The sequence below is a fragment of the Melospiza melodia genome, chromosome 1 (genome assembly GCF_035770615.1).
Source record: "Melospiza melodia melodia isolate bMelMel2 chromosome 1, bMelMel2.pri, whole genome shotgun sequence".
NCBI lineage: Eukaryota > Metazoa > Chordata > Aves > Passeriformes > Passerellidae > Melospiza > Melospiza melodia.
Window position 1 is genome coordinate 124,019,592 of NC_086194.1, and position 72,089 is coordinate 124,091,680.

At 40.4% G+C, this 72,089-nt stretch overlaps 2 protein-coding genes across 2 annotated transcripts; both read left to right on the plus strand.

Moving 5' to 3' along the window:
- Positions 1–7,612: 7,612 nt before the first annotated feature.
- Positions 7,613–13,121, plus strand: ZBTB14 (zinc finger and BTB domain containing 14). The gene is made up of 2 exons (XM_063166731.1): positions 7,613–7,792; positions 8,193–13,121. The coding sequence occupies exons 1-2, from the start codon at positions 7,790–7,792 to the stop codon at positions 9,534–9,536; spliced, it is 1,347 nt and encodes a 448-aa protein (XP_063022801.1). The 5' UTR covers positions 7,613–7,789; the 3' UTR covers positions 9,537–13,121.
- An 8,615-nt stretch (positions 13,122–21,736) lies between these two features.
- On the plus strand, positions 21,737–40,061 carry AKAIN1 (A-kinase anchor inhibitor 1). Its single transcript, XM_063166744.1, has 2 exons — positions 21,737–21,920; positions 37,020–40,061. Exons 1-2 carry the CDS (start codon positions 21,905–21,907, stop codon positions 37,208–37,210), a joined length of 207 nt encoding a protein of 68 aa, XP_063022814.1. The 5' UTR covers positions 21,737–21,904; the 3' UTR covers positions 37,211–40,061.
- Positions 40,062–72,089: the final 32,028 nt, after the last annotated feature.

A 72,089-nucleotide genomic window follows, 5' to 3' on the forward strand; every position in this document is an offset into this window, starting at 1 on the left:
AACATGAAACATGGCTGAAACCACCAAGTTCTATATGTACTCTGTAAATCAAAAATGCACCTGACCTGTGAATGGGAAATTTGTTCTTTTGTGATAGATCAGGCACGAGGAAGCTGTTACACATTTGTGGACCAGCTGTTTCTTAGCAGTATGTTATACTGCTGGCAAGTCTGCAGTACAGGCAAGAATCAAGCACAGATACAGCTCTCACCAAGTGAACATTAACTAATTCACCAAAAAGCTTTCTATTTTTCTTACATACTACACCCTTAAAGGTCAAGAAATACGTGGGTTAAAAACAAATGTGTAATTTTAAGCTTTTATCCATTTGATACCATCTTTACCTAATATATATATAAATATATCCCCCTCCTTTCTTCTTTTCTGGGACCTCTAACATCTGTTCAGTGCTCTCTTTCCATTGGGTGCTGTGAATAAAGTAGACACTGCTGTTCCCTAAAGTCTCTACCTGTAGCATTTCTTAGCTTCAGCACCAGAAAGCAGGATCACAACTGAATCAGGAAGGAAGGAATCAGGTAAGAAGACAAGGGCACAAAAATAAGGAAACACAGAGAGAACACCATGGGGAAGGAAGAAAAAGTGAAATTTCATTATATGCTTCTGGCACTTGGCATTGGAAAGTGGCATTGATCCTTCTTCACTCACTGTCCACATAGTTCTAATCAAATAAGGGTGTCAGCAAAGTCAAGGAATTGGGCCAAGAGTAAGGTAAGTGTCAATGAAGGAGAAAAAAAAAGGGAAAAATAGGAGGATGAGTGAGATATAGGGGAGAAATAGATAAAAATACTGAAGAAATAGAGTCCAAACCCCAAAACATGAAAAAAAATACCCCCCTAAAAGGGGTAGGGGGAATAAGGATGGGACATGGAGACAGAGAGGATACTAACAGGGACAGTAATAGGGTATGTGCAATTATGCAAATTACAGCTAGACCTGACTAGACTGTGGGATGACTCGTGCATGCACAGAGTGTGAACTGCCATGCTCACACAGCCGCATCTTTTTATTTTCCACAATTCTTGACAATCATCTGTCTCCAGGCATTACTATACATGACTCACCATAGCAGTAGTAGTAGCATTAATTAAGGTAAGAAAAGCATATCATTAAAATTCTCATCTACTTAGAATACAACAGTACTAAGTAAGATTTTACAGATCAGGTCCACTTGACAGGACTGGTGTCCCTTCAGGCATTGGTGCAAACTGCAAGCTCCAAGTGCTGTTCAGTCATTTGGAGGGTGGCGTGGCCTCTCACCCCCCATTTGTACAGCTTAGCCAGGGGCTGTGCCACCAACCTCCATCATCTATGCTCTGCTCCTCCCCAGTTGCCTCTACTATTTCCTCATTCATGGGGATACTTGAAAATACAGGCACGAGTAAGTGATGCGAAAACATGACTAACTCACACGCAAATTTCTGCCGGGAAATTTGCCAGGTTGCTATGGGAAACACACACTGCAAGGAGCATCTGCTCCCCGACTTCCCTCCTCTGTCCTAACACATTCACTTACACTCTCAGGAGGCTTTGCTGTCCTTGCTGACACACAGAAATATACTAACAGGGTCTATGATTCCCTTTCACAAATACTGGATGATTTGTATCTTCACCTTCTTTTGTGCACTCAGCCTGACAAGAAATCTGACCGATGGAAAATCTGTGTCCTTGTATGATGCTCAATTCTGCAAGACCGAGATATAATCTCAACACGTGAAAATGACCATAATACCATGATGTTTCTATTGTCATTTGGAACTCACACAGACATAAACCCAACCATTTCAAACACACAGAAATCCACACTTAATACATATTTTACACCAGTCATCACTTAGAAAGTGTTAGACGGAAGCTTCAGTCTTCCCTGCATGCCATCTCTAAAGCCTCATGCATGGTTACATGAAGTGGCACTTGTCATTCTTCCCTCCTGTTACACAATTTTCTAAACAAAACAAGCACATCCTACAAAGGACTCTTTTCCCTTACAGATATCCCTGCAGTCCAAACAGTCTGGAAACAGCCTGTTGGTCCATATCCACATATCCACAGCATCTACAGTCTAGTTCATCAGATAGGAAAACAGCAGAATTATTTCAAAGCTTAAATGTTAATCTGTGATAGCTGGGTAAAGGATAATTTAATAGGAAGAGTGTTTCAGTCGATACGTGATTCAAACACTTTTTCTGCAGAATGGTATTTTCCAGTAAATTGAAAAAAATACTTGATTTTGGCAACTGACATAACTACACATATTAGCCCACAGACAAGCTAGTGGAGATGTGTTGGGTTTCATTCTTATGCTTCACCTTCAATAATACATATTTTCAATCCCAGGTCTTGTCATCCAGAATTTTTGTGGCATTTACCTTTTGTCTCATTTCCAAAACTTAGTGCAACATTCATATGTAATGAAAAATATTACATACTCTACTGGGTTTGTGTGACAACCTTTTGGTAGTGGGGAGGAAAACAGAGGTAACTTCTGTGAAAAGCACTAGAAGCTTCCCCTGTGTCTGACAGAACCAATGCCAGAAGAATCCAAGACAGATTTGCTGCTGGCCAAGGCTGAGCCCATCATTGAGGGAGGTAGTGCCGCTGGGATAACACAGTTAAGAAGTGAGGGCAAAGCCTGTGCAACAGAGAGACAGGAGGGAGAATATATGAAGGAAGCAGCTGTGCAAACACCAAGGTAGGTGAAGAAGAAGGGGAAGGAGGTGCTCAGCACTGGAGCAGAGATTTCCCCTGTTGGGCAGCCCGTGGTGAGGAGTTGGTTGCCCTGCAGCCCATGGAGGTTCATGGTGCAGCAAATATTCACCTGCAGCCCATGGAGAACCCCCAGCTGGAGCTGGAAGAATCCTAAATGAAGCTGTGACCCTGTGGGAAACCCTCACTGGAGCAGCCTTTTGGCACTTGTAGACCCATGGAGAGAGGAGCCCACACTGGAGCACGTCTGCTGACAGGACTTGTGACCCTGTAAGGGACCCACAGTGGAGCCATCTGTACCTAAATGACTGCATCCCATGGAAGGGATCCCACGCTGGAGCAGTTTGTGAAGAACTGCAGCTCATGGGGAGCATGCTGAAGTTTATTGAGGCCTGTCACCTGTGGAAGGGATCCCATGCTGGAACGGGGAAAGAGTTTGAGGAGTTCTCTCCCTGAGAAGGAATAAGCAGCAGAGACAATGTGTGAACTGACCCCATCCCCCATTCCCCTCAGCAGCTGACAGGGAGAAAGAAGAGAGGAGAGAAACTGGGAATGAAGTTAAGCCTGGGGTGAAAGGAGAGGTGGAGGAAGGAGGTTTTAAGTTTCAGCTTTTATTTCTCTACTTGTATTTGACTGGTAATAAATTAAAATGATTTCCTCAAGTGGAGACTGTTTTGCCCGTAGCAGTAATTGGTGAGTGACCTCCCCCCTGCCCTTATATCTCAATACATGTGCCTTCCAACAGACCTTCTCTCCCCTGCTCGGCTGACCCTGGCTTTGGTGGGCACCAGACATCCAGCCAGAGTCAACCCACCACACATAGTTAGATAGTAACAAAGATTTTTTATTTTTTTTTATTATTCTCCACAATCCATAGTTACTGAATCTGGATATTGAACATAAGCTTCCCCTATTTTAGTATCTCAGTGGGAGCTACTAATGATACAATTTGAAACACACAGAAACACACATTCAGCAGCAGCCCCAGATACAGAAAAGCAGAGAGAAAAAATGGATAGCTGTAACTTTTGTAACCTTTTTTTCCAGAACAAGTTTAATTCTGATTACTCAGAGCAGAACCTGGTCCTAAAAGCTAGGCATATCCACACTGTCAGCCACAGACAGAGCAGGAAGAGAGTGCCAATGAAATGAAGTGGTGTCATTTGCTGGTCAGTGAGGTAAACCAGCAGCTACGTGTTTCTCAGGAGTAATAAGGCTATTGCAGGAGTGTTTGGGACACTGTCAAAGAACGAAATAGCACATTGTGAAATTGTAAAAGGGAAGCTCCTTCCAAAGTGGAGTGGTCTTTCACAGGATTCAGAAATACTTCAAAGCCTTCATGCAATCATCGAATGGTTTGGGTTGGAAGGGAACTTAAAAGATCATCCAGTTCCTACACCCTTGCCATGTGCAGGGACACTTTCCACTGGACCAGGTTGCTCAGAACCCCATTCAACCTGGCCTTGAACACTTCAAGGAATGGGGCATCCACAGCTTTTCTGGGCAACCTGTTCCAGTGCCTCATCACCCTCACAAGGAAGAATGTCTTCCCTATATTCAACCCAAATATCCCCTCTGTTTGAACACATTACTCCTTGTCTTATTTAAAACAGTTAATTCTGCCTTTTGATGTAAATTACCAATGTTACTACAAAAATAAACCAGGCAAAATAGGGACTTAATTTCATTATATTTAATAGGGTGTGGGAAAAAGTTATTTAAAAAACCCAGCAAAACAAAGCGATCCAGCTGGACCAAAACCCAGTACATATGTCAGTGCATTACACAGAAAGGCTCTCAGAAAACAGCCCAGGAAGGCGAAGGAGTTATCAACCCAATGAAAAATGTCAATTTGTTGCTCCCAGGAGATGACTCCACTATTCCGGTGACTTCTTTAATTCGCTGTGCTTTCCAACACAAGTATTTACCGATTTTTTCCCAAGCGGACATGCTGCATTTCACACTAGCAGAAGCACTGTAAGGTTTTATTAATGTACAACTGATTCCAGTGAAAGCTGTGCCATCAGAGCAGCATCTCATGAGATGCTTTTTGGAAAGAAACCCGGAGGAGGGAGATAAGCAGTGCAACAAAAGCCTTTATTCCTTCCTAGCGATCGCATTATGCCTTTTAAAATCCAGCCCCCCGAGTATTGGCACCAGGGAGCGCGGGCGGGTGTGGGTGGGCAGAGCCGTTCCGCTCCCGGTGGCGGGCAAGGGACACACCAGGGGCAGCGTCGCTCCCGCACCGAGCGCCGCCGCCGCCCCTCCGCGGACACGCGCGGGCGCGCCCCCGAGCGCCGCCCAACGGCCGCGCGGGTCCCGCCGAGCCCGCGCCGCGCTCGCCGCCGTGCGCCGCCTGGCGGGGGGAGGCCGTGCCCGCGCCCCGGGCTCGCACACGCGGCGGGCGCAGGCGCGGCGGGAACGGCCGCGGCCCGCGCGCCCCCGCGGCCCGAGCCGCGCGTCCCCCGGAGCGGGGGGAGGGCGATGGGAACTGGCGCGCCGCAGGCCCCGCTGCTCCCCCCTCCCCGCCGCCCCAGCCTCCTCCTCCTCCTCCTCCGCGCTCCCCGGGCACAGGCGCGCCCTCCTCTCGCACCGCGCATGCACGCACCCCCCGCGCCCCCCCCTCCCCGAGCGCGCGCGCGCGCGCACTGGAGTGCTCGTGCAGGAGGCGGCGGTGACGGCCGGAGAGACGCGCGCAGGGCCCCCCCCCCCCCAAGACCCCCTCCCCAAATTCCCCCCCCATTCCCTCCCTCCCTCCTTCCCGTCCCTTCCCCCGTCCCCCTCCCGCGCGGCGGCAGTGGCAGCGGCGGCCCCCCCGCGCCCCCCGGGAAGCGCGGCTCCGCGCGCGCGGGCGGGCGGCAGGTAAGCGCGAGCCCTCTCCCCCCTCCTCCCCCGCGCCTCCCGCGCCGCGGCCCGGCCGCCGTTGCGCTGCGCGCGCGCGCGCTCTCCCTCGCACGCCCCCTCCCTCCTCCTCCTCCCCCCCTCCCTGTGCCGTCCCTCCCCCGCTCGCCGCCGCCGTTACAGCCCCGGCAGCGCGCGCTGGGTGAGATGGCGCTGCCGCGGGCGCGCCCGCCGCCAGCAGCCCCGGCGCCGCCGCGCGCCTGCCTCCCGCGGGCGAGGGGAGGGCCAGCGGGAGGGGGAGGAGGAGGAGGAAGAGGACGCGGCCAGCGGCGGATGCGCACGCTGGGGCGCGCGGGTCCCGCGCGGCGGCGGCGGCCGCCGCAACAAAGGGGGCGCGCGGCCGCGTCCAGGCGGCGGGAGCCGCGCGAGAACCGTTGGAGCGGGGGAGGGAGAGAGGGAGGGAGGCACGGACGGACGGACGGACGGAAGGAAGGACGGAAGGAGGGAGCGGGGCGCCGTCCCCGCGCAGCCCCGTGAGGCGGCGCGGCGGGAGCGCCGGGCTCGCTCCGGAGAGCCGCCGACTGGCGCTCGCGGGCGCCCCCGACGCCGGGCCGGGAGCGCGGGCGGCGCGGCAGGGGCCGGGCCGGTCCCCGCCGGGAACCCGCCTGCGCCGCGCCCGCGGGTGCGTGGAGCGGGCGTGCGCCTCCGCGGTCACGGGCACGGCGGCCGCGAGAGCCGGCGCGGGGAGGCACCGAGCGCGTCCCGAGCAGCCGCAGCCCCGCAGACACCTCCCTGCGGCCCTTGCGGAGGTAGCGGCCGTGGGAAAAGCGTGTGGAGGAATAAATGTGAATTGCCCAGTGGAATAAGTAACCAGAGCTAGAAATGCTCTGGGCGAGTGCCTGACCCGCTCCATTCGCGAAGGACTAACTTTGTTCTTTGCCAGTTGCACACCCCTGTATACTCCGCAGCCCTGTTTTCAGCCAATTACTTCTATAATTCATTCTCAGTGTCGACAGAATTGCATCAAAACCACATACTGCTTAACAGCACGGTGCAATTGTTGCTAGATTATTGCCAGTGACATTTTGATGCTTGCTTAAGAAGAAAGCTTTTCCCATCTTGCAAAGAACTCGAAAAAGATCCCATTTAAATAGTTGTTTGCCCTACCATCTTCAATGCTGGACCGATACATTTTCCTGGGCCAGCAGAACCAGACGGCCCATAAATATATACAATATCGCTTTCTGGTTTCATTTCCTTTTGTATATTTCAAATATTTACAGACTTACTATCTAGCTATCTTAAAATTTGATTATTTGGGACTAAGAAAAGAATTTTGCCCGTACTTTTTCCCCTTTCTTTAATTTTAATTTTTCTGTGTAGCCGGGGACACTTTAGCGGAGGTGCCAGACCTGCAGGGCCAGGTGTTCTCATATCGTGGGAAACACACAGCACCAAGAGTTGCAAACCTGTCATCATACCTGTCATCTGCTTCTGTTTCATATATGGTTACAGATAAATTAGAATTTAGGGAAGAAATTCCCAGGAGATCTGTGCCAGGTGGCACTGGATTTGTTCCAAAGTATTAAATTCTCCTCTCCATTGCATTTCCTACTTTGGCGCAACTAGATGTCAGTTGGGATTAAATAATTTGAAATTATGTGTCTTGCATTATCCTTTTGTTTTCTGGTATCTCCATAGTTTGGAAATCTGATACACTCATCCCTTTTCCTCGTCCTGGATGTGCATCCATCCCTGTCCCTGGTTTTCTGTCCTTTGGGGTGTTTGGTCTGCTTGCCAGACCCTCTGCTAGGCTGGCTCAGCTCTCTGGTTCAGCAGAAGACTGATCACCTTCTTGATGGGTTGGTTACTGCGTTAATTGTGGTGATTCCCAGCGAGGTTTTCCAGACCTTTAGATTTAGTGCGAAGTTAAGTAGCAGGAAAGTGGAACCAGGGAAGTGCAGTAGCCATAGGAAAATAAACACATGGAGCTGTCCTCTACAGTTGTCTGTAGTGTCATTGAGAAAATAACTGGGTATTTTAACAATATATTTAATCTAATTTTAAATAATTGAAAATGCTGTCTTTTAACACTCAAAATAATTTTTGGAATCAATATTATCACATATTGAAATGTTATTATCTTCTCATCTTTCAGGCTGAAGGTGGCCCATTCTGAGATTAATTTAATAATCATTTGCTTAGAAAACTTCCCGCGTTGTTCATGGTAAGGCTTATATTTGATATTTCAAATTTAGTTTATCGTGCTGACTTATTTAGAGTATTTCCTACACATTTTTAGTGTTAACATTTCCTTTAGGTATAATAATGGCTTATGAGTTAGATAATACATTTAATGAGAATTGGAGTTTTAAAGAGTAAGTTTTCAATTTTGTAATGAAGATTTGAACAGCTGTAAATTGTGTAACATAAGAAAGAACTTTATACATTCACAATTTTAAAATCAGTTACGGAGTAATACTTTTACAGTCTAACAGGCTTTTTGTGGTCATTTTATGCAAAAAAAAAGTTGGGTTTTTTTAAATTATGGAAATTACTTAATCTCTTGGGGTTTTGTGACTTAGACTGCTTTATAAAAGTTACAAAATTTTCCTGTTAATTTACAGGAGTTTTTCATCAGTATGTCTGAAACCATTAAATATAATGACGACGATCACAAAACTGTGTTCCTGAAAACATTGAATGAACAACGTTTGGAAGGAGAGTTTTGTGACATCGCTATTGTGGTTGAAGATGTTAAGTTCAGAGCCCATAGGTGCGTGCTTGCTGCCTGCAGTACCTACTTCAAAAAGCTTTTCAAAAAACTTGAAGTTGATAGTTCATCAGTAATAGAAATAGATTTTCTTCGTTCTGATATTTTTGAGGAAGTTCTCAATTACATGTATACTGCAAAGATTTCTGTTAAAAAAGAGGATGTAAACTTGATGATGTCTTCAGGCCAGATCCTTGGTATTCGGTTTCTTGATAAACTCTGCTCTCAAAAACGTGATGTATCTAGTCCTGAAGAAAACACACAGTCCAAGAGCAAGTACTGTCTAAAAATGAACCGTTCTATTGGGGAACCTAATGATACCCAAGATGATGAGGTGGAAGAGATTGGAGATCATGATGACAGTCCATCAGATGTGACAGTAGAAGGCACTCCCCCAAGTCAGGAAGATGGTAAATCACCAACCACTACTCTGAGAGTGCAAGAGGCAATTCTAAAAGAGTTGGGAAGTGAAGAGGTTAGAAAAGTAAACTGCTATGGCCAAGAAGTAGAACCTATGGAAACAACGGAATCTAAAGACTTAGGATCTCAGACCCCTCAGGCACTCACATTTAATGATGGCATAAGTGAAGTGAAAGATGAGCAGACACCAGGATGGACCACAGCAGCCGGGGATATGAAGTTTGAGTACTTGCTTTACGGTCACAGGGAACACATTGTATGTCAGGCTTGTGGCAAGACCTTTTCCGATGAAGCGCGTTTGAGAAAACATGAAAAACTACACACTGCAGACAGACCATTTGTTTGTGAAATGTGTACAAAGGGCTTCACCACGCAGGCTCATTTGAAAGAACACTTGAAAATACACACGGGTTACAAGCCTTACAGTTGTGAAGTGTGTGGGAAGTCTTTTATTCGTGCACCAGATCTAAAAAAGCATGAAAGAGTTCACAGTAATGAGAGGCCATTTGCATGCCATATGTGTGATAAAGCTTTCAAGCACAAGTCCCACCTCAAAGACCACGAAAGAAGGCACCGAGGAGAGAAACCTTTTGTCTGCAGTTCCTGCACTAAAGCATTTGCTAAGGCATCTGACCTAAAAAGGCACGAGAACAATATGCACAGTGAAAGAAAGCAAGTTACAGCAGCCAATTCCATCCAGAGTGAAACAGAACAGTTGCAGGCGGCAGCCATGGCTGCTGAAGCAGAGCAACAATTAGAAACTATAGCCTGTAGTTAAAAACTAAAGTAGGAACTTTATCAGAAATAATATAAGAAATTAAATGGAGCAAAATCTGTTGTTGATATACATTTAGACTGAGAATCTTTTCAAGAAAGCATATTTTTAGAGGATTTGAATGTTACATAGGAATACATAGCTTCGCTTGGTTAGGTATGTTAAAACATTTCAGAGATGGGTGTTCTCAGAATGTGAAACAGTTTTGTTGTCACTAGCAGTATAATGCACTAATAACTGCTTTAATTTGAGAATGTGATCAAGTTCTCTGTAGCAGGGATCATCACTGGCCGATACTTTCCTTTATCCAGTATTCCATACTGGATACGATGTAAACATTGCAATCAGTGAGAATCAGTGACTTATGCTTGAAAACGCTGAGATCTCAAAAATCACAAACATGGAAAAAAATTATTTGGTTTTCATAATTCTTAGGCGTTGTACCTACAATTTTTATGAGAAGCATACACTGAATCCCTAAGCTTTTTAATTCTGCCTTTTTTCACCTAATGTAGGATGGTACAAGAGAGTGTAAAGGAGGATGGTAATCAAAATGAAATTGCTTCTTATTCCATTCCCTCAGATATCCTCCTATTTTTATAAAGGTGGCAAGTTTTAATGAATTACTTGCATTATTGAAAAAACTGCATTATTCACAGGGATTCTGGCTGGCAAAGTAGAAATGTCATGGCATTCACCAGTCCCTTTTGTGGGCAAAAATGTCTGCCTCATTTGTTTTTATATTCACTTTTATACAGGGCCCCAGAGGTGGGACTGGGCCACAAAGGAAAAAGGGTGGAGCATGGAGGAGACATGCTCCTTACTCAAACCCAGTAAAAATCAGTAAAAGCTAATACAGCCTGAGATGGTTTTTTTATTATGCAACTTCAGGTCACCTAACCTAGCACAGTGAAGGCAGAGGAGTATCTGCAGGAGCAGGTGACCAGGTGTCACTGCCAGACTCCTGAAGCTGCAGCCAAGGGTGTCACATACCTGCCCGCAGGCTCAGCTGGGGTTTGTGTCGTGGCGGATCATACAGCTCATAGGTCCTGTTCAAGTTTAAAAGCTTCCACCTTTTGACACACCACCCCTCATCAAGAGGGGGACTTCAGTGAGTGAGTTCTGTCAGAATTGATCCTGGGTGAGTGTTCACTATTCGTCAGTTGCTTAGTCTATTTTTTTTTTAACCAGCTGGGGTACATGCTGATAACAATAGTTAACTCACAGAGTCAAGAAAATAAGTGGTCTTTGGATTGCAGTCTGCTACTTGTGGTCATCAAGAGAAGGCACAGTAACAGCAGCAATGCAATCCAAAGGTATATCAACCCTTTATTTTAAATTTGTAAATAATACAGCTGTTGTGAAAACTTCATTTGAAGTTGGAATGGGCAAAAAACACACTCGGGCACATGGTTGGAAACATTGGTCACTTGCGATAACTATAGCATATCAAAGTGTTAGACCAGTTTCTGATAAGTTACTGTGTGGTAGATCACATCTTGCTTTTCTAAATAGAAATTTAAAATAGTGTTTTTGGAACTGTTATATGGAACTTCAGTTACTGAGGGGTTTTTATTTGGTCTAGGTTTTTTTTTTTTACAGCTTTGTTTTATTCATGTATTCATCAGGTTAAGCAGTTATCTTTAAATGCCAGTAATTGTTCAAACGCTGGTCTGTAAATAAAACATGACCTTAATATTTTAGAAAATGTAAACTTTGGACCTTTACCAATATATTTTTTTAAAATGTTGCTTCATTTTACATTCAGTAATATTAGTTTGTAAACAAACTATACATTTTGTACCTGTGCAACATCAGAGGATGTGTATTCATTGCATTTTATTGGTTCTCTTGAGGAACATGATAAATGACCATTGTTAAAATGTTTTACTGTATATGATCATAGATATAAAGATAGTAGGTCCAAAATAGGATCTACTTTTTTTTTCTAAATATATTCGTCTTGCTATGTTTTCTTATCTGAAATTGTGTGCACTTCTTCCTAGGTAAGTTGGGGTTAAAAAGACTGTACAAAACAGATCTGTTATGATAAGAGTTCAAAAGTGTAAAATGTGAAGAAAGTAAATTTTCTCAAGGTCTGCTATGAAGAATGCAAGAAACCATGAGCATAAATTACAGCAGTAAACAATTACATTTGAAAAAAAAAAAAGAAAATATTTTAAATATGAATCACTAAAAGAGAATGCCTGGGGAGGTACTGCAATCTCCACTAGTGGTAACATTCACAAATGGGTTAGAGAAACATCTATTAGGAGTGGTTTAAATACGATTAGTTTTGCTTTGAAGCTGAGAGATAAATTCCGTAACCACTCAAGAAGATCCTCATTGGGATTTTTTTTTGGAAAGTAAGAAATAAAAATGGAGGTCACTGGGACAGCAGACACTGGAGTGGAAAGACTGAACTCAAGTATTATAGTTAAAGAAAACTGCTGCTGACTTTTGAGCACAAGTGGTCAGGCTGCAAATTTGAGATTGTTATAGAAAAGCAGGCTTGCATGAGAAGACTCACAGTGGAAAGTGTGAGAGCATGGTGTGTTACATCAGAGTAGATTCTGCTTTTGTTACAGCTTATAGCTGCAAAAGTTACAGGTGTGGAGGGATGGAGATATCCTTAGCTCTATTTATATTCTTGTTAGTGTGTTCTAAACTAATATGTATATTCTGAAGGAATGTTAGCCTATATATTGTGGGGGTGTGTCTGTGAAGTTCAGGTAAATTTGTCTGCATCTTACAAGGCTACTGCTCCCATCTCTCTCCTGTCCGTGCCAGAGGACACCATGCACAAAAGCAGGTGTGCATCAGCTCCAAGCCAATGAGGTTTTCCAGCACAATGAGCTGTAAGGTACGAGCTGTGTCCATTGAGGAATGGGCACATTTTTATTTTTGCTTAGACAAGGACAGCAACTTCTTTTACAGTTTGAGACAGTGGATGAGATTCTCTCCAATTAATGGAAATTTTACTGTTGGTTCTATTGGGGCCAGACTAGACTAACATTCCTTAGAAGGTTTTTTGTTTGGATTTTTTTTAAGGGAAAAAGGAACAAAATGAACACATTTTGAACCGCAATATCTGCCTAATTTCTCATCCTAATCATATTAGCCATGGGCATGCTGCTGATTATTTGGCACAACTCAGTTTGGAAACTAGAAGTCTCCACTCCTTAGCCCTTCTTTTACATACTACTCTTATCAATATTTTTAAAAATATTGGAAAATTAGGCAAATCACAGTTGAGTGAGTACTTGTGGGGGTTTTTTTCTGCTTTAATCTTTCAGAAAGATTTAGACCTGGTGATTAGAATTTTAAAGCTTGTTTTGTGAAAAGAAATTCCTAACGCTCACTTCAGTAGCAAAAGTTTGAGGTCAGCTTCTATTTGTTCTAGTAAGCTACAGAATGCTAAATACTTCTCAAAATCTTGCAATTTAGGTAGCCAAACTGGAGTTCTTTTGAAGATCAGGCTTCAGTTTTCTAACATAGAGATTTCTTTCATGATTCCATTAAATAGGGATACTTTAAATGAATAGAATTGTGTGAAATACAGAATAAAATACCAGATTATGCCAGAAAGTCTACTCTAAAGTTAGAGTATACTTCTAGTGGCAGATTATCTTTTGTTAAGTATTCTATTAATACATACAGCTATGGTGTTGTAGAGAAGACAAAGCATTTATGAAAGAGACTACATCATCTACTGTGTGCAACAGATGACTTTTCTGAATGTAAGCATTTACAGATAGGTACAGGACAGGATAATTCTGCCTGAACAATGAAGACAGATCTAAGGAATTTTCATCTTTTTCTGTTAGTCCTTAGATCACAGTAGTGTGCCCAGTCAGCCAGAAATGTGAACATTTCATTAAAAATTCCATTACAGCAGTTGGTCTGTCATTTGTCTTCATGTAGATCTAAAACAATTATAGTAACATTCTTATTCATTTCAGAACAGATGGAAGATTTCCATGAATAGATTTGTTAAATATGTGTCATAAGAATTGAGACACCTATTCTCAGGAAGCATTTTTAAATGTAATGCAAGAAATCTGAAATAACTGAATAGCTAAAAATAGTGATTTATACAGTACTGACTATATGTTTTCCAGTGTTTTTCTCTCCACTGTCCTTCTATATTATTTTTATTTGCATGCCCTGATCATTTAGATATTTATAGAACTCTCAAAATTGGTGAACTTCAGTGGTTCCAATATGAACAGCAATGTAACTCTTTAAAATATAAATAATATTTTTGAATCTGGTTAATATATAGTTTTTAATTTACTGGTATTTTTACTATTTAGTAGCTAAGCATCTACTTTTTATGGGTAAACCTGTGGACTGTATAAATAAAGATGTACTACATCTGATCTGTTTGGTATAGGGGTGTCAAAAACCATGGCCAAAGCAGAACTTCTGGATACCTGTATCTCAGACTCTTTCTATGATTTTTTTAAAAGTTTATAGTTTGAGAGCATGAGTTTGTAAAACGAGTGATACTAACAAGAAATGAGAATTCTTACTGAATCAAAATTCCAAATGTATTTTCTTTTTGATAATACTGAGCCACTTTAAAGAAGTATAAAGGACAGTACTACATGCTACATATTAGGCAATAGATCTAAAGTTGTATTTTCATTCAGAAGTAAAATAAATTCATAGATATGATGCATTCAATATAGATAATCTTCATGAAATCATTAAAGCATGAGAGCACTTTTTCTCTTTTCCCACCAAAGGATGAAAGTTTTTATGTTTAGAGAAATGGGTTTTCTGATGTAAACCGATTCTGTTAAAAACAATAACCAAAACCACTCAAACCCTGCAGTGCTGCCACTTGCAGTTTACTGACCTCCTCCCAGTGGTCTGTCTATACATTTAAGTAATCTGTATATGCAAGCAACATACAGTATTTTTGTCTTTTAAAATATTCTAAAGACCAAGCTTCCCTGCATCTAAGTTTTCATTCTTCACTAATAGAAATCCTTTTTTTTTCCAGAGCAGAGGGTACCACAAGCAGTGCTTACAGAACAAAACCCTGTGGTGGCATTTCAAAGTGCTCAGACAGGAGAATGGAGTATAGTGGAGCTCCACTAGCGCCACTGGTGGAGCTTCCACCAGGGTCAGTGGAAAAACAGCCTCAGTTTGGAGCAGCTTAAGCTATTGTGGAGCTGCCTCCTGAGACAGCAGCTTTGTATTTTGACTGTCATAGTGAACTGCAAACTGTTGCTAAATGGGGTAATCTCATTTTCTCTTTTTCTTTCTTCCTGTTACCTTTTGCACATTTCCTTCTCGTTTGTCTCAGATTTAGCAGCTTTTGTGGCTTTAGAGTAAGTCAGTGGAGTGATTTTACATAAGAAAGCAAATCAGTGCTTATGTGAGTTAGTTTTAAATTGAACCAATTCATTAGGTTTGATCCAAAGTAAGTGGCAGGAGCACATTGCTGGAGTTAGAAGGAATGGAGCAGGGCTTGCCTTGCCCAGTTTTGGCACCACATTACATACAAAGCAGTGAAGCACAGCACATGTTACACACGGTGTTTGTGAGGAGCTGCCAGGCAACAGAAGGGATCAGGCACCATTTCCTTGCAGCATCCATTGCTGGAAGACTAGTGGGATTTTGAAGAGGGTGATCTGTATGTGTCACTTCTGCTTTTTCTGGAGGGTGGAATTTGGGGATTGAAGTTGTGGGGACTATTTTTCTCCTTTGTTGTTTAAATTAATCTACTCCTGTTTGCCTCTTCTTCAACAGTTCTGCACAGTCTTGAATGGTGGCAAATTGCTCAGCTTAAGGAGAAAGGGTTCTTAATAAAAGACAAAGGTATTTAGTTCACTGAAGGACAAAACTAGAATCCCAAAAGTATGGGAAAAAAAAGCATTTTCAACATAATTTAATCTTTGAATCTTTGCAAGTATTACAAGTAGACAACATTCACTTCATAGTAATTTACATCTATTGTAGATCTGGTTTAGATACCATGCTGGGAAAATAAAATAATCACTTTTTTTAGTTAATGCAGATAACATATACCCAAAGTATAGGAATAGATTCTGTATTTCACTGGGTAATGTCAGCTAGACTGCTTTTATCATAATTTAATTTTCTGCTTTTTCAGTTTAGGGTTCTGCGGAAAACCTAAAGTTTGAGTGATTTTGGCTTATTTCTACCTATAAATATGAAACAGTTTAAAGGCCTGGATATAAAAATCATAGGTTTTCTTACATTTCCACTTGGTACTTGACAATAATGAATTTTAAATGTAATTCTTCAACTGTGTAGCTGAGGCTCCAGGAGGCATTCTTTGTTAAGAGTGGCCTTCTTTCTGTGTAAAGTTCTTCCCTGGAAATGAGTTCTGTTCCCTGATTTTTCTCATGGTTCTCTATGCTAATTTAACAAGAATTTTTTTCCCATTTGAAGTAATAGCATTTAAATATTTCCTTTTTACAAGGTGCCTTATTATAGCTATTACTGATTTTGATGTTTTACTGATTCATCCACATTCTCCAGTAACTCTTATAATAAGCATGGTCCCTATATGCTTCCTCTTAAAATATAAACAGAACTTATACCAGGATTTGGAGACATAAACTTTGTAATGCTAGTGTGAAGTTTCAGTCTTTAACTTTACAGGAATGTACAGGAAATCTTATACTCCTGAAAAGCAGTAAGATCTCTTTGACTGCTTGTATTGGAAAGAGTTGATTTTTCAAAACATTTGCATATGTGTATTCTCTTTGTGTTTCTGAATTTTTTTAATCTGAGATCAAATAAGGAAAAATAATTCAACAGTCCATTTGGAAAGTAGGAAGGAGCCGCTCTACCCTTTTGTATTTCAGAGGAGTTAAAGGTCTGAACATAACTGGGCTTGGTTACTAGACTAACACTTATCTACAACTCTATATAGTAACAATTAAAACTTACAGTTTTAAAGAGCCTGACAGATTTGCTTATGCTGAATTGCTTTGCAATTCAGTCTGCACAAAAAAACCAACCCTGAAATACATGAGAAATGCTTACTTTAAAATGTCATTGCTGCCATCATAATCAGACTTTGTTAGACACAAATGTTTTAATTGAAGTGAACAATTACCCATTTTAAGAGTCTTAGTCAATGTTTTCAATCTGAAGTGTAGGTTTCATTTTCCACTTCAATAATTAACTTCTATCCAGTTGTGTGACTTTCTTGCAGATCTTCCATTATTTCAAGGACATATTAAATTGAGTCAGATAGGAGCTCTGATTTGATGGATGTGATAAATTCTACCAGCGTAGGATTGTCCTGTTATAGATGCTTTCCAGATGGACATGGATTATGCTCCGAGAATCTTCCTGTCATAATTTAAAATTTTAGAACTCTACTGTTTTATATTCTTTCTTTTTTATCAAAGTTGATGTTTTCAAACTTAATTTAAAATTCACATATTTGTCTTATTTCTTCACATTGCTTAATTTTTAGCCAAGCATGATAAAATCCCCATTCTTTTGCCTTTATAGGACCAGTTAGGAAGCTGCATTGTGTACTTACCATTTGTATTTCATATTACTGTGATTCAGTATAATTTCCCTATTCTCATTTCTTGAACAATCTAAGCTATTTAGTAGCCCATTCAAATTATGGCTTTGGTATTTACATTTGACTGACAGTTTTTTTTTTTCTTTGAGCATTAAATTAAGCATGTGGTTTAATATTTAGGTTTACTTTTATCAAAATATATAACTGATTGATTGAGAATTCTAATAGTATTGTTTTTTTCTAAGTCTGGAAATCTTCATTCATTCTAAAGCTGACTTTTCTTCTTAGCTCATTTGCTCACTGGTCTGCCATGGGTCATAAATGCTTCTCCCCATTTAAGTTCCTTGAAAACTTGAGAAAAAGACCTAATTTTATGACTTGTGTGTCAAGTTACACACACCAATAAGCTGCGGCATGATCAGAGTCTTAAAACAGTTTTCATAGAAAAAAGAAAGACACATACAAAAACATTCATTTTTATTGTAGTGAATTGCTGATAGGAACAGAAAAGGTTTGAAGATGACAATTTCACTCGAAGGAGACTTCCAGCTCAACCTCTGCATTTTCCATATGGTGCAGAATGGTATGGCCTTGTCCATGGAGACGTGTCACAGAAGAGTGGTTGTGTGTGAGGTCCTTTTAAACCTCTGCCTATGGTTTCACAATGTCTCTGCTAGATCCAAGGTCATTAGCCAAGGACTTGACTGAACTGAATTCCTTGATGTATAAAAGAATTCCTGCGTGATGGAAAGACTCTAAATTTTGGGCTGTGACTCATTCATCTGTCTTGGTGAAGGGACTGACAACCAGCAAAGATGTGGCAGGTGGCAACAGCGATTACTTTGGCTTCACTGCACAGTTGTGTGTGTAGTAATATTTTAGGTGAGTCATTGAATCTTTTATTTTCACTGTTTTGGGAAATGTTGCATGTTCTTGCTTCTGGCCTACATGGTGTCACCACTTTGGCTGCTCTGCACCGCTATTCTTCTGAAGCATTCATGGAAAGGTAACTGACTTTTCATTTCATTATTTTTTCAGGAGAATGGCACTTCTGTCTATTTTTATCTTTTCTTTTCTACCTTCCCTGTTTATTTTCTACTTCTGTCTGTTAGAGGTATATTAATCAGAGAGGTATTAAATGTTAGACTTCTAAATCTAGGATCCTGACTATTGAGATCCCTGCTGTACAGTTTGCAATTTGACATTTCAAATAGTCATCTAGTGTTTAGATATTTCTTGATGACAACCAGTCACAATTTCCTCTAGACAGCTTCCTTGCAGTTTCAGATGTAATATCTTGCATCTTGGCTAGTAGAGATTTTTATGTTAAGCTTAACTGTAAGATTACAGTGACTGTAATTGCTTTTTGATGACCATTATGATCTTAGACAATATAGCAAAAGACATCAAATAATTCAAGCAGTTTCCTACTTTTCCCTCCCAAAAATTTAGATTTGATTATTAATGTACGAGTGTGGGAAGAAATAAAGAAAAAAGGCTGAGCGATAATTAGTTCTCAAAGTTGGGTAAAAAAAATTTTTACAAAATATACTTTTGAATGTATTTGATGTAAGACATATGAAATCTTATCTCTTTGTATTAATTTTATTATAGAATATGTTCATTTATGTTTAGGTGATTCATTCTGCATGATTCTTTTAGAAAAGAGTTTGAAATACTACCTGTAAAATGTTAGCTGTACGTTCTTGTTAACAGAACATGGAATCCTTGCACGTCACCAGGTGGAAAGGGCTCCTTCCTGAATAGAGATTTACTAAGCTTCTGAACCTGTGTAACCAAATAATTGTTCTCAGCTCCATTAGTATAAAGGGCTTGCATTGGGTCTAAATCCACAGAACTATGTATAGCATGGATGATTTAATGTGACATCAGTCAACATGATTTTTGTAACTGTCTAGATATATTAGCTATCTGTTAAAAAAGTGTTAAAGTTTTTAATGAAGTACTTTATAAGTAAGCCAAGACATCCTTAAAAAAGTATTTAAAGATACATTAAAAAAGAATTTTTATGTCTACAGGTGTTACATGGGAATCAGTAATTCCTCACTTAAAGATTAATAATTTAAATTATATACATGGCAAGGACTGTATGATTACTGATAAAAATTTATGCAGATGTTTCTGCAAGTGTTTTTGTGCTTCTTATTTCATACATGTTGATGGAACATCTTTAAATTAATTGTGTTTAATTATATAGTCTCCTTTTTACCAATATGCTTAATTCTCAAGGTTTTTTTTTTTTTGTATAAGTGGGCATAACTAGTGTTGTTTTTCACTTATCTGAAGTTGAATGAAAAAAAATTAGTAGTGCACTCTTTGTATAAGGAGTTGTACTGCATTAACTGCACACTCTTTCTGAGGTGACAATTCACTATAGACCTCTCTCTTGTGCAGTTATTTCAGTGATTTTTTGGGTGTATTTGAACTTATGACCCAATCCAAAATCCAGAAATTAACGTTATAACAAAAATCAGTTCAAAAAGCTTTTTGATATAACTTTTTCCTCTAACAGAAAACATTACTTGCCGTTAGCTTGTAATTTAAGCAAGAAAACTGAAAACTCGAGAATAAAATGTGACTGGTTTGAGTTATTTATCAGATTAAATGCAGATAGCAGTTAAAGAAAGATGTTCATTGACATCAATCCAGTTAATGAACTGAATTCTTTCACCAAAATGACGTAGGCTCTGTTACCCACCTAGAATTTTGCAGGTTACTTACAGACTTTGATATCACTTAATTGTATTTTTTGTTTTAAAAATCTGTTAGCAGGCTGCTCCACCATCTCAAAACAATCCCTTAGAAACATCCATATAATTTGAGAATGTATGTAATAGAAATATGTCCAATAGAAATTTTCTTTGAGAAGTGCTTTAATACCTTTTTTAAATGATAGATAACTCTCCATCAAGCATTAAGGACTACGTAACAGATATATCATAAAAATACCAGTATAAGTTTTCTTGCAATCTTTTCAGATTATGGATCAGTCATGATTTTCTAAAGATTATGGGTATCCTTTACCTTTCTCTTAAGAATGTTGAATATTGAGGACTGCATTCGTTTCTGTATTTTGTGTGGGATACTTTTACTAGAAATTCTTCTAATTGAGTTCTGAGGTAATGGGTTCCCATACTTAAGGTGAATGGGAATAAGGATAGGTGAGAAAATGTTAGAATACAGATTTTTGGAGTCACATTTTTAAAGGGAACATCATTCCTGAGCAACCAGGGGTATGTTTGTGTTCATTCATTCAGTTGCCATCTAAGAGAAGTGAAACTGATCCCTGAAATATAAGACAGAAGAGGGAAACAAATAGCAATAAAGAAGCTGAAATTGCTAAGGGTAATAATAGGAATATCCAGAAACTGGATACTAGAAATGGTAAGTGAAGATAAATCTGGAACAAATTCCCAAGGAGAAATGATGTTACACACTTAAAAAAAAAGAAAAAGAAAAAACAAACAAACAAACAAAACTAACAACCCCCCCTCAAAAAAAACCCCAAAAACCATCACCAAATAATTAGTTTAACTTTGACAGTGATGCCACTCTTGAGCTCTAGCTGAAGTATACAAGCAATATTTTTTAAGGAGGTCAGTCTTTTCTGTATTTTAAGAATAAGGCCTTATTTTGAGACTTCAAGTATTTCAGGTTAATTGTATAATTCTGTGTTTGTGAAATGCTTGACTATGAAAAGAATGAGATAAGCTTGTAAGAGTATCTTAGATTATGAAAATATGATTGGAAAATATATTGCCTGTTGCAAACATATACATGCAAAAAATGTATGGTTTTTTTTTAATGTACTTTCTATAATTTGCCCTGATAATGTTTTTCAAAATGCCTCTTGCAAGTTAGGCTTAAAGAGCAGAGTTAGTTTTTGTAAAGCCTGTCTGTTTCTCACTTCTACTGTAGAAGTTCATGGCCCAAAAGAATCCTGATTATGGGTTGTACAAACAAAACTAAATTAAACCTGAAACATAAAATTTGGCAGGAAATTTTAAGTAGTCTTCTTCTGTTGACCCTCATAGTCTTTATTTTATTGCTATTCATTATTTTCTTTACTGTTTTGCCTTCATGTCGTCTTTTATATGCCAAAATATTCATATTGCCTCTTAAAGTTCTGCTGTTGGGTACAGCTGGGTTAACGGGCCTGTGAAATCAGAGTATAAATTCCTCAGCATCTCAGCTTTTGGAAGCAAAAATGCTGTGACAAAGTGTGGTGTTGCTGAAGCCTATTACCAGTGCTGTCAGCTTGCATTGAAAGCAGCGCACCCCAAAATGTCAGACAGCGGGACTGTTGTCGAGAGGGGCAATTAGGAGCAATTAGCCAGTCTCCCTGCCGGGCAGATCGCTTTTGTCTTTCTCCGTTTTGCCCTTACCCCTGCTGCCACTGCAGGGTAAGGAGTTATGGCAGCGATGATTCCCTGGAAGAGAGAGAGAGGGAGAGAGAGAGTGCGTGTGTGTGTGTGGTGTGTGTGTGTGTGTGTGTGTGTGTGGTGTGTGGTGTGTGTGTGTGGTGTGTGTGTGTGTGTGTGTGTGTGTGTGTGTGTGTGTGTGTCCGTGCGGGCGCCCCGGCCCCCTCCCCGCCCCGCCGCATTGTGGAGGGAGGGACCGCGGCCGCCTCCGCCGCCGTGCGGGGCCGGGCGCTGTCCGTGGTGCTGAGCCCGGCGGGACGGGCGCTGGCCGTGGTGCTGATCCCAACAGGGCCGGGCGCTGGCCGAGGTGCTGATCCCAGCGGGGCCGGGAGCTGTCTGAGGTGCTGATCCCAGCGGGGCCGGGAGCTGTCTGAGGTGCTGAGCCGTGCTGCCCGGGCGGCACCATGGTTTTCGCTCCAGGTAAGGGCAGCTGCATCCCGATCCCAGCCGGGTAGACTCGCAGGAAGGCCCCGGCCGTGCCGGAGAGGTGCTGCGGGGAGTGGGTAATGGGTGAGGCAGAGCTGCCAGCAGGCAGAGGCAGGTAGGTTCAAACGAGGATGTTTAGCTTAGAATTTCTTAGCTGTGGATCGAAAGGTTATGAGGGTCACCCCTGTGGTTCTCATCAGGGACAGGAGCCTCCTATAGAAGTGTGCAGAGTGCTGTGCTTGTCAGACTGCACTAAAGGGTCACGAAGGGAGATGTGGCCTTTCAGTGACTGGAGAGTGAATCCCCCTCTGCACACACAAGAGTGGCTGATAATACGACCATCCCTGAAACTCATGGAGATAATTTATAAATTTCATTTCCTCTTTCTTCCCCCTCAAAAAAAAATAAGTATTTGAATGAAAGAGAACAGAAAGTTTGTTTAGTCCAGTTTTTACTGGAGCTAAATTGAAGATTTCAGCAGTTCATGTCTAATGTGAGAGTTCACTGTATAAGAGTTCAGAATCTCTAGTGCATAGTATACTTTTGTGTTAACCCATAAAAGAAGCAAAACTACAGCAATTTTTTATTGGATTTGGTACATTCTGCCTGGAAATAGGCAGCTGGTTGTTCGGAAAAGGATGAGAGGGGTGAGAGGCCCTCCAGTAGCTCCAGGGTGTAAGTGTAAGTCATGAGTAATATCTTCTGTAGGGACATGACTTGAAAATAACTTCATTAAAAATGTATAACTTTCAGTAAAATAGTGGGTCAATAGAAAAGGGAAAGCAAACGCTGCAACTTGACAATGAATAACTATTAATACCTTTGTTTTGCAAAGCTAACAGAAGTTTTATCTTTCATGAAGTTGTATATCCAATCTCTGAAAGGGTAAGAATCCAAAAGTTTTACACTTTTTTATTAAAAAAAAAATCTCGGGTCTGACTTTGCTACCCAATTCAGTTTAATTTTTTAAAAAATAGTATCTCTTTTTAACAATCTCATTAATTTTGCCTATTTAATTGCCTGGGTGCTCTCTAATTTCATATGTTCATGTTTACATCATGCTCCGAAATTGGGGTCAAGTTATTTGTCTTAATAGAACAATCCACTGCTTTTTGTAATACATCTTCAGCATTAGTGGCTCGTTGCTGAACTCCTTTTGTCTGTCACACTGTCGCCATTAACTGTTCAAGTTTTTTAAATGCTCTGTGGGACTGGAATACCTCAGGAAGAGATTACCGCTAAAATAATGAAAACATGCACATTTTTTCTCCGAAGACTGAAGAAGAACAAACCCCAAAGCTCATTAACAACTGCATGAATTGTTCTTTTCACAAATCTAATCCATAGACAGAAAAAAAATCCTCTGTCTAAAACTGTTTTATATGGTCATCCTTCAGTTTTCCTTTACTCAAAGAAAAGCCCAGGGTCTCCTTGCAAATGTTGCCATAAAATACTTAGGGCAACTAAATGAGAATTAGTAAAAGAGATGATAAAACAATCTATTGTGTTCAAACAGAGCAAGCCTGAGTAGATTCCAATTTTTTATTGCTTTTCTTCCCTGCAAATCAGCTCTGCCCTGGCATTATCTCTTCACCAGATATTAAAAAAAAAAAAAAAAAAAAAAAATTAAGAGGTTTATGCATCTTTAGCATCTTCATAGTACTTAAGGCCATATGATGTAAAAATACTATAAGTCTACTAAGAAACTGACTTTCATTTCTTCAGTCAACTTTCTGATTTTATCTCAACTTTCTGATTTTATCTCGCTGTGATGAATGACCTCATTTTCTGTTCCATTTATTTGTTGGGGTGTGAAGGGAGAGGAAGTAAAAGATTTATCTAACTGTAAATGGTTAGGGTCAGAATTATAAACTTCCAGGATGGGAAAGAAAAAAGCAAACAAAACAACAATCAAGAGAAAATTTTTTTTCCAGAAACAAAAATTATGGAAGTCATTTACCTGATAACAAAGATAAGATTTTGCAGATGAAAAGGATGATGGTCTTTTTCTTAAGGTCTTGGATATATTATTTCAGAGCACTGAATTAATGGGCTACATTTATAAACTGTTAAGTAGAAGCAGCTTATCAAGTTTAAATAACTTTTTAAAAGGCAAAGCTGACTGACTATTTACTGAATACATACTTTCCTGTTAATCTTCAACTCCCTAAAACTTATTATCTCCTGTGTTGAAAAATAACACAACAAAGCAGCACAAAAAGAAACAACATTGAAAGAAGCCTGGCTATTACTGAGATAGATAGATAGATAGATAGATAGATAGATAGATAGATAGATAGATAGATAGATAGATAGATAGATGGATAGATAGATAAAAATAGAATAAAATGGCCAGTATTCCATGCCTAAATTGGACGTCCTGGCTCATTTTGACCAGTGTATTGCTATTTGTAGGTATGCAAAAAGGTATTCTTAATTTTCTACATTTATTCATATTCTTCCTTCCCAGTGAAAATTAACATTGAGACTGTTCCAGAAAAGGAACTAAGAGTGCATTTTTTCATTACTTGGTTTAATTTGACTGGGGCTTCATTGCATTGTCTTGTGCTGATTGATTAATGACGTGCTGATGTATAGGAAATGCAGTCCAAGCTCTGTGAGATGTCTGGCATTAATTTCCCTGGATAATTCACACATGTTGTGCTGCCCTTAGAATGGGGGATGACACATGAAATTCACACAAGCTACACGTTGCAAGGTTTAGTCTCTTTAATTTTCCTGAACTGAAGTACTTTAGGCAGTTTGAGATGTAGATAACAATATGTTATTTTAAATTGCATGTAAGGATGGAGGTACGTATAAGACTGCAGTAGAGAACCATGAAATTTCAAAGATTAGACCAAAAAAGCAGAGAGAAGTCATAGTTTTGAATTGGCAGATCTTCTTGCAAAGTTTTTCTTAAATTTTCTTAAAGGGATGGTGTATTACAGAATTAGCCAGATTAGCCTATAAAATATTGCTAACTATAAATAATTCCACAGATTTAATATATGCCATTGTGAGGTAGGAAATGAAGAGGCATTAAAACATTTATTTGTTCTAACACATTAGTAAAAATTAGATTATGCAGCAAGGTTTCTGCTGATTACAGATCATTAGTTTACAATATAATCACTTCCAATATCAGCATTTACCAGATTTAACAGTAACTTTAAATGTTGCTAATCAAACTACTTTTTAGCAGACTTTTACTTTTACAAAAATTATCTTGGGCATATTCCTTGCTTCCTTTAATTTCCAACATGTTTTCCTAATGCAAAGATTAAAAAAATACTATTTTCTTATGATTCGTCTAAACAAACACAATACAAACAAAACAAACAAACAAAAAAAAAGGTGATTTTCATGCTTTAAGAATTTGTTTCTGATGCTATTTTGCACAAATCACTCAAACACTTATGTCTAGCTCTTACTCTGTAAAGCCATAAATTAAATACCCAAATAATAGAGTCTCAAAATCCAGTACAAAGCTGTGATTTTGGGTTTTGGGTTTTTTTATTTGTTTGTTTGTTTGTTGGCATAGTTTATTTTAGAAAGAAATCAATTTTGAACTGAATACCTCAAGAAAGACTGGAATATTTACATTGACAGGTTGTTTCAGGTCAAACACTTCCTTTCTTAAGCTTGTATCTGCTTTGAATCGCATGATTTCATCTTTCAGGTGAATCTTGTTATTTGTCAGTGTAATTTGAAGAATTTTTTTTACCTGACAGTTTCTATGTAACTAGAAACTCAGATGCTTTATTCAACACCCTATAGTTCTAGAAGGAGGAGGAGGATATAGAATTAATTTTTGTATCAATATTTTTGTGTTTAAAAAAGTGTGAAAAAGTTTAAAGATAGACATTAGAGAAGTCAGAATGTTCACAGCTCAGCGCCTTTTTGTGCAACAGCAACACCAGTAGGTTTTCAACGAGCTTTTCATCAGCGCAGCTGTTCTTGACATTTTTAAGCTGGGAGCAACACAGCAGACTTGTATAATGACACTGAAGATCAGAAATGCATCCTGTACCAAACATTTTAGGAATCTCATTACACTGCAATTGAAGAAATAGCAGCTGCAAACTGAAACAGATGTTCTTACTGGTCTGAATAGTCCTGATCTTCTCCAGTGGAAAAACTGGGATAACAACAACCTGTTGTGTTGCAGAATGTGAAGATGTGAAATTTCTTGACTTAATTTTTCTTTTTCTTTTTTTTTTTTTTTTTTTTTTTGATTACAGTGTTACAGGTACTATTGCAGATTCCTGACCACAATATCCAGATCAAGAAAGTATGGAAGGGCCTGTTCATGAATGCAAAAATTGCTATCAATAACTTTACTTCTTTGAAGTGACCCTGTTGTGGGATATCTCCAGTGTTTGTGCTGACTGTGGTACTCTGGCACTCAGTTATGCAGTGCCTTTCATCCATGAGAACAAGACAGGATACAGTCCTTGTCCTTATTAACTGATGTGCCACATTCTGCTAATTCTCTGAGTTCTGCAGCTCCCCCCAAAAATCCCAAATAAAAAATGTAATTGTGTATACATATAGGATTCTTATTTGATAGCTTAATGTTGATAAAGTCCATGTGTAGGACATAATTTGAAAGTGAAAACCAAAACTCTTTGTCAGCCTCATGCAGTCTGAAATAATGGAGGTTTTGTCCAGTATTTGTTATGGCTGGTAGTGAGTATGGAGGCCAGTTGTTGCCCAGAAGTGTCTGAATGCATTTACAGCTCTCAACAGTAGTTCAAAGTGTTTGCCACCTGGTAGGAAAAAATCATATAGGAGGAAATTCCTTATTCTCTTTTGCTGAAGAAAAATGTTTCTTGTGCTGACCTTTTCCCAGTGACACATTCATCTTTCCCCTGCTGTGAAACTCCACCAGCAGACCTCATTAGTGAGGTGAAAGCAATTTAGTTCATAGATATTCAGAAGTGTGATTAATTTAGCAAGTTAAGAAAACAATCATCAGTCCCAGGTACAATGTTTCTTTAAAGTACAATTCAACATTGTGTTTACAAATGGCACAGAATTTATGGTTTCAAATAATTTTTAACAGAACTGAAGTCTTGAATAAGTGAGGCTGACATATTTCACTTTGCTGTCACTGGATTAAATTCTATTCAGGTTAGGTGTGAGAAGAATTCTGTTATCACAGTGACTGTGTATGGCCTATATTGAAGGAGTTGTTCATAGCTGGGGGATAGTGATAATAAGTGATATAGTCCTTATTAACTTCCTTACTGAACTGTTTATTGAGCAGGAAAGTCAAATCGTGAATGTAGAAAATGAATGTGTTACACTGACCTCTAGAGTTTGTCCCTCCAAGTCATTGTTCTTGAAGGTGGATTGTTCTCTTTTACTTGTTATAGACATAAATAATATCATTCTAATCTTATAAGTTTTATTGTGCTAATGAAAATAAGTGCCCTTACTGTAAAATACAGTGAATGGTAGATTTTTTTTCTATACCTCCAATCTCATCTATTAAAGATTATAAGGACATAATACATTGTATTATGTTACAAATATTAGGTTAAGCAAAAATTATTTGCAAGCAATGCATTCAAATTCATTTATAGTCTTTGTGAAGTTTTTTGGCTATTAGTTGCCCATGTGCATCATGTCTTTTACACAATAAATTGAGAGATTCTACAGAAATCTAGTGAATGTCAATTGGAACATAGTCTTTACTGGTGTTATCAGAAATGAAAAGCTGACCTGAGTAGCCCTAAAATGCTTCAGGTTCCTTTAGAGTGCTTTGCAATGGAAGTCAGAGGAGGTGAGCTCTGTGTTGCTGTTGTCTGCCCTTGCAAATCCTGTGGTTGTGTTTCCAGAAGACGCTGTCTTCCTTCTAGAGAGTTTGAAATATTTTTGCCTGAAGAAGTAAATTGAGCTATGTTCTACTCAGGCATTTCACTAGTGATAAGGCAGACATAACCTCCTGTGGATTACTTGTGCTTGTAGTTGCTTCACTTTGTAATATGTATATTGATAGAATAACCCTGAATTTTCTGTCTTTGGGCAGTGAATCCACTCATGATTTATCAGTACAGAAGGGTTGCATATCCATTAATACTTCTGTTAAATACTGGCAGATTGACATTGCATTTTGCTTGAAGTAAGTTTTCTTAATATAGCATAAAATATTTCTCTGGGAAGACAGAGAATCAGTTCCAAGAGTGGAAAACAACATGGGATGGCATCCTGTTGCAGAGAGTTTCTGTCAAGATTACAGCTATGAAATTAAAAATTCAATAAAAGGGTTTTGCTCTTTCTAGGTGCCTTTTAGGTTTGTATAACCCGTGGTTTACTTTCTATCATGACTTTGTGTATATACATGCATGTGTATATGCCCAAGGGAATGGCCTGAAGCTGTGTCAGGGGAGATTTAGGTTGGATATTAGAAAATGGTTCTTTTCCCAGGGGGTTGTCATGGCACTAAAATAGGCTCCCCAGGGAACTGGTCATGACACCAAGCATGACAAGTTCAAAAGTATTTGGACAACACTCTCAGGCACATGGTGTGACTCTTGGGAATTGTCCCAAACAGGGCAGGAGTTGGACCCAATGATGCTGATGGGTCCAACTCAGCATATTCTGTAATTCTGAGATTCTACATATACAAAATTCTACATCTGCATCTATATATATATGTGTATGAGTATATAAAATCCCAGGCTTGGTTGCTAATAGCTGTATTTACAGTTTTCATTCTCCACTCACATTCTAAAATAAACGGGGAAATTTTTCTGTACTGCTGTGCATGTGCAAATTTAGGGCTTTTTGTGGGGGATGTTTCTTTTCCTGGGGGTTTTTATTATGGGGTTTGGGGTTTATTTTAGAGCTAGAGAAGGGCTCTGCTTCATCTGACATTTGGCCATACAATTTTTGACTCTGAATAATCTGGTATAAATTGAAATATATCTCAAATGTAGCAGGGCGTTTTCACTGGCTAAAGCAGAATGTTTGCTGGCTTTTTACAGGTTATGTAACCTTTTCCCTATTTTCTACACTTAAAAAGAAAAGCAGGTTCAGATATTGCAAATTTTAATTAACCTCTACATAGTTCTTTGAGACAAAACCCATGAAAAGTTATAGAAATCCAAACACAGCAGCTAGCAAAATAAGCTTCCATTGAAAACTTGCCGTTTGCTTATGCTTTACAGTGGTGGATACTGAAGTCTTCTAACACAAAAGCTGTGTTTCAATGGGGATCAAAATGAGCTTTTTGATACAGGTTCAGAAGACCTACATAAAAGTTATCTAGAATTCTGTGCTTAATGTTTTTTTTTTTTAAGATAGGAATCTCTGAGCATCTGAACTGTAGAAAATAGAAGGCAGAGGGGGTCAGATGATGAGTGGTGTCATTCAGGGCCCCATCTTGAAACTGGTGCTCTTTGATACCTTCATCAGTGACACAGGCAGTGGGATTGAGAGCACCCTCTGCAAGTTTGCAGATGACACAAAGCTGAGCTCTGCAGTTGGCCCAGCAGAAGAATGGGATGCTGTCCAGAGGGACCTGGACAAACTTGAGGACCTCATAGAGTTCAAAAGTCCAAGTGCAAAGTACTGCACATGGGTTGAGGCAATTCCAGAGATGAGCACAGACTGGAAGAACTCATTGAAATCAACCATGATGAGAAGGTCTTGGGGCTCCTGGTGAATGAAAAACTGGATGTGAGCCAGCAATGTGCACCTATAGCCCTGAAACCCAACCATATCCTGGGCTACATCAAAAGTAGTGTGCCCAGCAGGTCTCCCCCACCCCACTCTGGTGAGATCCCACCTGTAGTGCTGCATCCAGCTCTGGCATCCTCAGCACAAGAAGGGCATGGACCTGTTAGTGTGGGTTCAGAGAGGAGGAAAAAAAAAAGATGAACAGAGGCCTGGAGCACTTCTCCAATGAAGTCAGTTTGAGGGAGTTGGGGTTGTTCAGCCTGGAGAAGGGAAGACACTGGGGAGACCTTCAGAGAGACTTCCAGTGCATAAAAAGGGCTTATAAAAACAGGGAGTTTGAGTTTTTATATGGGCAGATAGTGATAAAACAAGGGGGAGTGGTTTTAAACTAAAAGAGGGAAGGTTTAGATTAGATATCAGGAAGAAATTCTTCACTGTGAGGACGGTGAGGTACAGAAACAGGTTGCCCAGAGAGGTTCTGGATGCCTCATGGCAGGGGGTTTGGAATTAGATGTTCTTTAAGCTGCCTTCCAACGCAAACCAATCTATGATTGTACGATAATGATCACCTGTATCTCTGCTCTGGACCTCTCCCACCCTGGAAGAATTACAGCTTTTGTGTAGAGAGGTTTCTTATTTTAGTATTTGAAATGTGCTCTCTAAAAGAAGTAGGAAAATTGTGCAGATGAAGAGAATATAAATTTTTCATTAACTTTGAAGCAGCTGGTCCCAGATGCTCTTTAGGGAATATCTTCTTTTTAATACACTGAACTGCAGCCTAAGACTCAAAAACCCTGTTAAATTAATCTTAGTTTACAGTGTTGAATCCAGAAATACTCCTTTTGGGACCAAAATCTGAGTATCACATTTATGTGTTTGGGTGTGACAGAATTGTCAGTGATTAATATTTTTAACTACATTCAGACTTCAAAGCTGAAAGATGCAGTCCTTAAGGAGTCAAGTTATTCCTATATGTGAAAATACCTAGAAAATATATAGACTGAAGTGTATAATCTGGTTTTAGTTAATATTATTGAACTATGGCAAGAAATCTTACTAAAACATTGAAAAAATGCTTAAGAATAGAGAGGTCTCAGCAATCTCTTAATCTAAAAAATTCATTTTCACTGGCATATTTCAAATTGTATTGAATAACTTGCCGGAGTCTTTAAAAAGATAGCTTTATATATAGCAAAAAACCCAAAGAGAATTTCAGACGTTCTTATCTCTTAAGAAAGAGTAAAAACTCACTGGAAAAAAATTACAAAACCTGAGTTGAGATATAGCTAATGTCTGAATAAAAAGGTACAATGAAGTGTAGATATTAGTATGTCTTTTGAGACAGCTTATCTGCATTTCTGCTATTCTCTTTTGCCTTTATATTCCTCCTCTAATTGTATTCAGAGCAGAGTTATTCCAGCTTCATTCTTAAAATTTATTTTGAAGAGCAAAGTAGTCTGAGCTGGCCCCCTTCATGATACAGTCCCTGTTCCATGCTGGTTGAACAGCAAGAACTGGGTATGAGGCTAGGGCAGAAAATAAACCTGAACTGAACCTTAACTTTGCAACATTGACTTTCACTAGAAATCCCCTGCACACAGCACGTCAGGAAATTGGAAAAACACAGGATCCTACATTAAAGTACTTCTGGCATTTCTGATATATTCAGTGTCCTCTCTTTCTCAAGGAATCAAGGTAAATGAGTATTGTCTCCTGCTGCTTGACAGCTATTAGTCAGGACCTCACTGGGCTCTATTTTAGAGCATGAGAAATGGTACTGGACAGAATTAACTCTAGTGCAGTTAAGAATACATTTATTACTATTTTTTAAAATTTTAAATATTAAATTTGTAACTTCATTGTAGGACCTTTTAATGAGGTCTCTGAGCTCACACCATTACTGACATTGAGACAAATTTGGTTTCTAATTCTGTAAAATATTTTAATGACTCTCATGTGCAAAGTTGGTTCGTGCACATGTGTTGGAAAGTCTTCAGCCCTGGCTGATTGCCATGTTCATTCACTCTGAATGTAATTAAAATGACTCATCAACATTTCCTGATTGTGAATCTCTTCTTCAAATTAGACCTCTTGTGCTGAAATCCCAGCACCAACCTCCAAAGCAAATCAAAGAAGGAGAAATCTTAACCACTTCAATTCACAGGTTACAAAGTATTTGCCGGAGGAGACTCACCTGGAACTTCTATGTTGTGGCCAACAAGACGGAGAGATATGTTACTGCCTAATGGCAAAGGGAAGCTAAAGAACTGAGCTTGGTTTCTTGTAGAAGAATATCAATATTGATATTGATATTTGCAAAGAATGTTAATGTTAATTATTACAGCATTCACACATACATGATGTCATTACAAACCTGCCAGATTCTGTAAGGTTTTTCAAAATCTGTATTTTGTAAGCACAATTTACATCACAACATGCAGCTTTTTGCTGTATGCACAGCTCCCATGCATCCACACTGGACCTTCTGATAAAGTCGAATCATCACGGTCTTGTCTATTGATACTTTCATTCCATTTTAAATTTTCATTAGTACTGTCAGCTGAGTTTAAAAAATTGCAGTAATAATTTTCAATAGAATTGAGAGATTTTCCAGAGATCAGTATTTTTCCTGAATTAATAACGACTGTAACAATAATTTTCTTTAAAAACTAATTTTAATGTTGCAGTATTGCAGGAAAGAGTAATCATTAATTATTGCAATCCAAAGCAATATATTGCTAAAACTAATGGTAAATTTTTAGTTAAAGACTCTACCTGTATAATCTTATGTAAATTTGAAGAAAAATATATTTACTTCTTGGCTCTTTCATCTTCAGAATTGTTGCATAAATTTAAATTTTAGCTAACAGGGGAATGCATTATGTGTAATTCTGAGTTTTAAATTGATCAGAAGTTTATTTAGGGAAATCAGATTTTTATTCTTATTTTTAGATACAGTTAAAGTTCAAAGTGGTTTATACAACATACAGGAACAATAAACCTTACGAGCTTTGAGGAAAGGTGAGTGTAAAAGTCTTTAGCTCCTCACTGTTTATTGACAGCATTAGTGGATCTGGGATAGACTTGCATCTTTGCAAGATCATGCCTGTCATAGCTTACCTTCATGATAGTATTCCAAATAATCCTAGGAAAATGTACAGCAGGGAGCTTAGATATTGATTCAAACATATTAACCATTATTGAGTGTTACTTATTAGGAGTTTTTTTATAAAGGTGTAATAAATTTAACTTCTAGCTAGCTGAAAGGAAATAGCCCCAGGGGATATCAACAGAAAGTGCGGGAGACTACTTTGATTGCAGGCTGGAAAGGAAGTGACTCAGGATACTTTGAAGAAAGTGAAGTGTATAAATGAGAGAAGGCTGATGTGCAACCAGAGTAAATTTCCTAAACATTTGATCTCTAAAAGCTTTTTCGCTTTAGTGTTTTTTTTTCCCATGTATAACTTTCTAGAATATTACATAGTGTAGAAATTTCTCAGAGGATGTAAATCTTACATGCAAGTAATCCTTAGACTTAAACTAATATTAGTTCTATTAATTGAAATGAATACTTGGAATTTACTTCAAGTATTTTTATTCTTTTTCCAAACTTCTGTCATATTTCCCCTCATGGGGAACATCCTCAAGCAAGCCAATTTCAAGGCACTGATACATACTACTAATTTTAGGTAGAAATGGAATGTGTGACTGACTCCTGCAGCCAGTCCAAGATTTTGATGTTTTTTGGATCTCTCAAACTGTATTTTGGATTGCAGAACCAGACCAGTGTTTAAAAGTTACTTTTCATCTGCTGAGTTAGTTGGCATTAAATGTATGGAGAGTAGCACAAGGTAATAAAAACATGCTAAAGAGGCTTCATCATGTATTGGTGATAAAATTGCTGGTTTGTATTTAACATCCCTCAACCCAGATATTTCACTCCTCTATTTACAGGATTGGGGTGCTGGGTATGAGGGGTGAGCATCCAAAGATAGAGAACAAATAAAGATTTTCTAACTTCAAGAGGAAAATATAGTCTTTAGAGAAGGCAAACTAATAGGCAGCATGTGTTTCTGCTGTTGTTCAAGCTTTTCCCAGAAATTACTTCAAATGACATATTTGTCATGGAATTTTAACTTAACAGTTATACTTCAAATCTTAAAAAAATGGTAGATAAAAAAGAATTATATTTTATCATCTTAGTAACTCTCATTTTGATTAGCTAACCATGAAACACCTAGCCAGCAGGAACTATGTCCTTTTTTTACTTGACTGAGAATGTGCAGTTCTTGAAGTGCCTAATTAATTCTATAGGCACTCTAATTTCTGCCTGGATGTCCACAGCAGTCTGTATTTCAGCAAGGTGGACATAGATATGTTCCAGCTCAGCCCCTTTGGGATTCTTGTATGAGTCATCTCTGCTTTCCTTTCTTCTTGCTCAGAGTAGGTCCAGTGTATCAATAAATAAGTGAGCTTCTCAGGAAACAACTATCCAACTGCTTTCCTTGAAATGAATAATTGGAAGAAGAGGAGGTAGTGGGGACGCTTTTTTGGGAGATTGTTGTTTACTCATTCAGAAAGTGAAAAAGTTTTGATTTATCACAGCCTAACCAGCTAAAATCATAGGACTGGAGTAGGTTTGTGGTTGGAAGGGACCTCTAAAGGTCATCTTGCCCAGCTCCTACTCAAGCAGGGTCATCTAGAACCGCTTGCCCAGGATCATGTCCTGTTGGATCAGCTGTAATGGATACCATATACCCAGGGGAGCTGGATGTTTGTTTTTGACTGCTTTAAATCTCTGGCAGTCCAGCTCCTACAAACAATGGTCCCAACACAGGCTCAGACCTGGGTCAAACACAGTGCCAGATATCACCCTCCAAAATAACTATAATTTTCACTTGATTTCTCATTTATATGGTCACCCTCCAAAATAACTATCATTTTCACTTGGTTTCTAATTTAGATGGTCTACACAGGCTGCCAATGGTCTTGTTGTTCACATCACCCCGGGCCAACAGCTTTGATTCTTTCTGTCTCTGAAGCCAATTATCTTTTGTTATCTGGGTTGCTATCATCCTAACCATTTTACACAAATATAAATTAAATTTATTCAAGCTGCTTCATTTCCTTTCTGTGCATACCTAAACCCTCAGAGGCTGGGCAGAGCTAGTCCAGAGGTTTTGGGTTCTCTGTTCTTGGTTATCTCAGCAAATAAAAGAATCATCTAATGGCTTAGAGCTGAGCAGACATAATCTACATCTCACTTATCTGTGTGGTGCTTTCAGACAGGTTTTGCTCCTGAATAAACAACTGAAAAGCCCAGAGAGAAATGCACTTGAAATCTCTTTTTGTTCAACTGACTGTTGCTATGGATGACCTTTCTAAAGTAAAAATATTTAAACATCAGATTTTGTAGATTAATTAGCAAGGACCAAATAAATAACAAAGCATCCCTAAGGAGAGCAAACTGAGTAATTTTCAACAGCGATGTGCTTAATAACAGTATGTTTTCAATTATATATTCTGGGGGTTTGTGGCTTTGAGGATTTGCAAATTTTTTATATTTCACATAACCTCATTGTCTATTCCAACATATTCATTTTTATTTAGAATTTTATGTTTATTCCTGCTTTCGTTAATACATTATCTTCTGAACATCAGATGTGTTGACTGATCTTTTCCAGCCAGGCAAGAAGACTAATTAGATGAGTGATAAAATGTGAGTTCATATTTGAGTAGTAAAGAATTATTATACTTGATCTGTTGAGTAACATTTAATTCCATCCAAAACCACACTGTTTCAAGTGCTGAGAAGTGGAAGAAACTGAATCAGGGAATCTGACTGTTCCAAGAATTCAAGTGATTTTTTCGGTCATCTTTTCCAGTTTAAAACACTTTTCCTATGTTTTAATCTCTTACTTGTCTTGACAGTGAAGTGATGAGTACCACAGACCTGGACACAGCACACCAGAGTCTGACAGGGACTGAGCATAGGGGTAGAATCACCTCCCTTTGCTCCTGGCCATGCCCTTTTTGTAAACACTAGCATACATTTCTGGACTACAAGCCATCTTAGTTCCAGCTTTTTGTCTACCAGTATCCCCAAGTACCTCTCCACAAATCTGCTGGTAATAAATTCACCGCCCAGTCTGCATTGATATCAGGCATTACTTTGATCCAGGTGCAGGACCCCTTGTCTCTTCCCTCAAGCATGTAGCATATTCCCTAAGGAAACAAGTGATTCTTCTTTTCTTTCTATGTTAAGTTTCCTTGAAAAAACCCTGAACATTGGGAATTCATCACAATTTCAGATATGCACCTGATCTTTAATTCACTCTGTTTGATTTCTCTCAGGACACAATTCTTAATATATGTAATTAAAACAGACAGTAAACTACAAATCCTATGTAATGAAATACTTGAGCATAACAGTCAACTAAGAAAGAACTGAGATGAGTGTCTTTAAAAACTTTAAAATCAAATCTAGTGATGTCAGTAGCACCTAGTCTAAGCATTTCAATGAGAAACTGATTTCCTATATGCCAATAAGTGCAAATAATAATTATTTTTTTAAATCAGTATCAGCTGTGACCATTACAGACTATTCTATATTGTCCAAATTGCCACTTATGTTAGGAGTCCAAATAGTTTTAAAGACAAACCTCTTAACATAAACTACTCTTCCTCATTACCAGACGTCAGTAGTCATACTACATCATTTTTCTCCAGATTTTAAAACTTTAGCCAAACAAGGAAGTTTCACATGAAAATATGTATTTGACAGGTTGTCATAGAAATGTTCTCTGTTTTACTTACAGGAATCTGAGTATTTCTTAATGTTTTGCTGATATTTTTGAAAATCTTTCTAAGGGTTAATAAACTACACTAAACAAAATCTTGTACCTTGAAGTCAATTGGGATTTGATGGATGAGGGCTTTCAATCTAAAGTAAAAAAAAATGTTAATGAAACAGTGTTTTTTTTATGTGGTGGTAAGGGAGTTTGTCAGACTTGCAAAATAAAGTCCAATTCCCTATTGAGAAGCACAGCTCAAGTCAAAATGGATGTGATTCACAGCTGGATGAGAAAACCTTTCCTGTCTTACTGCATAACACATCTGTTCTTGTTTCAGCTGTGAAGTCACAGCTGTCCCCAGTGCTGGGGAGTGTGTAATTGAGCTGTATGACTCAAAACCTCCCCCTTCATTCAGTCCTGTGGTGCTGAGCACACACAGGCACTTTCCTCCCTAATTTATCTTCTTCAGTATTGGCAGGTTTCCTATGTAATAAACTGTCCTCAGTCACTCTGTGATTTTGCTTCCCCCCCTCCTCTTTTTCTGTCCTTCACGTTTCCATGGACTAGCCCCAAATTCTTAGCTCCTTTTCTTTTTGTTTGGCTCTGGCAGGTGAGAAGCCAGGGCTGGAGCAAGATGAAGTTAAGCTGCAGATTGCCAGCAAGCAGATTGTGCAGACTGCCATCCTCCGAGCAGTGCAACAAGTTTCCCAGGAGAGCCAGCAAAAGGAGAAGCGAACAAACACCGGTACAAGCCTCCAACTAGAAAGAGGAAAACTAACCAAGAAGCATGAAAAGAAGTAAAGGAGGAGATTGGGGTTTTTCAACTCCAGTCTGCAAGTGTTTTCAGCCTTCTCTTTAGTATCAGCTGTATTGCTAGTGCAATGCTACTGCTGTAAAGCAAACCAAAGTATTATCACACCTAGACATAGGGTAAAACTGCAATAGTCCTCATCTGAGAAATACTAAGTGCATTAGATGAATGACTCCATATTTATGCAGTGCCTCTTAACAGAAACAATATAACCATAGCTGTAAAAGTAGTTTCAAGCACAAGCTCTTATGATATGAGCTTATTCTCAAAAGCTTGTTGCCAGTGCACTTTCATGCTAAGTTCTGCGAGCACCATTTCCGTCAGTTCAGCTGGACGGACCCTTCTCTGCGTTACTGGGCTCACTGAAGCTCTCTTGGCTGAGGAAATCGTTTATTGTCAGGTGTAGCAGAATGATTCCAGGCTCCCTTGAAGCACGGGTTTGTACTTTGCTTTGATTAGATATGAACTATGTGAGATGGCAGTATAAAGTGGATTTGGTAAGTTCTGTGAACCAGTGTATTTTTTCATCTTGGGGGGCGGGGAAAAAGCAATCCAGTAAGACTGCAGTGACTGTGATCTATGACTATGATCATATAGCTATGATCTATGTCTTTTTTTAAAAAAAGATAAATACTGAAGTTTTAGTCTACTTATTTAAATTCTTCTATACTTCTGCATAAAAATCACTTGTGCCTCAACTATTCCTTTTAATTTTCTTGGTATTGAAAGAAAAGGAACTGATGTGGAGAAAAGGAGTTGGCCAGAATTTGCTCCAGTTTTGCAATTCTTCTGGGTCTTGATTTACAGACCGTGAAGACTGAAGTGTCTTAAAAAACAGGGGGTTGAATATATTAATATCTTTAAGGATGAAAATATACAGTATCTGAATTCTGTCATGGTAGGTATTTCTCACCTGCTGGGTGTAAAGTGACTTTAGATATTTGCAGTTGTTACATATTCAACTTAAATAGCACTGTGTGAAGCTGGTGATACAGAGCTTATCCTTTCAACTGCTCTGTATAGCTGAAGAGATCCATGATGTTTCTGAAAATACAAATTAAATAAATGTACCCTCCAGTTTTATTGCTCCCTTTATGTCATGATGATTGCACTGTTATACATGTGAAATGAATAACATTATATTTAAATCTGGAAATGGCTTGTAGCTCTGCTTCAAATGAATTCCTGTATTCCTGTAGTAATACACCTGGAAATACAAAGAGGAAGATGCCCTGCAAATCTTTCTTAATGGCTTTTCTACTCAGCTACATGATCCTCAAAGAGACTGTGGGTTTAATAATTGGCTATTACTGTGTCCTGTTGCTTGTGTTAAACGATTTTGGGATTCCTTCTGTTGGACAGAGGCTCAGTCATGAATAACCACATACTGTAATGTTAAGTCTTTGTAGTCTGCTTGATTTCTTTTTTTTTTTTTTTTTAATTTTTTAATTTAACAACACTGACTCATACAAGATAGTGATTTAACTCAATCTTCTTTCACTTAAAAATGCAAAGAGGAATTCAACATGATTGAAAGTGTTCCAAATCATCTAGTAATGGAAACTGACCTGGATTCCAAGTACACAGGTGGTTCACTTCTGTAGACACTGGGTGAATTTTTAGTCAAGCAAACTTTGAAAGGTGAAAGTAGTTGGGTCTTGAGGCACATGTGTGTTTTGTAATAGTCATTTTTTAACCATTAGATTTTTCACCAGTTCACCTTTGTTTGGGAGGCACTTCTTTTCTAAGCACTCTTTGCATTTTTCTCTCTGAGAGCCTAAGAAAACTGATCATGAATAAAGGTTCAGTTCTGAGGCTGATGAGCAGACAAGTCTGGTGGATGAGAGAGAGCAAACTTGTTGGAGAGACTCTGTGTGCAAAACGGTGTTTGCCATGGACTCACCATGCTGCAGGAAGGACATATGCAACAACTCCACTTCTTCAAAATTATTTTACTCTTTAAATGCTTCTTGTCCCCAGAAATTTGAAATATGTTTGGGTTAGGTGTTTTGTTTTGGTTATGTGGTTTTTTTGTTGTCGTTGATTTTGATTTTTTTATGTTTTGGTTTTTTGTTACTGATAATTATGTTAATAACCATATAGTTTTGGAACTGTTTCTTTTAATGCCATTTTTAAAATTAATCATTTTGGCAAGAGAAGAATTTCAAAAATAAGTGAATCTGGGCTTTTGCCACTGCTTCATATGAGCCTATTCCACTCCTCCTCCCACTGTGCACTTGTACAGTATCACTTTACTCTCTTTGCAACTGCCCTAGTCCTATTAGGCACACTATTTATCACTCAACTGTTTAATAGTCATGTCCATCATTGTCAGAATACCTATGCCATCAGAAGTCTAATTAGACAATCTCATGAAGTACTGTGTGCTCATGGGGTTTGTAGTAATTTATGCATTATTCAGCACAAAAAAAAATACATATCTTAGAAATACAAGGCAATCAAAAAGGTAATATAAGTAATTAAAACAAACTTACCACTTATTAGCACTTATGGTGGTAAGTAAAATGTTGTACAAATATGTGAAATTATATTTATCACAACTGCAGAAGAACAGAGGAATCACGTGTGTGTGGCTGTCCTGCACTATGCTTGCTATGCTGTCATTCAGGTTGATTATAACAATTTTATTATCATGATGCACTCTTCTTTGTAAGGTTAATAAAGCAGCAATGCCTAAATGGAGATTCACATGGCCACAGCAGGATGTTGAAACAGATTACTAAATGCCACTGTACATCAAGTTTTTTATCCTGTGTGGTTACACTGGAAATCTCTGCTCTAAAATAAATAAAACCAACAACTGTGACTTGGAAACAGCCATATTAATTTTATCATTTCAGAAAAATAAAAAAACATTCTGTGATAATATTATGAGTTGGAGATTCTTGGATGTTTATTCAATAGCAAACAATCACCTGGAAGTTTTACTGACTCTACTCAAGTCATGTATGATTATTTTTTTCTTGTGATATTTTTTAAGTGTCTCAGATTATAGTATGTTTACAATGGTAAGTATATAAAATTGCTTTGTAACTATTCTTAATATGATTACCATGAAATATGCTGCAGTTGTTCTTTAAATGTGTGCCTATGTCAAATATGCAGTTAATGTATCATTACTGAAGGTTTTGCTAAAAAACAAAGTTTAATTTCAATTAGTAGAAAATATAAAAGGAAGTAAAATGAATTCTTGAAAGAATATGTGATTCACCCATTCCTTTGGTTACCCACTCAGGTCTGAGAAGAAATTAAATTAATAAAAACCTGATTCTTGACATAAAGTATTTTTCACAATGGGATTTCTACAACACAGGGATCAAGTTGCCAAAAGAGTTTGTGGGAGCTGGGGGGGAGAACCTGAACTATTGGTAAATGTCTTCTTCACTGCTTCAGTAAGGAGTGAGCAGCGGTACTGCTGGAGCCTGATGAATGGGTTTTCTCTTCATTAGGTTTTGGTGCCTCATGGTGTGGTCTGGCAGAATCTTTTTCCCTATTTTGGGTAATAGGTTTTTAATTTATGATGTATCCTGCTCTTCAGAACAAGTACAAGTAAGATCTCTGTTCTTTGCTTCCAGAACTTCATTCACAACACCAGGTGGACATGTATGAACTTTTGTTTTTAAAGATCATCTTCCCTAGATTTAGTCAACATGCCCAGTGATTTCTTTAATCCCTAAGACTGAAGGGGTGAGCACATATATTATCTGTGTGCTCAGGGAACACCAAGAAATAGATACATATTTTAAATTCATTTGTTTCTAAGCTGTTCTTGTCTGCCAGGCAGATTTTCTTTGTTTAATTAACATAAGCAGCTTTTCTTTTCTCATCACTTTTTCTCCAGTGACTTGCTACTTGGATTTTGTTATACGAGCTTGCTAGTTCTAACACCAAAACAACAATAGTTCACATTTATAGTTTGGCTTTCATTAGAAGCCCTGTGGTGTTACATGTTCCATTTTGGTGTGGTTCTCGTCTTTTCTTTCACTAAAGATGAGTAACAACAAATGATGTTCTAAAGAGAAGGGAGTTTGTGTGGGAGTTGTAGTTGTGTTGGCATTTTTGGGGCTTGCTTTTTTCTACTCCAGTTGCCTCTAGCAGAAGACCACATGGGGCAAGTCATCATGAATCATTCACATGCACTGTGACAGTAGCTCAATGTAGAACTTGCACAGAAAGAGAGAAAATTAACTCTTACATAAGCTGGAAACTGAATTCAGTTATTCTAGGCTGATTCTAAAATGTTAGAGTAAGACACTCCAGATAGCTTTAAGGAAAATATTCCTGTGTGCTTTGAGAGTTGAATCCCATTTAGAAACACCAGCTAGCGAAGACTGTAATTGCTTTCTTTGTAATATGAGGTGGAAAATAAGTACTACTGTATTGTTCTGAAGATTTAAATGATACCTCCTTGTGTGTGTGGAAGACTTTGAATTGTGTCTTTTGGCAAGGTGACCCATTTGCTCCTGCCCTATGGAGCGAATTACCTGTTCTTCTGTGTGCACATGAATCCCAGAAGGTTTAGCTCCTCTCTTCAGTTGCTACACTAGATGCCCTTGCCTTGTATTTGCCCAGCAAACATAACTCCTACTAATGCTGTTCCCCCTCATTTCTTTCCCATGAAGCAGCTCATTCTAAAAATCCTCAGTTACAAGAATAACTGGAGAAGCCATCTGCTTCCAGAAATGGGAGAGTGAATATAATAAATCTTCTTTGCCTCATTGGAGGGATATTGGCTCTTTCCTACATCTCCCTGTATGTGTTTATTTCCAAAGAGGACAACTCTGTTAGCCAATGTTTCCTTGCAATCACTGGCTGATGTTTTACCCATAAAGTTTAGCCAAGTGATCTTCAATATTTCCTTCCAAGGAAAAACTGCTTCAGAAACAGAGTTTGTCCTGACTGGTCACAGTTTATTAGACCCAGCTGACTTCAGCTGATGACATACATGATTTGGTTTTTTTATCCCCTATAGTACAAGAGCAGACTTTCAGGTGTAATATCTACATTGCTGAGGATCTAATAGTTTTCTTGGTACTCCACCAGCTGTAAAAGTTTATATACATTCATAAAGTTGAACTTACTTAATGTAAAACTTTTCAGATCTTGTAATTCTTCCCATCATATTTCCCAGAATCATAGATACTTTTATACAACTACTTTGTTTTACTGAGTATTACACTTGCTAAATCTATAGGCAGGAACAGGGAGTCTCGTTGTCCTCCTCTGTTTCAATCACTGAGACCTGCAGAGAGTGTCAGAACTGCACTGTTTATGCCAATGACCCTCTCAGTGCTGAACTGCTTTTGTAGCTCTCCACCTCATGTTTCTTTAATTTTATGTATTCACTTCCAGAAATCAGTCAAATCAGGAGACCCACAAAACAAGGATATCTGAGATACCAGTGGTGCAAGAACCAAGTGTGTCCCCACATCATTCTCAATTTTATAGCTTTTCAGGGTCAAGAAACATAAACATTAACAGTCCAATTAACAAGGACTAGTTACAAGGTGATCAGTCAAAGGTTGAACTCAATAATCTCAGAGGTCTTTTCCAAAAAAAAGATTCTGTGAAATCAGCCCCAGGTCATACATCCTTCTGGTAACTAGCTAAAGGGACACAAGACTTGAATTCTCCATTTTTTCTCAGCACTTGAGACACTGGGATGCAACCAAGCGAAGAGCTGTTTCTGTTCAGGAGTGTTGGGATCTTTAGCTTCTCAGAGTGACCCTGAGAAGAGTTCAAAAGTCTCTTTTCCAAGCCCAATGCTTGAAGAAGGAGTCAGGGCTCTTAATTTCTTGGTCTCAAGGTTGTTTATTGTATCTTATCTATAAAATTCTTTTTCCTGTCCAGCTGAGGTCTGTTCAGCAAGACAGTCCAGGCACTCTGCCTGCCCTGGGGCGGTGTTATGTCTTTATACTGGAAACTACAAATACAATGTTTACAATTACTTTCCAATACCTATCACCTATGTTAGACAGTGAGCGTTTACTCTAAAACAATCTAAAAGTGCCAACATCACGGCAGAAGATGGAGGCCAAGAAGAAGAAGAAGAAAGGCTGAACATGCCCACATCCCTCCATCTTGCCTCCCTAAATCCCCATTCTAAAAATGCCAAAATCTACTTTTTCACCTTGTGATAAATTCACTATCCTTTTACTTGATTTGTTGTGGCCTGCAGATCTTCATCTAAGGTTGGTAACTTGCTCCATGGGTCATAATCAAAACCACATTTTGGGCTCTGTGCCAGGGTCTCTGAGCCCCCTGGCAGGGGTCTTGGCTGCTCAGAACAGCCAGAGGGATGTCCTGGGTCCTGACACAGGAGGAATGCAAACTCCTCCTTCTGCTTGCTAAAGGTGACTTCAAAAATCAGTGCCTGTGTCGGATGACAGCTTGCTCATCGCTGTGCTCAGAGGAGCTGAGCGTACGACAAAGCAAAGTCTCAAGCCAGGCTCTGAGGAATAACACTTTGCAGAAGTGTTGGGCTTTCACATGATCAGAATAGGAGTACTCCTCCATGAGACAGAGAAGCAAAACAGGACACTCCTTCTGGGAGGGTCTTTTGTTCAGTTTTGCTTCATTTAAAAGAGAAGAAATTGAGACCTTGAGTGCCCCATGTTCACTACCTCACTACCAGGCAGGAAAGCAAACACAGTACACTAGCCAACAAGTTGGAAATTCAAGGCCACTCTTCAGGGTAAGTTACCTCAAAAGAAATTATTTTCTTCAAGGCCACTTGAAAGTAGCTTGACCACTGCTTTGGTAACTTGACTTGTGCCTTCAGACTTTCCCCCTCTTCCTTATAACATAAGGAAATACTCATTTATGGAGGGTAAAGTTAAGACCCACTGTTTGGGTTTTTTGGCTTTTTTTCTCTGCTTATTTTTTCTTTAATTGGCTGTACTTTTGTCTCTCAAGGTCATTTTTTTATCATTTTTATCTGAAAAAGATGCATGGGAAAAAAAAAGGATTGGATTAGACTTGTACTCTCTCTTTTTATCTCTGTGTTCCAGTATATTTGAGGTAACATATTTTTCCTCGATTTAAGCAAAACCCTCTGTTTTTTTTGCATCTTTTGTTCTTTAACAATTTTCCCATGCCTGTGTTGTTTGGAAAAGTTGGACCATAAAACCACTGCCACATTAGAATTTTGAAGCTGTGAAATCTGATGTCATATCGTATATACTAAAACATTGCTTCCTTGAAAAAGTTCCTTACTCCTGGAAATCAGATTATACAACCCCATCTGCCTAGGTAAGACTTAGGTTAACATCTATTTTGCTTGCTGGGGGGCCAGAAGACTTTTCCTTTCTTTCCCTTTTTTACCCCATCCTTTACAAATATCTGCATCTGGGGCTACTGACATGATTATTTGGAAAGCTAAACATCCAGCTAGGGAGCAGGGTGAGAGTCTGTGGATTGGGATCCTAGCTGAGTTGAGGAGACTGCATACAAAGCTGACGACATGTAAGCCCAGGATCTGTGTGCCCTGTGACGTGAAGGTACAATAATAAACAGCCCATAACAGATTATGGTGTCTGGATTCTACAGATTTCAGAGTGCAGATGGTGATGCTGTCAGGAAATATCAGCCCTCGCTCTCTGAACGTCTGTCACATTTCATTAGGGTGCCCAGATGACTGTTTCCTCCACTGCTGAGGCTCGACAACAGATAACAAATGAGTTCTGCTGGTAATTGCCACGTTCCTTATTATTTTGTGATCACCTCATTTCACTCAAGCACCCATATCTACAGAGGAAAAAAATGCTTTCACACAGGAATTTTCATGTTGGTGGTGACAACAAATGTGTCATCAAGCAGGGAGACGCCAAATGCTCTGCAGAAGGCTGAAAGAAACACATTTTCCTCTCAGTATGCCTCTCTAGAGGAGCAACACATCAGCCTAAGGCTTCAGTGTACATTTGCAGACACCTACAGGAGACAGACAACTCCTCTTTGTTTTGTGACCGTTGCTTTTTGTGACTGTGCCTCTCCTGCTGTCATTTTGCCCCTACCTTGGACTGAGACTCCAGCACCAGAGTCACATGGAGAACAACAGGGTTATAAAGAGATGCGATGAAGCCATGGTTTTAGCTTAGCTACACAAAAGTAGAGCTAAAAACTGTATGTCCTACCCAGTCTTCCTGGCATGCAGTAATGAAGCAACAGGGTTAGGGGTCCTGGCCTCCTGTTACATTTCCTTCCGTATCAAAATATAAAAAGAAACCACCAGACCACCAACACAGAAAGGAACAGGAAAAAAGGCCATTAATGGGCATGGAAGACTTTTGAAAACATCTGTCCAAACTCTGAGAGGACACTAGATCTACAAGGGTGCTCTCAGGAAACCATTTTCCTACAGATGCACCCTACAAATATATATATATTATATATAGATAATATATCTAATATATACATATATATATACACAAATAAATTACTTATCAATGTAAACTTGCCCAGACCAGAGCAGATCCTCGCTACTCAGTCTTTCTTGCCTACTTTATGTGTGCATTATGCATGGAAAAAAAGCCCCAAATCCCAAATGCAGTAATTTTGCTGTAAACACTCTGTGAAAGCTCAAATCACACCCCCATTAATTTTTTTGGAGTTAGGGTTAATGCATGAAAGCAGAAAGCCTGGGATGTGACATGAAACCCACAACTAAACATATGGGTCAGACTGTCAGAATTGTTTTCATGGTCAACTCCATCCCAAAAGTCTTGCACGCTGCTCCTCGTTGTTGGTGGTTTTCTGACTAGTCCGCTTGTGTTTGTGGGAGAGAGAGACAGGTTGGTGCCAGTCTGTCTTTTTAAAGAAGTCTTTTGCTATAAGGGGAAATCATTAACTTATCTGGAAACAAAGAAAACTTGATCTGGCTGGAGCTGAAAGAAATCAAGGGGTGAGAGAGCAGCTGCACTTTTGTGTTCACAGTTGGTACGTGGATAGATTCAGAAGCCATTAGCAACTTCAAAACACAAAGATTTCTAAGGGTGTTTTCTGGAACATGTCAGAGCAGGAGTAGCTGATAAATATTCAGTAGGCTCTACTTTTGACAGGCAACTTTCCTGCTACTATAAATGAACTCCTTAAGATCTCACTCTCTCTCAGCTGTAGCGGTCCTAAAATCTCATATGAGCAGCTTCTTGGTTTAACATATATTCTCAGCTGAACCTCCTAGAGATAAATCAATGATAGGGAGAATTTTTTTTCTCTAGCAAAAGGGGTAAGGGATTTTATAAGTCATCTCTTTTCACATGCTACCTCTACCTGTCCCTGTGCAGAAAAGGCAGCCTGCCAAGTTAGCCATTATGCATCACTCAGGGCAAATCAAGAAGAAAAGCCAAAGGCTCCAGCTGGGGTTTAGAAATTGTACGTGCGTATGTTTTAATTGCATTAAAGGTACATGATGTTCCTGTAAGAACAGCACCTGGAGGGGCACTGGCTCTTACTCATTCCCATTTTGAAGACTGCAGTCTACCTGTTTCTAAAATTACCTTAGAAGAGTCATGTAAATAAATCAATAATTTGAATGAGCTATAGAATATTTCTCCTAGGAGCTGAGAAAATATTATTCATGTTTGCCTTTATTTCTGAACCCAGTTACAGTTAATGAACCCAAGCTCTTAAAAATCCTGGCAGGATTCTCACTATCTTGAAAGAAGTCTGGATTTTACCCAATTACACTTCCAACACTGGCTTCAATGCTGCAACTGCTGCTTTCACATTGTACAAATTGCAGTCCATATCTTGGCAACAAACCTTATGCAACAATGCACAATGAGCTCAGCTGAACCCAAGTTACCCCTCTGTGTGATCATCTGGGGTCAGTGCTGAAGTTTTCTTTGCCTGACTTCCTGAGAAAGTGAGGTTTACACGCTTGCATTAGCCGTCAGGACTTGTGTCTCCTGAAATCTTTTGTATCTATTGGCCCATGCAACGAAATCTGACAGAAGGGTCTCAGGATGTGACACCCCTTCATGCTCAAAGATGGAGCATCCAGGGAAAAATAGTGGGGAAGGCTTGATTTTGAGGGATGCATTAAGTAAAAAGCCTTAGCCTGCCTGAACCTGCCTGAGCCTGCCTGAGTTACACACTTTGTATATATCTTGATTACTCTAGGGCTTATTTGTAACAGGTTTTACTTCATTGTGAGACATCTCAGTAGACCTGGACTTTTGGAGATTGGGGGGTTTTCTTGAAGGTTTTGAATTTACATAAATTACAGGAACACTCTTTATTTGATACCTAGACAGAAATATTTGTTATCTAAGCAAATGTTTACAAAGGGCAAATATTCTCTCCGTAGGTACTTTACAAAGGAAAGGAAAAAATCAAAATTCACACATTTTAAAGGAGAGAAAAGGAGAGTAAATGCACATATTAAAAAGAAGAGAACAATTAGTTACTAAAATATGGGAAATCATTCACTGCATACACTATTCTTCATATAAACATGGTATTACCTGCTTTTATCAGGTTTCAATAATGCGTAAAACTTTGTGAGACACACACACAACTCAGAAACAGTAGCTGTAATCAAATTCTTTCTTTCATACTAAGATACACAAACAAATTACACTTTCTTTTTCTTCTCCATTGCAATTATGAGTTTTAGCCAAAAGATGTATCTACAACCAAAGAACTTGTTATTTAGTCTTTGTTGAAGCTCACTTTTCAAAGAATGCATTACATTATGAGCTGCAGCAAATGCAGCCTCTGATTGGTCTTAATGTCCAGAGTAACTTCTCATATTGTAGAAGAAATTGTAGTATTATTTATTTATTCACTGAAGACTACTCTCAATCCTTTTAATGTCTAAAATAAAAATTGCAGCTATACATTTTTTACCTGATTCACAGACAGAAATATCAGGAACACAAAAAACTGTTAAGATCCTTTAGCTGCAAATGCAAAAGTAACCACTCAGTGGAGATATGCCTCAGGATTTCTGAACACTTACCCAAAACCACTTGTGGTCTGAAACAGTTGGAAAATGGTTGAAAATTCAAATGATGACACCATATTTTCCCATGAAAATTCTTTCCTTATTAGTCACTGATGCTGGATTTGCCATAGTTAAATTACTGTAGTCATTCTTTAAATTTGTAAATATTCCCAACTCTTATAAATATTTCAACAACTCTTAGGAATATTTTATATTTCTGTGAATTGTGGCATCAGAGGAAAATATATTCTTGCTAAAGAAGTCTTGAATTCCTTTCTACTAAGAGTTGCCAGCAAAATAAGAAATCGGGTTTTTTAACAGCCTACATAGCTCTCTTTTTTGTGGATGCTACAAAAAAAGGCTATTTCATCCATGTTTGCAGTGAAGCAGTCCAAAAAAGGTCAGTATCTCAGAGAGCTTTCTGGCAGAGGTTTTCAATCTAGTTTTCAATTTAGTTTTCCTTTTAAACATTGTTTTAACCTCAAAAGCACTACCTTTTCCTTGTGAGCGTTTCCCAGGGCTCCCATCACGGAGCCCTGCAGCTTCCTCAGCCATGCAGGCAGCACTGCACTCTGCTGTGTCATGCCGGGCTATATCACGGAGCCCCCCTGAGATGTCTCATGCATTTTTGCATGGCTGGTAGTGCTGCATGGAAATTTTAGGGAGCTCTTGTGATAGTGCCACCACAGACACAGCTGCTCCCATCCTCAGAATAGAAACCTTCCCAGCAATCTTTCGGACTTTAAAAAAAAGATTTTTTTTTTCTTTTTTTTTTTATTCTGCGATTGTTTAATTTTGTTGTGTGTATTTCACTGTGAAGGTAACCAGGCACTGGCACAGATTGCCCAGAGAGATTGTGAAGTCACCATCCCAGGAGATATTAAAAAGCCATCTGGACACAGATGTCATCCTGGGCAACTGGCTCTCCACAGAGTCTCTCCCCATGCATGAGCCAGGGGAGGACCAGCCAGCCCCTGTCCCTGCCCAAGCAAAGCAGAGGCCAGCTCGTGGCCCAGGGACATGGCATGAGAGAGAGCCAGGAGACCTATCAGGGATGGTGATGGCAGATAAGAGTTTGTGTAATATGGAGGGGCTTGACCACTGGCCTGCAAGCAAAGCTGGCTTAACAGAGGAAATAACAACTGATGATTTTTGAGTGTATCCATAACAAAGAAGAAGACAAGGCTGTCAGCATGGAAACAGATTAGAAAAGAGACATGAAAATTTTTGTAAACTAGACTAAGTGCATTAGTAGATGTGTATATGTGCCTTATTAAATTTCTGTAAAACTTTTGCCAATTATATTGATGCTAATTGCTCTGCATCAATGAATATAATAAGTTATTGTAATGTAGTTAGTGACTGAAGAGCACACTTTGTTAAGAGTATATAAGCTGGAGAACATACAGAATAAAAACTTTTCTTCTTAGACCATAATAACATGTGTATATGCCACATCCAACCTAACACTGTCATTGAAACCCCTGCAACTGCTCCAGTTTTAACATTAGCACCCATCTGCAAGGAATCAGTCAACATAGCCAGTGATTCTCCACTCTGCAATTTTGATTATAACTGACTGTTCAAGCCTTTTTCATGTAGATGATGTGACAGGTCAGTTACTGCAGTTGTCAATGTTTAGTTCTCTTATTTCAAAATCAGGTTGTCTGCCACAACAGGTCTGTATTATTCCCCTTTGGTGATGTAGAGCAGAACCCTTTTAAATCAATCAATTATAAAAAGAATATTTTCCTATGCCCTTTACTAAAGGAAATGTATTCTAACTCAATGCAAATGGGATAAAACTATTAAAAAGAGATTTCCTAGTCCAGACAAGGCTCTTGGGTTTCATTCAGTCTTACATTACAGTATTTTATGATGAAATATAAACTTTTTTCCAGGAAATTAGTAAATTCAATATGACATATTCCATAAGCAGGACTGAACTAGGAGTAGAACTCGTTTTAGTGTGTGTCTTCCTTAGCTGGACTGACTAAACTTCATTTTCTAAATCTGAGTTTGTAGTCCAAAAGTGCAGGGTGTCAGGCAGCTGCCATGTGAAGCACAGCATTGCATGATGCACTGGGAAATGGGGCACTGTCTTGTGATGCAGTGTTTATCCACAGTCAAAACTTGTACTTCCACTGAGAATCCCATCCAGAGGGGACAAGTAACCCGTGGGAAGCGCAGAGGGGAGAAAATGAGAGCCAAAGGGCTGGGCTCAGCCAAAAACAACCCACAGCTGTCCCTCCCAGGTCACCTCCAAGCCATGGAATGGAGACAGTCCTGTAGATGTGCACCAACAACAGCCCAAAAATGAGATAAAAGAATGGCAGAGGCAGGGCAGCCTCTCCCTCAGCATCAAGCACTCTGCCTTTGGAAAGGAAAGGACACAAACAGAAGAAGTGCAATAGAGGGCTGGTGTTGAGAAGCTGCTATTACAAAGCCTGAAATAAAATTTTAAATTATTTAATTTTAAGTTATTTTAGGTAGAAAGAATTGAATGTTATTCAGTGCAATTTTAAGCAAAATATAGAAAAAATTGTTATTAAAATGCGCAGTTTATGCTGAATGCATTTAATAAAAAAAGTGACTCAGCTTTCTGGAGGAAAAGTTTTAAGAGGAATCACTGATATTCCCTGCAGGGGGAAAAAACCTCAAACAGACAGCAGTTACAAGAAAGAATTAAAGCTCTATGAAATGGGTTAAACCTCTTAATACTGGGTTTTTTCTGGCCACCAAGACCTAAGCCATGTGGGAAGTGTTCAAAAGTATTTCCCTAGCATGAGTATTAAGAGATATTAAAGAACAGGTAAATTTTCACAGTGAATTTTTTTTTAAACTTAGCAGAAGCTAATTGTAGAAGTAACAACTCTGAGACTGAGTGACAGCATTAGTAAAGATAGTTTTGACATATTAGTTAGTAAAGATGTAAAAATCAAAATAATGGTGTTTTCAACTCTAAAGTTACTACAAAAAATTTGAAAGTTCCCATTCAATGATAGGGAAAATAGTCAAGAACTAAACCGAAGAATGGTCCAGCATCTTGTGGATGCATTTGTGTGAATCATACAATGTGCTTCATTTCATAATGACAGTGGCTGCAATGTAAAATACATATTTTGTGTTAATGAAATTAATTCTAACACTAAAATGGAATTAAGTTACCTGTGTGATAATATAACCTATTTGTCCTGCTGGTTGTAATTTTCTCTGTATTGGTCCCCCCCCCACCAAAGTATGATTTATCTCAATTTCACTGTCATGCTCTTAATGAAGTTAGCCAAGGTCCCCAGTATTAAATTAGACAGCACACAGGCTGACCAGGAGGTCTAAGCTCGTTAAACAGCCTCCTCCTTTTTGGGGCAAACCTTTTTATTAAAGATTTATTTTGTCTGGCCTTTGTGAATTACCATCAATTTGAAAGTTTTTCTAAGGTTATTCCCTGAGAAAAGAGAGGAAGTGGAATCAATCCTTGCTGCTGCAGAACTGTTTCTTATGATATAGTTATCAGGCAACATTTAGAGAAATTAGATTGTAGTTAGGTTTCAGACACAGCCATATTATATATTTTTTTTAATGTGACTACAGTCTGGTTTATTTTAGAGCTGTTCAAAATGGCACAATTAGTGTACCAGTCATAAGGATGGTGAAAGGCTGCTGCACATGAGGGTGAAAGAAGGACAATCCCTTGGAGCAGTGTCTGGTTTGGCTGGCCCACTTGGCTGATACAGCTCCAACAGAGTTCCTGCTCTTCAGCCTTGGGTGTCTTCACAGTCTTGGCATTTTCTGAACCATTTCCTGGGATGAAAAGAGACCTGCAAATATGGATCCAAGAACACTGCTTCTACCCGAAGCCCTTTTTTGATCTGACAATTCAGTTGTCACTGGAAGATCATGGGCCATTCTCAAAGGCCCTCTCTTCAGCATTTTTCAGGCCAAATATTAAAAATAAAATATTCTCTCAAAATCTAAATTATTTTTACTGCTGTATCATAGGATTAGAGAATGGTTTGGGTTGGAAAGGACCTTTAAAGGCAACCTAGCACAAGCCTCCTACCATGGACAGGGGAACTTTCCACTGGACCAGGTTGCTCAAAGTCCCATCCAGCCCAGACTCAAACACTTCCCAGGACGGAGCATTCACAGCTTCTCTGTTCCTGTGCCTCACCAACCTCACAGTTAAAAATTTTTTCCAAATATCTAATTCAGATCCAGTCTATTTCAGTTTAAAGACATTTGCCCTTGTTTTATCACTACATGCTCTTATCTAAAGTTCCTCTCCAACTGTTTTTTAGGCCCTTTTGGACACTGGCCTTCCAAGGACTTCTAGATCCATCTCTTCTCCAAGATGAATAATCCTAGTTCTCTCAGCCTGTCCTCACAGGAGAGATGCTCCAACCCTTTGACCACCTTTATGGCCCTCCTCGGGACTGAATCCAACAGTTCCACATATTTCCTCTGCTGGGGATGCCAAACCTGGACAAAAAACTCCAGGTGGGCTCTCACAAGAGTGGAGTAGAGGGGCAGAATCACCTCCCTTGACCTGCTGGCAACATTTCTTTTGATGTAGCTCAGGATATAGTTGTGTTCCTGGGCTGTGAAGGTGCATTGCTGGCTCATGTTGAGCTTCTCACCAACCAACGAGGCAATAGCTGAGGTTTTGAAAAGTGTATAACCTCTCTGAGCACAACACACACATCAATTGGTCATTAATTAGATCCCTAAATTAACCTTTGTTATAAATGGCTTTCCCTGATCTATGAACATGGGAAATTTGGGGTTTTTCTGCTTACTCTAAGTGTGTTTTTACAGCATAGTCTGAGGTCCTGTAAACAAAACATTTTAGATCAGTTTATGTGAATATTAGATTCAAAATTTGACTGTCTAGGAAGAACAGGAAGATTACCTGTGATTCTTTGAGTACTTTTCCTACCAGCATTTCTAAGGCTGTTTTTTTTTTTTTGTTCCAGAGCACTTCAACCACTTTCCCAGGCTCTAACTCAATTGTCTCTGATTCCTGTGGAATATTCAACTGAGAAGAGACAGGAGTGCTACGAGTTGTCTCGTGCCTCTTTGACAGCAGCAGTTCAGCCTCCCACATCTCTCTCCCATCTTCGCCAGTCTGCTCCAACAGCCCCAGAGTGCTCTGTGTGCCCTTGGCTGCACCTCTGGAATGTGCAATTGTCTCTTCTAGAAAATTTAGGATGGGCTGTAAAGCTGGGAGGGGTAGTAATAGGCTTTTTAATGGAACCTGGCTACAGGTAGCAATCCTGATCACCAGCCACGGGTTCCTTTACTTTACACAGGGAAAAAAATATAAATAAACCAACATCAGCTGAATTATGTGGTGGGTACCCCTCAGCCCTGCAGGAATATCCTTCAGTTTTGTTTTTCATCTACTGTTGTCTTCACAGATCAGAAATTAGTTGGGGCCATGCTAGCATGGAAAGACAATGAGGAAAACACAGATTTTCAGTGGTGTTTGGTACTTCTTTTCATTGCCTGACAAACAGAGAAGCTGCTTGCAAGTTCCTTCAAAATAAAATAAAATAAAATAAAATAAAATAAAATAAAATAAAATAAAATAAAATAAAATAAAATAAAATAAAATAAAATAAAATAATTTTGATGTTTAAGAACTATGTTAAATTACTTTTTGGGTTGGCTGCTCTGGAAGTGAAATAATGAATTTGACATTTAAGGATAGTGATGGCAATTACTGTGCTCAGTTACTGAGACTGAGAAGGTACTTGCTTTATTGACAGAGGACTAACAGCTCTATTAATATTCATTCCAAGTCAGAGGCAAGTATCCTATTGGTAAGTAGCTCAACAGTACCCACCACAATTTATAATAAGAAACTGTTGATCACACATGACACTCCCTGATGCACAGCTGAGGATTTGTAGTGCAGGGAATACATGAGGATATTAAAGTCTTTCACAGCAAGCTGAGGATAGACACACAGGTAGACAGAGGATACTTACTTAAATGTTAATTAAGAATTTTCCACATCAACACACCTTTTCCACTTCTTGCCACTGCATATTGAAATACCACAGGATACTTCATATCATCATTTTAATTTTGTATATTTAGCACAATTCGGAGTATTTTTTAATATCTTCTCTAGATAAAAGATCATAAATCTTCTGGATGAAGATTCTTTCCAAACACACAATTAAATTATTTCAATTATTTTGGCACCATTGGGCTAACTCTTTTGAATAACTCTTTTTCTAATTCTGATCTATGATGCACACAGAGTAGGAGGGAAAGAAGGGTTTCTCTTCTTTCTCTTGAAAACACTAGAGGATGGATTTGTTGAAGACTGTGGGAAGAGAGGAGAGGGCTTTCCATGATAAAGATGGAGGAGACTGCCCTGTGGTTAGTGAAAATTGTGTACCCAAGCATATCATGGCAGGTAAGACTTGGCCTCAAGAAAAAGTGAGCAGGAGTGTAGTCAGTAAGCAGATTCATGTACTTGCACTGTTTCTAGTAGGAATTAAGTCCTTTCAGAAATGGCAAGGGAGACAGATGAGCAGTCATTTCATTTATGTGGTGGATTTTGTACAGCTGGAACCTGCATTTCTATGATTTTCACAGGGTGGCAACAAAGCCACTGCATCATCCTGAAAGGTACAATAAGATCCTGTAAAATGCTGGCCAGAAAAAGGACTTCCCAGAAATTACCTAGGGGAAAAATTCTGAAGCAATGAACTATTGTAAAGCCAGAAAGTAAACCTTGTTCTGAAGGCATAAAGCTAAATAGAACAGGCTTCGGATTTGGGGTCTTATGGCTGACATATTAAATCCAAAAACAAACAAGCAAAACAAACCAAACAGACAACAACAAAACCCCAACAACAACAACAGAAGGTGTTTTCCTTAATAATGGCATCTGGAAAAATCTGTGTTCTAAGTGGATTCTCCGATGTCTAGTAATTTAGGAGGTCCCACTGCAGACTCTCCCAAAGGCTGTGCAGCTAGCTGTTTTCACAGACTTTGCAAGAGCCTAATTTCTCTGTTTGCTAGACCTTTGTTAAACCTAAATGAAAGCAGACAGCAAACTTCACCTTCCCATTTCTGTTACTCTGAAAGCCTTTTAGACATGTATTTAGAGAAGCCTTAATTTGAACATTTCTTTTAATGGAACCTGGTAATGATGTTTTCTGGTAATAAAATTTGTTCATGTCACTTATGAGTCTGCTAGTGATTCCATTTGCCATTTGCATTTTGCATTTTGAGAGCCTGTGTTTTGTCTGACTTCTGACATTTTAATGTGGTCTGAACTCACAAAATTTTGGCCTTGTATACTAGGAAAATCAGGACCTTGGAGAGATGGCAAATCAAACACAGAATCAGTCAACAGTTTTGAAATTTTGGCTTATGTTCATATCAAAATTAAATTTAAAAAAAAAGAAGAGGAGGAAAATAATGAAGCCTGTGAGGTAGGAAAAATACCTATTAGTAAGAGTGGTAGGATTTAGACTGCAGTAATTGCATCAGGCACAATACCTATGTAGACTTTTTGGAAAGCTCTACATTGCAGTCTAAACATGGTCAGGCTCCACTTGAGCGTTTTTTTGAGATTATATTTGCCCACAGCATCTCTAAACCAAAGGTCTGTTTCTGGGTGTTTGATTATCCAGGGCAGTGTCTGCTACACATTTCCAACATTTGGCTATATTGCATGGGAGGGATGGAGAGCACTTCGGTTTCCAACTCAGTTGTTTAGAAACAAAAGTACAGGACACTTTCCAATTCCTGATTGTTTCAGGCAAATCCCACCCTCATGGAACATGGGTAAATATTCTTCATGAATAAAAAGATCAGGGCACAGTTAAATATTAACAACTGTCTATACTCTCTTGCTTTTAGGTCAAACAACAAGAGCACAATTTTATTCCTTGGCTTCAACAATGAAGGACAGTGATTGTTGAAACTCTTTATATACAGTTAATGTGGGGAATCCTAAACCACAGACTTACGGGAAGATTTAGGTTAAAAAGTGTGAAATGTTATGGAAAGCCTCTCTGAATGGTCCTGGCAGATCGAGTGGACAGTGTAATGCTCAGCAGCACAAACGTGTGGCTGGATCTTTGGTGTCCCAGACCCTGCAGGCATGTGACAGCAGGAGTGCCTCAGCCAGAAATTCAGGGTAGAGTTCACAGTGCACTGCTCAGCCCAGGGGAAGTCATGTGTGCCACCAATGCTTCCATGAGCTTCTTAGCAATGCATCACCAAGTTACCTCTGGAGAAGGCTGCTGCAGGCTGGTGAGGCAGGTCAAGTAATTCTGCAATGCCGTATGAAGGTGGTGATTTAATTCTGAATAGGGAGCTAAAACATGCAGGGGCAGGGATTGTGCTGTGCCACATCCCTCGCCCTGTGCCATGCTCCTGCCCACACTGCACTCATGTTGTTGGGCACACAGTCACAAGGCTTGAAAATGATGCCCCAGGGGAAAGAACCACAGCAGCCTGGCTCATAGACAGACACATTTCTGTAACTAAACAGCTCAAAAACCAGCCTCAGTTGATTCTCTGGTGACCACTGTCTCCAAATTATGAAGGAAAGGAAGGAATTTATGTTCTTTTTGTCACAGTGACCTAAAACCTTATACATGTCAGTGGTGATCACTAAATGCTGGGAATACTTAAGGGTTACCTAGGGAAAAAAGATATTTGAGTGTCCAATAACATTTTGCTTTGAACTGATGTCATTTCGAGTCAGAGAAAAGAGAACAAAAATGAAAAGGCCAAGGTTATTTTTACAGCCTGAAATATGGTATTTTAATTTTAATTAGGTGAAGAAATTGAGGAGATGCTTAGAGAGATGGAGAAATAAAGGGTAAGAAAGGACAGAGACAAAAGAGCTATCAGGCATAATGTTCAGAGAAATAGTTATACCTGTAATACTGTGTAATTATTAAAAATACATTGCCCCATGATGCTGCCAATAGGACTTGGCATCATCTGCTTCTTAGCTTTTGTGACAAAATAGTGAAAGCTGCTCATATTTTTCTTAAATTATGATATGACTGAAACTGGTCCAGTAAAAATTAATTTCATTAACCCTTTGAGGAATAATGTGGCACCAGGCATGGATGGCTTCCTCCAGAGAACAGAGACAGGCTTTGGGAGACTATGGCAGAGAAATTGGAGTGAAATCTTGACCAGAGCTGCAAAAGAAGTCTGTGAGTTGGGTTATTATAGTAATGAAACTGCTATTTTCCCATAGAACAGCACAATGGAAGGTTTCCTTTGTTTTCCCAGGGGGAAGTTGCTGTGCCCCTGAAAAGGAGAAAAAAGCATCTCCCTAAGTAACTTCAGTCAAATCCAACAGCGAATAAATTTGCAAGCAGTGACGTGTGACATGAAGTTTTCACACGGTATTTAATTAGAAACTAAATTTATGGTCTAGCTGTTACGCAGAAATAACATCCTAATTCATTTAAAAGCTTAATTGAAAGTCACTTCAAAGGATTCCAGCATTCCTTTTTCACAATGTTTTAAGAGTCTGTGTTATTAGGCATTTTAAAAAATGTTTTAAATCTTTTTTCATAATCCCATGTGTCCCAAGCTTGATTGTAGTTTTACTACTAAATCATCAAGGACAGAGATGAGTCTCTGGGATAAAAATTCCCCTTAAGGTTTTATGGGTTACTGATTATATACATACTAAGACCATTCTACTATGTGTTTAAAAGAAAGAATAAATCTTTGCTGATCTCTTTGTAGACATTAGAGAGCACATTTAACTTTCCTTAAGGAGAGGTATTTGTAAAAAATAAGGCTGGCACTGGTTATTTAATGCTTCATAAGCACAAAGCTGGGCCAGCTCCCTTTCCTCTGAAACTCAGTTTTGGTGTTTGGACATTTTTGTTTTGTTTTGCCCTTCCTCACTGAGGTGTCAGACACCTCAGCTGCTCTCTGTGGGCATTTTTGGGCAGCCCAGTTTAGAAGGCCTGTGACCATTTGAGAGCTCCTAAAAGAACTGATGTTTTCAACACCAATTTTGGGGAAAAAACTCTCCAAGACTTGCTTAGCTGTAGTGTTTTTGGACTCAGTGTGGGAAAGGGCAGCACTGAATGATTCAGGTCCCATGAACTTTAGCAGGCACAGAGAATGAGCAACGCCTCCCAGAAGCAGCAAAACTCTCAGAAGAGCAATGGGAAGGGCACAGACAGCTGGGAATAGTTTAGTGGGAAGGGCCCCTCTGGAAATCATCTAGTATTTGTATGAACAAGAGGTTGCAGGATGATGCTCCTTCCATGGCTGCTCTGGCATGGAAATCCTCACAATCCTCTGCTGAAAAATTATTTCCACCGTGACCCTGAGAAACATTTTAGAAATCTTTCTCTTCAGCAATCACATTTCATAAAGCTGTTGATAAAACATACTGAACTTACACAGAAAACAAACTGACAGACAATCTGTCAAGATATATCAACACTTGTATATATTTTAATTCCCGATTTTACTTTTTGGGTTTTTGTTTTGTTTTATTTTGGTCCTTTTTTGTTGTTTGTTTTGTTTTTTGTTTTATTTTCTCTTGAAATGCGTCTCAAAGTGTAGGAAAGCCAGAAGAAATTCACAGAGAAGCCCACTGAGCTCTGTGCAGCTGGATCTGCCCATGTTTGCTGTCACCCAGCATGCTGACAGAAATATCCCATCAAACTGTTTCTTGATCTGGTGGATTTTTCCCTAATTCAGAAACAGATTTTTTACAGCCACTTTGGAGTCTGCACTAGAAAAGCAGGACCAACTTGCTCAGGGAGAGAGTAGTTATTTTGCACACTTCATTGTTATTCACAGATTGTCGTGTGTGTCCAGAAAAGGGCAGTGGAGCTCCTGGAGGGTCTGGAGCACAAGTGTTACGAGTGCAGCTGAGGGAGCTGGGCTTGTTTTGTCTGACAAAAAAGGAGGCTCAGGGGGGACCTTTTCACTATAACCTGAAAGGAAGGTGTAGTGAGCAGGGTATGTGTCGGTCTCTTCTCTCAGGTAGCAAGTGCTAGGATGAGAGGAAATGGCCTGAAGGGAAGTTTAGATTGGATATTAGGAAAAAATTCTTCATGGAAGGGGCTGTTGAGGCTGCCCAAGGAAGGAGTGGAGTCACCATCCCTGGAGGGATTTAAAAGACTTGTAGGTGTGGCATTGGGGATGTGATTTAGTGGTGGGCAGGCAGAGCTGGGCTGAGCATTTGGAATTTATGCCCTGAAAGGTCTTTTCCAATCTAAATGATTCCATTATTTATGTGGATGCACTAAGATAAAAGTCACAGGAAGCACCACATACCAATGAGTCGCTCTAAAAACACTGAGTGATGAACTGGGATGCAACTTTCCAACACAAAACTTTTGTACTGCACCTCTATTTCTGGAAGAAGAAAAATTTAACTTTATTTGAAAACCTGCCCACACAGCATAAACTTAGAACCAGTCCCCAGACAAGTATTTCTCTGCAGAAATGATTGTGCTACATCCCTCCAGTGATAAACATGAGAGACCCAGCCCAAGGGGGAAGGAGAGAAGACGAACAGCCTAATAAAGTACTCATCCTGAATAATTCATTGGATTAAAAATGGAAAGCAATGTATGCATTTAATAAATTGTGTTTGTATTAATTATGTGGAGGGAAATGAACAGGTCCTGAAAAGTCTCCCTGAATCTATTGGTCGGTGCTGGAGCAATGCCAGAGTGATGCCAAGGTGATGCAAAGGCAGAGCTGGGGCAGTGCTGGGCTTCTGCCAGGTGATGCCAGGCCAGTTCAGGCTTGGCACCAGTTGATGCTGCGCGGCACTGGGCAACACTGCAGTGGTGCAAAGCAACGCCAGGGTGGTGACAGGGCAGCCAAGCAGCACTTGGCAGGTGCTGCCAAGTCAGTGCCAGGGCAATGACCTGCAGTGTCAGGCGCTGACAAGTCGGTGCCAGGGTGATGCCAACTGGTGCCAGGTGCTGCCAGGTGCTGCTGGGCATTGCAGTGGTGCTGGGTGATGCCAGGGCAATGCCAGAGCAATGCAGGTGTGCCTGAGTGGTGCCAGGGCAGTGTCAGAGCAATGCCAGGGCAATGCTGGGTGGTGTGAGGGTGATGACAGCTCGATGTCAGGGAGAAGCCAGGTGGTGCCAGGACCATGCCTGGTCAGTGCCAGGATAATGCCGGGGGTGCCAGGACAATGCCAGGTTGGTGCCGGAGGTGCCAGGGCGATGCCAGGGTTGCCAAGGACATGCCGGGGGTGCCAGGACTATGCCAGGTTGGTGCCACGTTGGTGCCGGGGGGGCTGGGACGATGCCAGGGGTGCCAGGGCCATTCCAGGTTGGTGCCAGGACCATGCCGGTGGAGCGAGGTCAGTGCTGGGAGTGCCAGGGCGATGCTGGCGATGCTAGGACCATGCCAGGGGTGCCAGGACCATGCCAGGGATGCCAAGTTGGTGCCAGGACCATGCCAGGACCATGCCAGGTCAGTGCCAGGTCGGTACCAGGACCATGCCGGGTCGGTACAAGGACCATGCCAAGGGTGCCAAGTTGGTCTCAGGACCATGCCGGGTCGGTACCAGGACCATGCCGGGTCGGTGTCAGGTCGGTGCCAGGACCATGCCCGGTCGGTACCAGGACCATGTCGGGTCGGTACCAGGTCGGTACCCGGACCATGCCGGGTCGGTACCCGGACCATGCCCGGTCGGTGTCAGGACCATGCCCGGTCGGTGCCGGGTCGGTACCAGGACCATGCCCGGTCAGTACCAGGTCGGTACCCGGACCATGCCGGGTCGGTACCAGGTCCGTACCCGGACCATGCCCGGTCGGTACCCGGACCATGCCGGGTCGGTACCAGGTCGGTACCCGGACCATGCTCGGTCGGTACCAGGTCCGTACCCGGACCATGCTCGGTCGGTACCCGGACCATGCCCGGTCGGTACCAGGTCGGTACCCGGACCATGCCCGGTCGGTACCAGGTCCGTACCCGGACCATGCCCGGTCGGTGCCGTCCCGGCGCGCGGGAGCGGCGGAGGCGGGCGGCGGTGCGATGGCGCTCCCTGGCGGCGCGCTGCCGCCACTGCAGGCACGGTGTCTCCGCGTCGGCAGCGCCGCTCCCCGGCCCGGCCCGGCAGCACCTCCGGGAAACGGAGGTAGAGCGTGAAGGGAGACAAAGCAAGCCCGGCAGCTCCTGTGCTGTCAATGAAACTAGAAATTACTTATAGCTCAAAACAACAGTCCAATAAAAATGTGCAAAATTTACTGTGTTTTCAAGCTTTGTTATTCTATTGCTTTGAAGACTTAATCTTCACTGTCCCAAATAATTTTTTCCCCTTCTGAACCTATCTTTATAAGTGCATGGTTGTTTAGGTGTAAGTAGCCCAGCTGCCCCACAGAAAAAAGTTTTTCATTTTGTATAGCTATATGTTTGTTTCATTTGGGCTTTGGACTTTTTTCCCCCTTGATTTGGTTATGGGGTTTGATTTACTGTTTCTCAGCTCTATGAAATGAATTTTTTGTCCAAAAATCAGATGTGCAGGAGTGGAGATACCAAGCTGCTGTGGTGGGGCTGCATTCCCTCAAGAGCTAGTGATGCTTCAGATCTGTTTGCTTCTGTATGCCCCCTTGTTTTGGGAAGATGCTTGAACGAAGTGACTCACACTCCTTTAGATGCTCACTGCAGCATCTGCTTTTTTTGAAAGAGCAAGTGCAGTTTATGCCATGTCCTACATTTTTCCTGTTATCACCTTTGTCCACTTGAAATTTGTATTCATTGTATGTTCAGGGCAGAGCCAAGGCTGTTAAAAATTGCTCTCTACATTTTCAATCTTCTGAATTTGTTAAAGCATTTTACTTCCCTGTCTGTTGAGCCTTATTTTCCAAGCAGGCCTGTTGTGAGGCATCTTTATGCAGACCATGCAACCTAAAGATACGGGGGTTTCTCCTCCTGCAGAGTGCCTTTTATCCATCTGGCATTCCTCTCCCACCTTGGCTGACCTTGGCCTCTCGATTTGAGGACCACCTTGTCCTCCTTTGCTGATGCTCCTCCACATTACTAGAGGAAAGGAGACATGCGTGCATTATGCAGAGCAAGGATTAAGCCTCCTGAACTACTACAGGTGCCAGCATGGAAAACTGCAAACTCACAAGTCTCCTGTCCTATGATGTGGTGGATCTGGTTACTGTAACTATCGGGGGTGTTGTGAAGATCTCAGGAGGAGAACGTGTGCAGAGAGGATCCAGGACCAAGAAGTAGGTGAATATTACCTTGAGGAAAGTATAAAAAAGTGGAGGACTCTTTTCAACAGCCATTTATCTACAAGGACCAAGAAAAACAAGCCAGGTGTGTCTCCCCTCCAAGGTCATTTGCAATTTCAGGTGAGTGATGAAGGAGCAGCAGAGCAAGGAGAGATAGTTATATCTAGATGAAGTCAGAGATGGGGCAGAATTGCAGCCATGGGATGGCAGCATGGGCAGACCCCCAACAGCATGGAACAGGGGCTAAGAGAGAGGATTACAAGTCAGGCAATGTTCATGGTGAAAATCATTTTGTTTGATGAAGACAATGCCACTGTGGAAGGTAATGATCTCCTGTTGGACATCCAGATGGAATTTACATTATCCTCAGAAAGCTGCCTGTTCTGTAAATCTCAATTCATGGGCAAACCAAGAGAACACAAGTCCACCAGGGAAGTGCTTAACATTGCCATGTGTTCACAGACCTGCTGTGAATTTCCTCAGGATCCTGAAGGTGTCTGACCAGCTGATTTCTCGGGACAATTTACAATTTGGGACAGGAGTGCAGCAGCAATGTTCAGCCAGAGGCTACAGGGCATGGTCATTTGAGGCTGTGTCCATCACCTCCTCCTCCAAGGCACTGAGCAATACCTGACACAACCTTTCCCCTGAGACTGGAGAATGCCAGTGGCCAGAAAGTCTTGTCCCTGGGTGCCCTCTAACGTCCCCACTGGCCCCTATCACTATCTCCAAGCCCAGCCCCAGCTAATCTCTCCTAACACCTTTTCTAATCTAATCTAAATAGCTGCTGGCAAACCCACTGATTCTGATTGCTAATTCTCCAGTCTCTGTGCTTGAGCTGGCTGCTCACACAAGGCTGTCCCCTTTCTACTGGTGAAAGAATAACCTTACTGCCAGAGCAGAAGTCACACATCCCTGGGCATGGTGAGAATTAGTGACTTTCCAGACAACGGACTTAGAGGGCATAGCATGGAAGTAGTGCATCATCATTGTACCTGGTCAAAACAACCTGGACAAAAAATACATATTCTGATGCTGAGATAAAGCCTGTACATGAGTGGAAGAAGATCACATGCATCCAAAACAAGGTTTGTATCTTGTTCAAACATTGAGCGCCTCTGCAAACTTTGAAAGGCTGGATAGGAAACAAGACTACCAAAGACTCATCTAGGAGACTACATTAGGGAAATCAGGCAAATTCTTTTCCTTCCTTCCTTCCTTCCTTCCTTCCTTCCTTCCTTCCTTCCTTCCTTCCTTCCTTCCTTCCTTCCTTCCTTCCTTCCTTCCTTCCTTCCTTCCTTCCTTCCTTCCTTCCTTCCTTCCTTCCTTCCTTCCTTCCTTCCTTCCTTCCTTCCTTCCTTCCTTCCTTCCGCCACTTCCTTCCGCCACTTCCTTCCGCCACTTCCTTCCGCCACTTCCTTCCGCCACTTCCTTCCTTCCGCCACTTCCGCCACTTCCTTCCTTCCGCCACTTCCTTCCTTCCGCCACTTCCTTCCGCCACTTCCTTCCACCACTTCCTTTCCTTCCGCCACTTCCTTCCTTCCTTCCTTCCTTCCTTCCTTCCTTCCGCCACTTCCTTCCTTCCGCCACTTCCTTCCTTCCGCCACTTCCTTCCGCCACTTCCTTCCGCCACTTCCTTCCTTCCTTCCATAAAAATACTAGAACCCAAAATTTGTTTGGATTAATTGGGTTAATTAATTTGATTCATTGTTTCACTGTATATTTTCATAGAAACAATTTTCGTATGTTCATATTCCTCATTCTAGAAAACAGTGCTAATATGGTTGTGCTGTAGAATTTTTCAGATATTTTAGATGTAGCTGATAAGTGGGTCCTTTTTTCCCACATCAAAACTCCCACAGAGCAAAACCATTTATTATTGAACTTCTGGATGTTTGGGGAAGGTTTTAAGTTGATGCAACGTAAAACTGCTTCAGATATGTGAATGGTGAAATTAGCAAAAATGACAATAAATCTCAGATACTCCCTTTGCATGACTGGGTCAATTAGTTGAAAAACCCCTAATTAACACACAGTGCCTTCCATCTCACTCCAGTTCCTGTCTGAGGTTCTCTAATTGCCTGGGAAAAAGCGTCTGCGCTGAGCAGCTGCGACGTGGAGGGCAGAAATCAGAAATGACACAAATTCAGTTCTCCGCTGCTGCAGGTAAACAGGAGGCCGGCTCACCATGCCTCACTAATGAGTCCAGTTATTGATTGAAACACATCCAGCTTGAAATGCTCCTTTTTGCAGTGTGCAGGGCTGTGGGGTCATGCAGCCAGCTCAATCCAACGGGGAGAAATCTTCCCTGCTCCCAACCCACCGCATCTAATGCCTCCCACAAGGCTGCGTTTGTCACCAGTTAGGGTGACACCTGACAAAGCAAACCCTCCCAGCAATGATCTGCTTTCTGTTTACCATGCTGCAGTGGTTTGTAACAAAACTCGCCCAGAGAAATTAACACTGATGTTAGGCTGCCATGGAAAACTTGTTGAAACATAATTAACATGTTAATATGGATTGCCCCGGTGATTTCTTGTAACAAACAATTCCATCCTTTGAAATATATGGGTTGGATCTTTCTCAATGATGAAACAATGTACCTCTTTCTCCACTCCAAGGTAAAAATCTACCTTCAAAAGCAAAAAAGCCCTGGTTACAATCTATTACCTTGAAGAGCACTATTCAAATACACTGTAGAAATTCTGAAAGGAATTTCTGACTGTCTGCACAATGCTGTGGTCCTATAGTAAACTTGACTTTAATGAGGCTCTTTCAGCTCACCAAAACCGGGGTCAATTTCCTTCCCAAGGGCTTCTTTCCCTTTGCACTTACCCCCTGCCTTAGAGGGGGTATGGCTATACCTGCAGTCCCACAGGCAACCTGGTCAGGGTTTGGTTTCAGGGACCAGGAAGATTTGATAGGCACTCACAAAAGCATTTAAGCTTTCCAGTTCTCATTTTGACTGCCAATTTAAGCATGTGTAACACTAGAATTAACTTTTTTAATTCAAAGAGCTAATGTTTCATGAGTGGAAATTGCCTTGAAACATCAGTTGCATAATCTGTCAATCTGTCTATTTACTGCAATAGATGCAATAAATATTTGCCAGAATATGCTAATGACGTTTACTCACACTTCTGCAATAGCTTCCAGTTAATTTCAGGAGGATCCTGGACATTTAGAGACTGGATTACCTTACTGGCAGTGTTCTTCAGGGCAACTGTTACCCAGGAATCATTTCCAGACTTAGTTTTCTGGATAAAAATGCACCACAATGAACAAATATGCAGCTACCACCATACAGTCAGCACAGAGTGAATCATTTTTCACAGCAAGAAACTATTGAAATTTGAGAAGATTATGGATCCCAGGAAAAGGGCATTTCTATAAATAATAAGATTAGAACCAACAAATATGAAACTTATATTGAAAACTGTGGCTGTTTATGAGATGTGATCTGTGGTTGCAGCTAAAGGAAATGTTCAGAGACAGATTTCAAAAGCAATGTGCACTTTTCAACCTCCTTCTGCCAAGAGAAAAAGCCCAGGTTTTGGGTTAGAGCAGAAGCCACGCTTTTTAATGTAAATAGGCATTGTGGGGGACACAGCACCAAGAGGGTTTTATGCAGAGGGCCCTGAGATGAAAATAGCCAGGGAAACCACAGCTTTTTATGTGACATCTAATGGTTTTCATATGCTTACTGATGGCCAGACCAGATGCACATACAGTGGGGTGCTGCACAGCAGCGCTGTGGTCTCTTTGGCTCCTACTGTAGCACTGGTGCAATTGGGCTGCACAGGGAACAGGGTCACAGAGGGAATTCCAGAGGGAGCCCCAAGACCTGGGATGTGCCTCAGATGAACCCCACTGGGGCATCAGGATGCAGTGTCCCTGCCTCCCTGCATGGCCCATGGGCAAGCAGGGCACTCTGGCTCGGGCTCAGCACACTCTGCAGCACAGGCATGGCCCAGCTGGGACCAGGCTCAAAGCACCAGGAGCACACAAAGGGGTGACTTGCAAGGAGGAGCTCATCTATGCTAACACAGCATGTCCATAAATCCAGCAGGCACAGGATGCCTCTTTGGTCAGTGTTCAGGGCCAGGTACTTAGCTGGTTTAAATCAGCACGACTGTTCTGGCATTTGTGGAGTCATGCAGATTTAAAGCAGCTGAAGACACAGCCCAATTATCAGCAAGTAACCACATTCTGAGGCTGTAATTTCAGCCTGAATAAAATATGAGTGGCTTATGTGACAATTAGAGTTTTCTTGCTGGATTGATGGCCACATGAAGCCTCATTTCCCTCTGATATAATGCACATTATATTGCACCTACCTACCAAACACACAGGCCTGCCTGAGCTGCCACTGCTGTCACGTCATGTGCTTTTTTTCTCAGCTCTGACTGATATTTTCCTGACATGCCTTCCCTGTTGCTTTTCCAGTTGCAGCCACAGTGCTGTGCTGTGCAGTGCTGCCCAACCTGCCTTCCATCACAGACTCTCCCCACTGCTTTGGGAGAGACCAGCTAAAGCAGAACACAGATGTATCCCAGGGTACCAGTTAAACACAGGTGCAGGCACAGCACAGGAGTGCAGCCCCCAGGTACTCAGGCAACCTGAAGACCTCAAGCTACTCTACACCTTGTGGTACCCACCCTGAGAGATTTTAACTGCTCCTTGCCTGTAAGCTGAACATCTGGGCATGCTGCAGCCAGAGATCTGAAGTGCAACCTCTTTTTTATTAGAACAGCAAATCTCAGCAAATTGCTTTTGCTCCTGTCTGGAAAGTAAGACAATCACACTTCAGAGCTCAAGGCTTGCTCTTGTTTTCCCCACAGTGTTTTCAGCATCACAGTCTAGACATTACTGCATTTACTGTGCTATCCATCTCTCAATGCACATACGTGTTCACCCTTTTTCACCATCTGGCAATCCCTGATACACTCCATCACTTTATCACCCAGGAAAGAAAAGAAGGAAAAAATAAGGAGCACAAAGGTGCTCTATGGGTTTATATTAATTAAGCACAGCTTAATCACTTGATTTCATTGTTGCAACATTTGTATAATAAGTCTATACTGAATCATTCAGAATGTTTTCCTTAATAAGCACAATAGCTCTGTACCCACCTGTGAAGAAAGGCAGGCAGGTGTGCAGACTACTTCAGGCAACAGGCTCCAGTGGGATTACTCACCTCTCTAACACCCACAGCTACAAGGGAGCAGGATGTGCTTCTGTTGAGAGACTGAGTAGTCAGTGTTTCTGTCTTAACTGACTTGATTCTTAAAGTTTTGAAGCAATCCAAGGAAAAGCTGCACTGTGATCAATGGGAAGCAGAGATTGAAAGGAAAAGGTACCATAGCTGCTAACAGTGTGCTCATAACACTTGTGGTTAGGGGGGCTCTTCTGTGGGGTTGGTTGCCTTTTTTGAGAGGAGCTTCTTTCTCTCTTCCTGTGCCCTGGGCTGACTCCCCTCTTCTCTTAGTTACTTCCAATATGTTCTATGTTACTTCCCATATGCCTTTTGTTAGGTTTTATCTCTTCTTTAAATGCTCCTTTTCTAAGTGAGTCCTAGAATAAGAGTTTAAAAAAAATCTGATACTTGTGTGTCAGAACTCTTCCTGTTTTGTTTTGCTTTGTTTCTGTCCTATTTTTTTTTCACCTGCTTCCTCTGCTGTTCTCATGCATTTGAATCCTAAAGCCTCTTGAGGATAAGACCAAGTTCTTTGTGAGTTGCTGGAATGGTGACTTTCCCTTAGATGCCCTCAGGCATTGTTCCAACATATAAAAAAGCTGATGATGTTGTTTCATGTACTTTGTCACTTATTGCTGTTATCACTTGCACAACTAATGATTACTTGATATGTGGTTAATTAAAGAACAGTTCGAAGTGTTTCCTCTTGTTGTGTTTGTGATATATGAATATCTGAGTGATTCCAAACTGTTGACAGCAGAAATTCTCAGATAGAGTTGTAATGCATTAATCAAATAAAAAAAAAGTCCTAGAAGGGGAAATTGTCATTTAAATGATTGCTACTTATTCTGGAAATGCATAATTAGGGTACACGGCTAAATGATTTATTGTGTTCTATACCATGAGGTTTCTAAATCATGGTGAAAGTCCTTGCATGAAACAGTGATATGTTCCAGAAACCAGAATTTTTTTGTTTCTCTGTTACTTGCAATTATAGAAAAAATTGTGAAGAGCATGATGCTTTTCAATGAAACACCTATTTGACATATGCAAAATAGAGGATTAGGAAGAACCAAAAGGGTCATGTTGTGGTTTTGGTTTTGTCTTAAGCTGAAAAGAACCCAGATAGGTTTGAATATGAGAACTTATGCTTTCTCCAAGTTTTTCCTGTCTCTGCCTTAAAGTACAGGATAGCTGCTCTTTGGAAAGTAAAACTGGAGATCAGCAGCCGTGAAGGGTTTGGTTCTTAGGGTGCTGTAGTGCTTTGTCACATGTTTGCCTTTTGAGGAATTTATGCAATAAATTGGAGGTAATAGTGGCAGCAGAGTGGTGAACCAGAACCGCTGGGGCAGTGTCTGGGCCCTTATCTCATGTAGGTGAGTGAGGAGAAGAGACACACCTGAGCAATGGGTAGGAAAGTAAGAGTGTGCCCTTTTGCTGCTGCAGCCTGCTATGGTGGCAGGGGTCTTGCAAGAGGTGTTGGATGTGTATTTAGGATGAGAGTTCTTTATACTGCAAGTTGTAAAGATGTATGCATCCTTTTCATAAAATACCTATTGATTTTTGTGTAGGATTTGCTACCAAACATCTTGATACGCTTCTGTACAAACCTTCCTGTCTTCTGACTTATATTGCTCCAATTGATTCCTGCTAATGGCATTTCTACTCCTGTACAAGCAATGTGTTCTTGATGCCTCTTTCTGGAAGTGCCAATCTGCTTTAAGCAGAACAATCTCTGCACTGAAAATAAGAGTCACTGGCATTAAACAGAAGCAGAGGAAACCCCAGAAGTGGAACAGTTTCTTCCCTGTGTAATGCAATGTTATAACAGGCTGGGAGAGGGAACATTTGAAGTGGCAAAGAAAAAGAATGACTCCAAAATAGCATTATGTTTTCACTGTCTGTCAGTGTCTTCCCCCCTGAAGTTGGGAAAAAGGTCTATTTCAAAAAGTAAATGGCACAATATGTCCTTTGAAGCTCTTGGTGGCAGTGAAGTGTCACAAATATTTCAGTGCAGAAACTGCTATGGGATTCTGAACATTGGGTTGAGAGTGGAGTCTGAGGACGTGTAACATGAATTTTCCTGTGCTGGCCAGAGGCTCCACTGTTATTCTTCTGCATTATTTACACCACCTGCCTTTAAATATCACACTGGGGATTTGTCTGTGGATTTGTCTGTTTAGATAGATGGTTCAACAATGAAGGTAACCAAAAGCAAAATATAAGTTACACTGAAATCCCTCCAGCTTTGCTGTATGCAGTTGCAGCCCCTCACTTCTCTGTACATCTTTTTGGATGAGTGTTCAAGCTGTTGAAATGTACCTGATATAATTCACAGCATGATCCTTTGAGAGTAGGAACAATACCTTTTTTTCCCTCCTTTCTCTCTTTTACCAGGGATGTAAATGACTGAGTACCTCTGTTTTGCTAGGGAAAGTTAATGCCATGTAGGTCAGAGTACAGATGTGCTGCCAGCAAACACAAGGAAGAACCAAGGTGCTGGTCCGAGTGTTTTTCCAACAGTGTAGCCAGGTGAGAGATGAAAAGTGTAGGGCTTTGGCTGCAAGCTGGCCAGCAGCTGCCTACCCTGCACTGCTGGCTGCAGCTTGGTAAATATTCCCATTCTCCATCTTCCTCGTCCTGATGGTTGCTGCTGATAGATGCTGACAGATAATTAAAGCTGCTTGATATAACATTGTCTGCAAGTGTCTGCAGAAGTTGAGTGGAAGAAAGGGGAAGTTTCACCTAGGGAAATTAGAGGGGAGGAGATCTTTTGTGAAGACAGATGGATTCAAATGCAAATGTGTTCACAGAAAGCTTGTAAAATGCCATTTTCAAAACAGATAGATAGGTCAAAATGCTATGATAAAGACTTCCAGTTTATCTTTCTTAGAGAAAGAGGCTTCCCCATCTTCCATCTCTAAGAGGGAAATTTCCTGGCGCGGCTAAACAAGATCAGTCAGTTGTGATTTATGTTTTTCATTTATCACTTTGTAGACTTTGTTCAAAAACATTATTATTACCTACATTACACAAACAAGACAATTCATTTCTTCTATTGTCTAGTATTGTGAGACTCTTATTTTTAATGGATTTCTGAGTCACTTCAGATGTTTCAGTGCTTTATTTGTTGCTTGTAACTCAGGATTTACAGGTTGCTCCATGGCCATTGGCAGTACAGATGGCTTTATTTCTGCACATCACCATGCTTACCTTTTTCTCTCTCTTGAATGTTGGCATAAGGGTTAAATAATAATTAAATACTATTTTAAAATAATAATTTTAATTAATAAATAATTACTGGCTCAATCACCATTCTTTTCTTAGAAAATTTTGAGGATGTTACCACAGTAGTCAGTGAGCCTATGTGATCTAAGAGATGCAGTGGTGAGGATTGTGGGCCTGAATCTTAATGCCTTCCAGGCACACCTGTTTATGGACTCACTTGGGCTTGTTCATGTGTTATCCTATTAGTTCCAGCTGTTTGCTTCCAAGGGATCACTGCCTGGACCCATAGGCTCTTTTCTACATCCAGGTACTCTGTTGCTTCTACCTGCAACTGACCAGGACAGCTGTAAACTTGCAAGGTACAGTATGAGCAGGAGTGATGGGGCTGAAACACAGGTACCTTTCCACTGACTAAATCACAGTTAATCTTTGGTTTTCTTTTTATTTCCACTTACTTTTCCCCTTGCTTTTGCGACCTCCTCTCCAGAGGGAAAGCAGCACTTTGTGTTTCTGTGTTCAGGTGAACACTTTCTTCACTAAATATTTCAGGGAAACCTTAAAAGCCCCAGACTGTCAGCAGAGTTTACTCTCTTGGGGCAGCTGCAGTGCCTGTTTTTCACAGACATCTGGTGGGCAGCATAACACAGTCAGATCCTACCCAGTAAATTTGGTGCTATGGGGTGGCTTAGCAGAAGCTCACTCAATAACAAGGGTTTCTGGCTAATCAGACCTCTGATTAGAACTGAGCTGTTCTGCTGGAAATACCTCATACTTTTCTGGAGAAGCCTAAGAAAAGCTGTGTGGCAATCAAGGCCTGGTCATCCCACACCCCTTTTATTCTCAGCAGAATACACATCCTGGTCTGCTCTGTTGCATTTTCCTCTTGGCAATCCTACTGCAGAAGGAAATATGGTCAGGCATGTACCAGAGCGCTGGAGGAAATGTAGAGGTGACAAAGATACCACCCCAAACACAGAGTCCCCCACCGTGCCCTGAGGGGTGCAGAAAGCCAAGGGATCCTTGCAGGAGCCGGGCAGCGCTGTGCAGTGAGCTGTGGAGGGCAGCGGGGACAGGCAGGCTCTGCTGATGCACAGCTCCACAGGAGAGGCAGCAGCTGCCTGGCTGGCGGGCAGGATGCTGTCTGCATTGTCAGTGTGATGCTGTTAACAAGGGGAATGATTTCTTTTACGTGTGGATGGGAGCGAACTGTGGCCCAGGAAAGAGCTTGCATGGCGGTGCCCCTG